The sequence below is a fragment of the Gymnodraco acuticeps genome, unplaced genomic scaffold (genome assembly GCF_902827175.1).
Source record: "Gymnodraco acuticeps unplaced genomic scaffold, fGymAcu1.1, whole genome shotgun sequence".
Classification (NCBI taxonomy): Eukaryota; Metazoa; Chordata; class Actinopteri; order Perciformes; family Bathydraconidae; genus Gymnodraco; species Gymnodraco acuticeps.
Window position 1 is genome coordinate 504,573 of NW_022990999.1, and position 67,872 is coordinate 572,444.

General features: G+C 41.7%; 1 protein-coding gene and 1 long non-coding RNA gene across 2 annotated transcripts; both read left to right on the top strand.

The window, feature by feature from the left end:
- Positions 1 to 20,645: 20,645 nt before the first annotated feature.
- Positions 20,646 to 30,185, top strand: LOC117559271. Its single transcript, XR_004570953.1, has 3 exons — positions 20,646 to 20,774; positions 20,898 to 21,011; positions 29,278 to 30,185. It is a non-coding gene; the product is annotated as an uncharacterized LOC117559271 (long non-coding RNA).
- Positions 30,186 to 45,627: 15,442 nt separating this feature from the next.
- On the top strand, positions 45,628 to 51,437 carry LOC117559250. The gene is made up of 2 exons (XM_034235925.1): positions 45,628 to 46,873; positions 47,083 to 51,437. The coding sequence occupies exons 1-2, from the start codon at positions 46,014 to 46,016 to the stop codon at positions 47,135 to 47,137; spliced, it is 915 nt and encodes a 304-aa protein (XP_034091816.1). The 5' UTR covers positions 45,628 to 46,013; the 3' UTR covers positions 47,138 to 51,437.
- The last annotated feature ends 16,435 nt before the right edge of the window (positions 51,438 to 67,872 follow it).

The window sequence follows — 67,872 nt, forward strand, 5'->3', positions numbered from 1 at the left end:
TACTGAAAAACCAGAAGTTCTTGTGCACAACCAGTTGTTAAGTATTTTATTCTGAAAATCCTTCATCTCCGGTTAGCAGTTAGCATGTGGCTAGTTTACCATTTCTTATAGAGGTTAATTTAGTAGTGAAATGACATGGAGTGATGCACACCGAAACCTACTGATTTTAACACTGCAACTATAGACGTATTATTATTAATGAATATTAAATGAAGGTACAGTTTATTTGAATAAAGTTATTGTTTACAGACGTGGGTAAGATGTGACAACATCCGGAATGACCAGAAACCAAACCAGCCGTGAAGTATTTTCTGTATTTTTTAGTATATTGACTACAACGTTTAGAATGTGTTAAAGGAAAAGTGATGAAAGACAATATGAGGAGAAGAGGCGTGTTTAAGTATATATTGAATGTACAATGCCTGAATCCTCTGTTTAACGTAACAACAGACATTAAGATGTGGAGGGCCGGCCCGCAGGGAGGAGCCAGGAGAAGATATATAACAGCAGCACCTGAGCGGTTCGGCCTCTTTTCCCTCTGCTAGCGAGAGCCAGAGACAGCTGCTTTTCTGTCGGACAATATCCTGTTTGTGACTTTACCGCGCCTTTTTATTAATTAAAGTACCAATTTGAACCTTCAGAGACTCCATTTAGTCTCCTTTTTAAGATTATCTTTCCTGGACGCGAGAATAACCATCACAGTTAACAATAGGCATGTTCATAGCTCTGGCCTCCTCCTGCAACCAGATCTCCCCTTCCTTGGGGCAACACCAGATGCTACAGTATGTGACAATGGTCAAACAGGCTTGCTTGAGGTGAAATGTCCCTTTGCAGCAAGGGACATGACGGTAGCAGAGGCAGCCACAGCCATAAAATATTTCTATGTGCGTAAAGACGGAGAAGACATGCACATCTCAGAGAGGCATAACGGTTAACATTTCAGGGCTTTGTGGACTTAATCCATGACAAACTGGAGTTGAGACCAGGAGGCGGAGTCGCAGTCTTACACGCTTCTCTGCGCTCTCTCCTAGGCAGTCATCCATAGGAATCCCGAACCCAATAAAATACCCAATATTAGCGGTGTGTGTGTCTGCCCAAGGACAAGTTAAGGTAAAACCTAATAGAGGTGTCATACATAATAACCTAATAAAAGTAAATGTAACAACTACTACAGTGCAACAAAACAGGAATATTAAATGTGGTCTCTTAAACATAAGATCTCTAGCATCTAAAGCAATATTGGTAAATGATTTAATATCAGATTATAATATTGATATATGCTGTCTCACTGAAACTTGGTTGAGACATGAAGAATATGTCAGCATAAATGAGGCCACTCCACCCAGCCATATCAATACTCATATTGCCCGAGGCGTGGGCCGAGGAGGTGGAGTTGCAGCAATCTTTGACTCAAGTTTACTTATCAATACTAAACCAAAATTAAATTATACCTCCTTTGAAAGTCTCGTTTTTAGTCTTACGCATCCGACCTGGAAAACTTTGCAGCCAATCTTATTTGTTACAGTGTACCAGGTCCTTATTCAGAATTCTTATCTGAATTCTCTGAGTTTTTATCAACTTTGGTACTTAAAACAGATAAAGTAATTATCGTAGGTGACTTTAATATTCATGTTGACGATGATAAAAATAGCCTTACTGTTGCATTTAACTCTATATTATATTCTGTTGGTTTCTGTCAGAGTGTAAATAAACCAACCCACTGCTATAATCACACTCTCGACCTTGTTCTGACTTATGGTATTGAAATTGAGCAACTATTAGTCGAACCGCATAATCCTGCTTTATCCGACCATTTCTTAGTAACTTTTGAAGTACTGTTACGAGACTACAAAGCATTAGTCAAAAGCTCCTGCAGCAGAAACCTATCTGTTAGTGCTATAGCCAAATTTAAGGAAGAGATTCCACCAATCCTTAACTCGATAGCATGTTTGCATGTAAGGGAGGAAACTTATACAAAATGTACACCACCCCAAATTGATCATGTTGTTGATAGTGCTACAGATGCGCTGCGAATAAAATTAGACTCTGTTGCTCCTTTGAAAAAGAAGAAAATAAAACAACATAGATTAGCTCCATGGCATAATGCCGAAACCCGCAAAATAAAGCAAAAGTCGAGACAACTTGAAAGGATATGGCGTTCCACTAAACTTGAAGAATCTCGTTTAATTTGGCATATTACTCTCAATGAATATAAGAAAGCACTGCGTAAAGCGAGAGCAGCCTACTACTCTTCATTAATAGATGAGAATAAGAATAATGCAAGATTTCTTTTCAGCACTGTAGCCAGGCTGACAGAGAGCCATAGCTCGATTGAGCCTTCTATTCCCATAGCACTCAGTAGTAATGATTTTATGTGCTTTTTTAACGATACAATTGTTACTCTTAGAAACAAAATTAATGACCTCTTGCCTTTGACCAGTATAGTGTTATCAACAGCTCCCGAAAACGTAAGTTCTAATATTACACTAGATAGTAAACTAGAATACTTTTCAGCCATAAACCTTGAACAATTAAATTCAATGATTCTCTCTTCTAAACCATCAACGTGTATGTTAGACCCAATTCCAAACTAAGCTGTTGAAGGAAGTTTTTCCATTAATTAGCACTTATTTATTAAATATTATGAATATGTCTTTATTATCAGGCTATGTTCCACAATCATTCAAAGTAGCAGTGATAAAACCGCTTCTTAAAAAGCACAACCTCGATCCAGAGGTTTTAGCCAATTATAGACCTATTTCCAATCTTCCGTTCCTCTCAAAAATTCTTGAGAAAGCGGTCGCAAAACAGTTGTGTGATTACTTAAAAAACAATGATTTATTTGAAGATTTTCAGTCTGGCTTTAGAACACATAGCACAGAGACAGCTCTGGTTAAAGTCACAAATGACATTCTAATAGCCTCTGACAAGGGACGTGTCTCTATTCTTGTTTTGCTCGATCTCAGTGCTGCATTTGATACTATCGACCATGATATCTTATTGCAAAGACTAGAGCACTTAGTTGGCATACAGGGAACTGCTTTAGACTGGTTAACGTCCTATCTATCTGAACGCTCTCAGTTTGTGTGTGTCAACGATGAATCTTCCGCGCAAACCAAAGTTAGCCATGGAGTGCCACAGGGCTCAGTGCTCGGACCTATTTTGTTCACATTATATATGCTTCCGTTAGGCAATATTATAAGGAATCATTCTGTACATGTTCATTGTTATGCGGATGATACTCAACTATATTTATCAATCAAGCCTGATGAAATTAATCATCTAAATAAAATTCAAGACTGCCTTAAGGACTTAAAAACGTGGATGACCTTAAACTTTTTGATGTTAAACACGACCAAAACTGAAGTTATTGTACTTGGCCCGAAGAATCTACGAAACAAATTATCTAAGGATATACTAACTATGGATGGCATTAATTTGGCCTCCAGTGAGACTGTAAGGAATCTTGGTGTTATATTTGATCAGGATTTATCCTTTAACGCCCACATGAAATCAATTTCAAGGACCGCCTACTTCCATCTACGTAACATTGCAAAAATCAGGCATATCTTGCCTCAAAACGATGCAGAGAAACTAGTCCATGCATTTGTTACTTCAAGGCTGGATTATTGTAACTCTTTATTATCAGGGTGTACCAAGAAGTCAGTCAAGTCGCTTCAGCTGATTCAAAATGCTGCAGCTCGTATACTAACCAGAGTTAGGAAAAGGGACCACATTACTCCTGTTCTGGCTGCCTTACACTGGCTCCCTATAGAACACAGGATAGAATTTAAAATTCTTCTTCTCGCCTACAAAGCCCTTAATGGGCAGGCGCCATCTTACCTTAAATAACTCATTATACCCTACTGTCCTACTAGGGCATTGCGTTCCAAGAATGCAGGGTTGTTGGTTGTTCCTAGAGTCTCTAAAAGTACAATGGGAGCCAGAGCCTTTTCTTATCAAGCTCCACATTTGTGGAATCAGCTTCCAGTTTGTGTTCGGGCGGCAGACACCCTATCCGTTTTTAAGAGTGCGCTTAAGACCTTCCTTTTTGATAAAGCTTATAGTTAGGGCTGATTAGATTCAGCCCCTAGTTTTGCTGATATAGGCTTAGTTTGTCGGGGGACATCTTACTTCTTCCTTCTCTCTGTCTATACCTGTGTACTCTCATGTTCCGATTAACCCAGCTTCCCCAAATGTCTTTCTTTTTGGTGTCTATATACGCCGGGATCCGGAGTCATGGATGATCCTGCGCTCCTCTGTCCTGGATCGCGAGCCCTGGATCTTGAGTCGTGGCTGTGGTCCTGGATCATAGGTCCTGGATGGATATCCTCGTGGATTCATCTTCCTATTATACACACATGCATTTCCAAACATTTGGACTACCTATGTTGCAAATGTATTATCTTCTCAATTTACACACGGCATCTATTGCACGTCTGTCCGTCCTGGGAGAGTGATCCCTCCTCTGTTGCTCTCCCTGAGGTTTCTCCCATTTTTCCCTTTAAACTGTGGGTTTTCTTCGGAAGTTTTTCCTTGTACGATGTGAGGGTCTAAGGACAGAGGGTGTCGTATTGTCATACTGATATTTTGTACAAACTGTAAAGTCCACTGAGACAAATGTAACATTTGTGATATTGGGCTATATAAATAAACATTGATTGATTGATTGATTATTACCAAATTCAAGGGCAACTACTACTTAGCGGACTCGACTTCTGTGACTTTGTACTTTTTACAAGAAGAGATATATATATTGAGAGAGTTCACAGAGATATTCAGTTCATCAATGACATGATGTAAAGCTGCACACATTCCATGATGCTCACTTTAGTCCAAAGACATAAATCAGACCTCTTTCATTGTCACTCATGTCCTGTCTTGGGTTGACCTGTGTCATCTCTGTGAGGGCAGTAACATCTCCAGCACACCTCATTCTGTGAAAAAAACACAAAAAGCTGAGTATTAGCTAAGCATAGACAGATAATAATAATAGTTCATTTATCTTTCATACATAAAATGCAGCTCAAAGTGGATTTTATTGACAACAAACATAACAACATTGACAGATCAACATTTGTATTTGCCCAGGGATAAAACGAAAAGTCCAGGACTTATTTCCATCGTTGTCCCTGTTGTTACTGGTTTCAAGTGGCACTATGGCATCTGAAGTGCATCGAGCATTCTTAGTGCATAATCTAAAGTGCATGTAGTAGTATTCATGTTTCAGTTTTTTTTTATTATAAAAAAAAGCATCATTCATGCTCATTGGTGCATTAAAAACAATTATTTTCATCAACAAAGTGCATAGAGACATTACTCATCGTTCACCAGAGGTTCAACACATAATACCGTCGCACCAACATTACAGTGGCAGGTTGCTAAACAGCTGCTCCCTTATCCTTGATTTGAACACTGCAGCACTCTCGGTTTCCTTAATATTGAGTGGTAGTTTGTTCCACTCCACTGCACCTCTATATCTAAATGACATTTGACCTATCTTCCTGTTGTGTTTAAGGGGACTACATTTCTCAGGCTTCCTCTTGTGTTGTGTGTGTGTGCGTGTGCAATCATTTCAAGGTGGTTGTTAAAATATGTTGGGTCTCTCCTGTTTAAAATCTTGTGGACCATCCCTAGCTGTAGTTGTTTGGCTCTGGCCTCCACTGGTAGCCAGTGGAGTTGTGTAAATTGAGTCCTCCCTATATGGGTTCTGGAATTTAGGCCTAATACTACTCTGATTAGTTTGTTCTGTGCTGTTTGGAGTTTATGTTGCAGGGGTTTGTTAAGGCTCCAGTACCATGAGCTGATGGCATAGTCGAAATGGCACTGGACCAGACATGATGCAAGGGTTTTTAGGCAGTCAAAGTTAAGAAAAATTGACTTCCTAGCTAGGAACCTTGTTCTGGTGCTTATCTTGCCCAGGACATTTAGGGCCATGTGGGCACCTAGATTCTCATCTAGAAGATACAACCTAGATATTTTACTGAGGGCTGTGATGTGATGGTTGTGCCTCCGGTGGTTATAACAAGTTTGTCCTCCCTGCTTAGCCTTATTTTTGAACCCATTAATATGGATTCTGTCTTGCCTAGATGCAGTGACAACCTATTGTCTGTTAGCCAGTTCTTTATACTATCAATGTTGTCAGCTAGGATGTCCTATATATGAGTGCTTTTCCCTAAAATGCATAATAAAATATATAAAAATTGATAAAAGCAATAATAAGTACAGTAAAAGCAAGGAACAACATTAAAATAGAAGCAAGAGCTAATAAAAGCAACAGCAGATGAAAGTTAACAGTTAAAAGCAAGAGTAAAAAGGTAGCCATGTATTTCTTTATATAAAATATCTAATCTTGTTGCCTGTCGTGTGTAGTGGTGACTGTTGTGTAACCATTGAAATGATAATATGATGTTGAATGTTAGCAGTGGTGGTCACTACATTAAATCTATAACTATAACTGTCCTTGTTGGTCATCATTTTCACTGTTATGCACCTGGCTGACTGTAACGTTACCTTTTTTTGGGTGAGGGTCTGTGTCTTTTCGGAGCAGCACACACGAGAGCCCGGATGGGATCTGGATATTCCAGAGTTGGCTTCCCATCTCTGAAGTGCTTTGAGGTGAAAAGACAGTTAGCAAAAGTTAGCTAAAAACACCAGCTAACTAGCGAGGACGAAAAGTCAGACAGCAAACGTTGATGTTGATAACACTGTAGCTAGTTAGCTGGCTAACAAGTTGGCAGCTAACGTTAGCTAGCTGGGCTGGATATACGCTAGCTAGTTGGCAGTCAAAGTCAATCTAGCAAACTAATAGTTTGGTCTACGTTTCTAATACATGCCGTCAAATATTATGTCTTTATGAATTGACCTTACCTTTGAGCAAACATAAGTGTCCTTGGTAATTGTCTTCACATTCAGTTGTGTATGTGGTCGACGACATAGTATAATCCACCGCTTGCATTTGTCGAGTTTTCTTTTGGGCTTCGGAAAAGGTACGAAATGTACTCCTCCATCCAGTCTTTCAGGGTACCTGGTGTCCGAATTACCATCACCTCATGTTGCAGCATGATAATGCACAGCCCCATGTTGCAAGGATCTGTACACAATTCCTGGAGGCTGAAAACATCCCAGTTCTTGCATGGCCAGCATACTCACCGGACATGTCACCCATTGAGCATGTTTGGGATGCTCTGGATCGGCGTATACGACAGCGTGTTCCAGTTCCTGCCAATATCCAGCAACTTGGCACAGCCATTGAAGAGGAGTGGACCAACATTCCACAGGCCACAATCAACAACCTGATCAACTCTATGCGAAGGAGATGTGTTGCACTGCGTGAGGCAAATGGTGGTCATACTGACCCCCCCAGACCCCCCCAATAAAGCAAAACTGCACGTTTCAGAGTGGCCTTTTATTGTGGCCAGCCTAAGGCACACCTGTGCAATAATCATGCTGTCTAATCAGCATCTTGATATGCCACACCTGTGAGGTGGGATGGATTATCTCGGCAAAGGAGAAGTGCTCACTATTGATTGATTGATTGATTGAAAATGTTATTAACAGATTGCAGAATGGGTACAATACAGTACAGCTCAATACACACAATTGTTAAGGGGATGCAGACCAGAAAAAGACTTTCGTCTTGTTTACATCAGGGTCCCCCATTTAAGGCGAGACACGGCAGGCAAAAACATCGTTTTTCAAGTACTGGTCAATTTTGAGATTTTGTGCTATTTTGATTCCATAACATGTTGTCTTTCAGGCTTTTGGAAGGAAAACGTACAAAATACACATTTAAGTGTTTATTTTACTATAGTTTGTCTATTTGCGTCTGTAGATTTCTCCTAAATTCACCAAAAGTTAGCATTCTAACGTAACATAAAGTACCGCGACCGCTGTGTGCACCATGTCAACAGAGGTATCGCTGGAAAGCTGTGTCTCTCATGCACAAACTCATCGGATCCAAATATGGTCATTTCCTTTGTATCAGCAACCAATCGTGAAAGCACAAAGGGGTCTTAAACCAAGAAACAACATCTCATTGGCTGGTGTCAATTTCTGACAACGTGATTCGTTCAGATGCGTCACGTGGTGTGCTAAAACACTTCCTGGTTAGCTTTCAGCTAGAAATTGAAATCTCAAAATGCCAAAAGAACGGCGAAAAAAACGTTCACAGAGAAGACGACAACAATTGTCTCTTGCACGAAGCAAGGTTATAACAAAAAAAAATGACCCTGAACATGAAATACCTTCACGGACTGCGTCGATGCGCAAGCTGTCATCCAAAGAACAGGAGGGTTTAGCTAGCGCCTCACTGCAATCTTTAAAGGTCGTTTTCTCAAAATGAGTTTTTTCTCCTACTCTGAGTTCGAAATTTCAACTTTAGTAGCACGTACATACACCAAACCTTCCAGTTATATTCCTATCAATATTATGAAGGCTTTTACTGAAGGGTTTGTTCATATATAATTCATAGCCTGAATTATACAACATTGTATACCTAAAAACATGGCGAAAATGGATATTTTAGGGCTGTTGACAGTATTTTCTGATTTATGGAGTGATAAAAAGAGATATCCAATATCCCTTCTGTAAAAGCCTTAGATACTAATATGACTACAAAATGAAACAATAATTTTGAACCTGGCTTTATCCAAAGTTCAGATTTCGATTCCTGAAATGTGTTAAAATATGTGCATATTTAATGAGATAATGGATAATTTGCATATTCAAACATGCTATTTCAGAAAACTTGTAATACAAAAGACAATTGCCTTATTGTAAGTAATTAACTGGAGAAATTTCTAGCTGATACCTTTAAGTTAAAAAAATTACCCTATTCACCTGGGGTGTCTCGCCTTAATTCATAACATATATGACAATACATGACATACAGATAGATTTCATTTTAGATTCATTTTCAATTCATCATAACATATATGACATACATTACATACAGATAGACAGTACTGTTACATCTAGACATTTATGACATACCAGATCTACAAACATACAGTACTGTTTGTGAGTATAAAAAGTGTCTAAAAAGAGAGTATTGAGGGGGGGTGGGAAACTGTATATTGTAGGGGGTTGGGTTTGGAGATTTACAGGGGCCAGTTTCGAATTGCAGTCTCCCGTAGGTGCTCTTTTAGAGAGGTTTTGAAGGTGGGTAGTGATTCACATTCCTTTACAGCTGTGAGTAGGGCGTTCCACATTGTTGTGGCATAATTGCGAAATGTGTTTCGTCCCTTGTTTGAGCCAAATCTGGGTTTAACATGATTTGTGGAGCTCCCTCTGGTGTTGTGGTCGTGGTATTCACTGACCTTTGGGAAGTATTTTTGACATGTACATGGGTACCTTCGTGGCGTAGTGTATCTTGTAGACCAGGCCCATTGCAAGTTGCTGTACTCTGTCGTCTACTCTAAGCCATCCTAGGCAAGGGCGCCGGAAGCGGGGGGGCCATTGGCCCCCCCACTTTACGGCCCTGCCCCACATTTTCGCAGCAGCGGATGCCGCGGAACCCTGTACACATCCCGTTTCAATAATTCCCCTCTACTCTAAAGTCGCATCTAAAAAGAACGCCATCTGATCTAGCTGTGTATATTTTGTTATTGTTGATTGTTATATTCAATCTCATTAGCTACAGGCAATTTTGAAGCTTGTAAAGGGAAGAACACAGCTCGCTTCTCACTCGCCACTCTGCTCTTCTACAGCGCCGCTTCCCCTCCCTCCGCTGACATTATGAATGTAAGGCATAGTAATCATAGATAACACCGCAGGGTCCGTTACAGTTTGTTTTCATCTGATTTCAAATAAACAAAGTCTTGGCTTTCAGAATATTAAACTTGTTTCGGCAAATTCAGATGATAAATACAGCTTTGAAGCTTTTAACGGCATAATTACAAGCGGAGAACGGAGTAATTTGACGTCACAGCAAGCATAACAACAGCCGGGGTTTCTCCTGAGAGTTTTCCCCGGGAAACAAACGCAAAAATACACAAACACACACACGTGGTATACACGCACACACTCGCGAGCTCCCCCCAGACCAGTAATCCAAACGAAAATATCTTCCCTCCGTACTACTTTGATCATTTGCTCCGCTAATAATCAATCAGATCGATTCAGAGAAGAGGAAACTTTAAGGCCTTTTTCTCAAAATGATGACTCGGTGACAGTCATTATATAATGTGACATATTTTGCTTAATATAGTACAAAAACAATCCTGATATCATTAGAAAGCTAGGAATCTCCTCTTTCCAACAGTGTATACAACTCAAAATGTGTCTTCGGATCAATGAGACTGATTTCGATGGAGCAGCAGGTCACTTTGCATTAGGTAAAATACAGCAGGCAGACATAACAGGAAGAATATGTACATTTTAATCCAATCAAATAGGACATTGTCACACCATTCAAATGTATCCATGTACATTACAACCAATAACAAAGCTTAGATGTGTTTATTTGTTATGTTGTTTACGTGATGTGTTACGTTGTTCAATGTGTGTCAGCCGTTAACCTAGATAGATAAACTTGCAAACATGTCAGAAGAACCGGCGCATAAGAAAACAAAATACAGTCAAACTAAGCTGAAATTCAACAACTTGAATGTCACATCCCTGACATCCACACTCCGGAGCCTGGTCCTTCAACCATAGAACCAGCGCAGCCAGATGAACCCCAGCAGCAGCTCTGCGGCCGCAGAGGCTGTCAAAACCGCCGCCGCCGGCATCGTTGAACCGAAACAGGCTGGTTCCGACTGCATGGAGGTTTGTTGTCGGGACATTGTGACGGGCCAATAAAAGCTTATCTTCTTTAAAAAAGAAGAGATGGAATGAGCGACTGCGCTGTCATATGTGTGGGCTGGTCTGTATAGTTTAATATACAGGAAAGGAGTGAGCAGAGGGTTGAGTTGTCCATTCTTGTTCTGTTTTCTCTGACTATCTTCCTCCTGAAGACCCTCTCAGACTTTCATTTGCTCGCGCTACTAAAGAGACACGTTACCATGGAAACCAAACAATGGTGTAGCTGTATTGAAGTCCGAGTGGAAACAGTAACATTTGGTGCGTTATGTTAGAATGAAACAAATCAGATTTAGTCAGAAATCGGGAGAAATGCGGGATAAATATGACCCCGGGAGGAAAACGGGAGTCTCCCGCGAAAATCGTGAGGGTTGGCAAGTAGGCTATGTCACATACACACGCACTTTTTGCCCCCCCACTTCTGAAATGAATCCGGCGCCGCTGATCCTAGGTTGTCAAAGTGGGCAGGGGTGAGGTGGGTTCTAGTAGTAAGGTCAAGCAGTAGTCTGACCAGTTTGTTTTGTGATGTTTGTAATTTAGTTTTTAGCGCCTTTGAGGTGCTTTGGTACCATGAGGTGCAAACATAGTCGTAGTACCCTTGAATGAGTGCTCCTGCCAGAGTCTTCAGGGTATTCTTGTTTACCAGAGAGGAGATCCGGTACAAGAATCTAGTTCGTTGGTTGACTTTTTTGATTACATTATCACAGAATTTTTCAGATTTGTGAACAATATTAGAGAGAAATGGTTATTTTGTGTATATAGAAAATGTTTTAGATCTTTGAGTTCATCTCATGAAAAATGGGAGCAAAAACAAAAGTGTTGCATTTATATTTTTGTTCAGTGTATATGATATGTTTTATAATGATTGATCATGAAAGTGTTCTCAAAGCTGGTGAAGGTGCAGCTAGTTTGAATTACTTTGTATACTGCAGGGTAGCTTGTGGATTAACTCCAGGTGGAACTAAAGTTTGATTTAACACTTGATTATATTTCACATCATTCATCCAGATCTGTGAAGTAACTAAAGGGATTAAATACATGTAGTGGAGTAGAAGTACACCATGCACCTCTGAACTGTAGTGGAGTCGAAGTACACCATGTACCTCTGAACTGTAGTGGAGTCGAAGTACACCATGTACCTTCAGGTTCAGGTTCAGGTTATTTATTTGTACCCGTAGGTAGATTCTGTTTGCAGAGAAAAAGACAAGGGTTCCATCCTGACACTAAAAAGTTTGTTGAGTTTATGAACTTAGTTACACCAGTGGCTATACAGATAGAAAGACTAAGCCTTGCACGGAGGCATGAAAATACATTTTCAAAATGCTCAACAGTGCTGCCAGAATTATAAACTGACTGCGACACAATTAAAATAAATGCTTTTATATATTTCTATTAGATGTGACTCTTTGGCGTTTCTGTTATTATTAACTGCTGCTTTAGTTGTTCTGACTGCTAAAATCCTCTGTTCCTCATTTTAAAGCCGATATTCCGTGGGGTGGGGGCTCGGACCCTTGTCACCTTTTTCATACCTGATGAGTTTGCATCCCTGACTACAGTTGCTTTAGCGTGTAAAAGCTAGTAAGCCTACTATTTGATTTGTTTTAGATAGGCACAACATGTTTCATATGCAGACCTTATTTTCCTGTTCCATGTTAAAATAAACCATTTTCAGTGGTAAATTTGTTTTGGTCATGGAAAATTAGGTAAAGGTCATTGAGAAGTCATGGAAAAGTCATTGAAAATCATTGGTGAAAAAGTGTATGAACCCTGGGTAATGTTTTCCTCGTTATTATTGATATTAAAGTAATTTACATATATTGCTTGTATTATTCAACCATAAACAACTAGATCTTAGACTTATCTTAAAAATGCCAAGGGTGTGTGGAGCTGGGTGAACTGATGGGGGAGGGGGCCGCAGAGATGGAAGTCTCTGAAGAATGTGTGTGTGTGAAAGCTGCAGTAATACGAGACAGCGAACACCAGATGTGTTTGTTTTGCTTCAAACTAAGAGACTGTTTCCGGATCATCTCGGCTGATACGCTACGAAAGCCCATTGTTTGTATATGGGCCAATAGATGACCGGTATGGGAGGAGAATCATACACAACTCCTCCCCGTGGTTCTTACAATATCTCCTGTTGAGTCCTTGTGTCCGCTCTCTTTCCTCATGCCGTCAAGATGATGATGTTCTCCCGGCATTAGGACCAGAGCAGGGGTGGGCCTACCCCATTTAAAAGTGTATTGTATTCTGACCTTTTATCATTAAAACAGATTATTTTTTAACCCTGTATCTGGTGCTTTGAATTCCTTCTTTTATGATTTGACCCAGCTCATCAAAAGGACACGCGGAGCCGAGGTAGGTTTTAGACCCCTCCAACTCCTACAGTGTTGAGGGACTGTCATGGTTAACACGTCTCATCAACGTTGTGTGGAAGTCGGAAACAGTACTGAAGGAGTGGCAGACCGGGGTGGTGGTTCCCCTTTTCAAAAAGGGGGATCAGAGGGTGTGTGCCAATTACAGAGGCATCACACTACTCAGCCTTCCCGGGAAAGTTTAATAATAAACGACTTACTCTAATGGTGCTTTTCCACTGCAGGACTTAGTACGGTCAGGCTCACTTTAAGCTGCGTCGCCATTACAGTTAATAACTGGGGTAGTAACTATAGTAACGACGCAGTGTAGGCGGGGCGATCGGCTGTTCGGCGGGCGGAGCGACGCTGCGTAAAACTGCCGTGACGTCATCTTCAATGCGACACAACTCACAAACACCATAACAATGGAGGATATGGAAGCGATCGTGTACTTGGTTCTTGATTTCTATCACAGCAAGGAGGCAAACTTTGTTTCGGAAAAAGCTGCGTATAGCAAGACGAAATACAGAAGAAGCTAACAGGAGAGTTTGGGCTATACTACAACGCAGCAGAAACGACAAGACGACTCTGATCACTTCAAAACGACAACGCTACTTGGTAAGCTAACGTTCGCTAACTAGCAATGTGTGTAGGGTCACTATACGACCAGTGTTTCAAGTATTTAATTAATTTTAGCTACCACTTTTACGTATCAAAATATGTATGCTTTTTTATGTGTATTTCAGAAGATATACCATTTGCAAAGTCGCCGCCGCAGACCATGGCCCTTTCTCATTTCACTAATTTCCCCTCCTCGACTCCTCGGTCCTCCGGTAGTGACCCGGAAATGGATTTCAGCGCGCCATGTTAAAGGACATCTAATTTCTCTAAATGCACTTCGAGGATCGAGCATCGAGGAGACTTTCTGGAAGGGCTATAATCGAGGATACACTGATGGGTCCTCCGCGGATATTTCCGGAAACAGTGATGTTTAAAAGAGTCGTGACGCACGGCCGGACTTATCTCAGCCAATGACAGCTCTGGATGCATCCCCTGGATATTATTTTATTAACTGCTTTAATCGCGATGTGATGTTTACAGTGAGAACAGCTGTGAGGAGAAAGCAGAGCAGTGTGTCTAATATATATCACTCAGTATAACAGGCCTACATTACTCTCTTTATTTGTATGCTTTAGTTTAGTACATGGGTCGGCAACCCCTGGCACCGTAACCAGTGGCCCACTAGGAATAAGTGTGCAAAATATTTAAATTGTATTTTCGGATCATGAACGAGACCTCCGCCAGAGCGCGTCTCCCCGTTACCTGCAGAAGGAAGCCATGCACGCAACGCAGCCCCGCTCTCTTTAACTCCAGGTGACTTTCTGCCGCTTTCCCCCGTGGTGCAGTGCTGATCGTTTCACCACAGAGGAAAGCACTTCACAAATTGCAGTACCCATAAGGAGCTGTACAAATGCCGCAGTTTTTGCGTGGCTGTGTCTTTAGTTGAAAGCCCAGTGGTGATCTGCTCATCTCTCATCTAAATAATATGCTAAAAAGGGGCGGACTGGCCATCTGTGTGTTGAACTTTCCTGTCGGCTCCCAGACCGTAGTCGAGGAGGGCAGAAGCAACAAGCTTCAGGTTCAATAACCCACTTTAGCTTAAATGACTGGAGAGAGGCGAGCTGTTCTTGGGAGGCCGTTGCATTTATTTAGCTGTTATTCTGTTTCACAAAATACATCACAGACCTGTTTTTCTGCTTCCTCGTTTCACTACCAGAAACATACACACGTTCCCTCACTGTCGCTCTACCATCCACACACACACATGCACAAGCGACCTCTCTCTCTCTTAAAGGGACAGCGATCTCATCTCACTCTGCATGACCCTAATATCACAACATGTGTGTTCTGGAGAATCACAGAACGGACGATCGTCCTTATTATTATGCCGTTTAAACCAATTATTTAAATGTTATTGTTAAATTCAGCATCATACGTTGCGCTGACAGGTCCACACACTGCTTCCCCGCAGCGAGGCTCCCCCCGCCCTCCTGCTGATAGTTCACGAGCGTCAAGCTCCTCAACCCCCCCCCGTTGATAATTCTCGATCGTTGGCACGCTGATAACAATTTTTTTTTTTAATGGCACTTCATATCAAAAAGGTTACCGACCCCTAGTTTAGTAGATATCTACAAACAAAGAGTCGATATTTTTATAAAACCATTTAGTGCTTGCTTCACATAATAAAATACACAACGGCTGTATCCTGATATATATGATATGCTTTAGGAGCTGTAGGTGCGTGTTGTACAGTGTGTAGGTGCGTGTGGTACAGAAACTGTTGGGGCGCTGAGTGGTCTGAAACCCACCTCGGCTCCGCGTGTCCTTTGAAGAGCTGGTCAAATTATAAAAGAAGGAATTCAAAGCACCAGAATAAAGGTTAAACAATCATCTGTTTTAATGGTAAAAAACAACAATACAAAATACTCTGGGCTCAATCCTACTACAGTGCGATACTCTTTATCGAGACGGTCAGTCAGAAGGGGCGCCGAGCATCAGAATATCATGATATTTATACACAGGTGGGGAGGAGTTGTGTGGGTTGCTCCTCCCTACGGTCATCTTATTGGGAGATACAAAACGATTTCCTGCCGCAACGAATCAGCGTGAGCCTGCACACACACACATTCTGCATAGACGTCCTTCTCTCCGGCCCCCTCCCCCCTCAGTTTAATACACATACAGTTTCACATACTTTTGGTATCTTAAAGATATGTTTACGACATAGTTGTTTATAGTTGGCCAATACAAGAAATACATGTAAGTTACTTTAGATCACACACATATTTTGGACATGTAGCCTTCCAGATGCTTGTCATGCTGTGTCTAAATAAGGATGTCTCCTCTCCCACATCTCTAGTCTCCTGTCATGCAAAACTGCTCCTACTTCACACAGAGTAATTAAGCACATTTAAGCCAGCTACTTCACAATGTTGTGGCAATTTAGTACTCACAACATGAAAGAATAAAACAGAGAGAAATCAATAAAACACAAACACAGGTATAGTTGAGCAGTAATTATACAGCACATATAGCCACTGCAATGAACACACACACATATTTGATCATGCAGCCTATCACACAAATGTCACATGTTTTTCCTCTGAAAGCTATACTTGTTATAGGTTTAAACGTCATCGTCTCATGACATCCATAGGATTAGCTAACTAACAAAGGTTAACTGTTCTTATACCCTAAGCCTAAGGCCTTCTCTGAACTTCCTTCCACCCCGAAGTCCGCTCACAATAACATGAATACATCTATTGATAATTCAGAACGACCATTGTCTCTTTAACTGTGTGACCCAATCGTCTCATGCTTTTTTAGGAGTCTTGCAGGATATGAACCACTAACTAACGTCTGCACATGAGCGCACATACATGTCCTCCTTTTATTAATTTAAGTTTTGTTAGAAATTAAAATCAATGTTTTGATAGCATAATGCACCTTAAACATACCGTCAGTTTAAATGCTGTTTTATACTGAAAAACCAGAAGTTATTGTGCACAACCAGTTGTTAAGCTTTTATTCTGAAAATCCTTCATCTCCGGTTAGCATGAGGCTAATATACCATTTACTATAGAGGTGAATTTAGCAGCGATATGATATGATGTTGCACACCGAAACCTACTGATTTCAACACTACAACTATAGACGTCGAGATATTATTATTGTTGGATATTAAATGAAGGTACAGTTTATTTGAGTACGTTATTGTTTACAGATGTGGGTAGCATGTGACAACATTCGGAACGACCGGAAACCAAACTGCTGTGAAGTATTTCCTGTATTTTTGGAGTATTGATTACAGCGTTTAGAATGTGTTAAATGAAAAGTCATGAAAGAGTTAAGGAGGACAAAAGGCGTGTTTAGATATATATTGAATGTACAATGTCTGTATCCTCTGATATGCGTAACAACGGACATTAAAACGTTGGAGAGCCGGCCCGCAGGGAGGAGCCAGCAGAGGATATATAAACAGCGAGACCTGAGGGGTTCGGCCTCTTTCTCCGCTAGCCAGAGCCAGAGACACAGCTGTTTTGTCTGTTTGTTAACATATCCGTGCCATTATTTTTTAATTAAAGTACCAATTTGAAACAATCTCAGAGACTCCATTTAGTCTCCTTTTAAGCTTTTCTCTTGGACGCGAGAATAACCAACACAGATAACAGTTTCCAGATCATACAAAAAACTCTTACAGATAAAACTCTTACAGATAACCTACTGAGTTCCGCCCTTGAAAGCCCAAAATGACTTTCTGAAAAATATTTATCAACGGGTAATCATTTTACTCAAGGCAGAAATCACAGGTTATACCTTACCTACTGACAAATAGCCAACAAAACGAATCTACTTCTACTTAAAATGGGACATTATTTTAGGAATATATATAAAAAACCTCTCTATAATTAAGAGGAAAACATTGACTTGTCAGTATTAGTACCAATCCCCTTTCAATCACATTAGTATGCATGAAAAGTGACAGGTGACACGCCCCCAATTATGCAAAGGAGCTAAGTCCAGCCTCCCATTGTTCGAGATCCTTTGATGTGTGTTATCAGATAGGTGTGAAAAGCCCCCCCTGTGTAGTGCCTTTGTTGTTTAGTTTTTTGATGTATTGATTAAGATAGTCTCTTTGAAGTTATGTTGTCTGGCCCCTGCCCCCTCACACCCCTTTGTAGTCTAGTCCTTTGATGTGTGTTATAACAGGTAGGTGTGAAAAGCCCCCCTGTGTAGTGCCTTTGATGTTAATCTAGGTGTTGATTAAGGCAGACTCTTTGAAGTTATGATGTCTGGCCCCTGCCGCTCAGAGTTGAATAATTAGCCTTTGGTGTTTGCCCTTTGATGTGAGGTGTTATAACAGGCAGGTGTGACTTCACACTGGTGTGTTATAAGCCTGTGATGTTAATCTAGGTGTCTCTTTGAAGTTATGCGTGAGACTGTCTACCCGCCCCCTCCCAGCCTCTCCCCCTTTTCTCCACCCCTTCCTGTGGCTATGACGCAGGCAGATAGTGGGGGATGGAATTAGGTGAAGATAGAAATATGCTCAAACTAAATAAAAAGACAGTCATTTCCACTTACCAAGTCACCTTTCAAAAAAGAAAAATGGCCAAGAGACGCCTCGAATGGGGTTTAATCAGCCTGTGACAACATACCGCCATCCGTCCGGAGCGTCAGTCAAGAAATGAATGCAGCATCTGTGGGGGATTCAGACGCCTACAGCCTGTGCACAAACTTATCTCGTGCCCTCTTTTGGTCATGTGCGCGTTCATGTGTGTTGGAGGAGGGGCTCTGTGAGGAAGTGGCAGATTTTCCCCCCGGTTTGACTGCAAAAGACTCTCACTCGAACTGGTTTCTCCAAAAATGACCTACCCCCTACCCTTAAGAACAATTAACACACACACACACACACACACACACACACACACACACACACACACACACACACACACACACACACACACACACACACACACACACACACGTTGGAGTTGGCCTTTGATCTGAGGGTTTGAGATAAGCATGGGATGTTAATCTATATGTTGATTAAGGCAGTCTCTGTGAGGGGAGAAGCAAGGGGATGGAGTTAGTTTTTAAAAAAGAAATACGCTCAAACTAAATAAAACAGCCATTAATTTCCACTCACTAAGACATCTAAAAACGTTATTGTCCTCTCTAGATTTGATTCAGGGTTTGTTTTAAATGATTTGTGCTTGCTAAGGATGTTTCTTTTTAAGTTTTTGTGAAACTGTGAACTACAAGGAAGTATCTGTTTTGCAAAGAGGGTATTCATATTCATTTAAAAAGATCTTATTTAGGTTGTAATAGTGATACCTAAGGATATTCTCTTTAGTTGTATGGATTGTGAACTAATGTGTAATTACTTTTACTAACTATAAGAAAGTCTCTCTGAAGAGGAAGATAATGATAAAACAATTTAAAAAACATGATCTTTTTGTCTTTTTTTTTTAATAATTACTTTACACCACTATAAGGAAACCCAATATAAAGTTGTGTGAGGTTCTTTTGGGGGGTAATATTAGAATTTTGCTGTATTCATAAAAGAGAAGTTTTCTTAAAAATGTGTTTCTACTCCATTTCACTCCATGACGGCTCCATTGTGGCTGATCAGAACAAAAGAAAAGCTGTAAACACTTAAAATACTTAATCAACAGTCTGAGGGTAAATTAAAATAGTCATTTACAAAAACATACAAGGCTTTTTATGTCTACTGGAGATCAATGCAGGCACCGAGTCTCACTCTGTGGGGGGCAAAAGACGCATAGCTAATCACCTGGATAAAGCACTCATCGATTGGTCAGTTTTTTGGAGGCAATGACCTGGGCATTGTTATCTGGGGTTTTATAAGGCGATATGATTTCTACAGCAAGAGAAAACAGATGATGAACTATCCTGCCATTCCTGCTCTGCGCTTTTTTGATTTAGATCTCATCACAAACCAATGTGGTAAGTACTTATTTTATAATATCATGTAATTATTAAATGTTCTTTATATATATATATATATATATATATATATATATATATATTTATTTATTATGTGGATAGTATATTATTAGATACTTAAAAAATGTTATGTTTTTTCTGTTTGCAGTAGAGATCCTGTGTGCTGAAAACCCTAATGTGTGGGGTCATAGGATTATTGAAATACTAGGTGAGTTTCTGTTTTTCTTTTATTCTACTTCTTTAACATGTTTTACTAAAAAAAGTATAAAATAAAATGTGGTGTAGATTCTAATCAAATCTTTTTTTGTGTCAGATAGGACCTCTAGTGTTACAAAGGATCCGTTATGTATTAGGAGCCTGCCTCGAGTCATCCCCTGTGGAGAGTGAGTATATTTAACCTAGTTGTATTTTATTTTTTAAATCAAATGTGTTTTTTATGTGAAAAGTATCCAAAATAACGTTTTTGTTTTTTTGTTTTTTACTAAAAAGGTGAAGAAGTCTACAGCACAGACCCTTCATCAGTGTACCAAAACTTTCCAAGTGTGGAGTCCACACTCAGCCTACTTTTTGAGACAACTACAGATCACCTTGGGACAGCCGTCACCCTCCCCCGGGACTCAGATAACCAGGCAGACACCTCCCTTTTCAACGCTACCCAGCAGCAGCAGCAGCAGCAGCAGCAGCAGCAGCAGCAGCAGCAGCAGCAGCAGCAGCAGCAGCAGCAGCAGCAGCAGCAGCAGCAGCAGCAGCAGCAGCAGCAGCAGCAGCAGCAGCAGCAGCAGCAGCAGCAGCAGCAGCAGCAGCAGCAGCAGCAGCAGCAGCAGCAGCAGCAGCAGCAGCAGCAGCAGCAGCAGCAGCCTATATCTGAAACCTTCCTGCAAATTCCACCAGAACTGCAGGCCGATTTTGACGCCTACAGTGCCTATCTGGACGACTTTGAGTTGCACCCCGTTCAAGACACACTCCTATCGAGTCAGACAGACTCAGCCCCTAGTCAGCAGGTCGGGGGTGAACTATCAGCACAGACTCTACGTGAGATTCAGATCGATATTGCACTCCTCACAGACCCCCTTCTGACAAGATATCACCCCGGTAAATGAGTTTTATGGTTATTTTATAAGATGTTTGATAAATGAATAGTTGTTAAATGTATAATCCTGTGTTTTTCAAATACTTATCCTTCTTTTTCTCTGTCTTTTTTTTTTTTCTGTATAGATCAGTCAAGCTATTATCAAGGGGACCAACACTGCTGCTACTGCCAACTTTTTGGATACACCCACTGAATAAGCTGGAGGGTCTCATGTAAATTGATGCCGATGTAACCGAACGGTATGTTTCTTCAGCTGTGACAAATGTATTTCTGATTTGGTTTCATAAACGGTCAAAAATAGCATAGCTTCAACCAATGAGGAATCATCAGTTTCCGCCGTCCAGAATGGTGGATATGTTATTGACAGCTCGAGTGACTCAGAATCACCAGTTTTCTCCATGCAAAGTGGTGGACATGTTGATCAGAATGACACCCCGAATGCTTCAGAATCACCAGGCCCCTCGTTACAACATGGAGGGGGGGCTAACCGAAATGCCACACCAAGTGTTTTGTCTCGACCTGTATTCAATAACACAGAACTGCGTCAGTCTCTAGTCCTAACCCCTCCTAATAATGAAGCAGACTTTACATCCTATTATGGAGTTCTGATGAACTGATATGTACATGATATGCTAAATGATGCTTTTTCACGGGCAGAGAGGGAAGATATTGTTCAGGTTGAGCTACGGGGCGAGCAGCTACAGGCTAATGTGTCAGCCATTTTAGATGCCAATGGCGACAATCTGGCTGATTTTGAGGAGGCCCTGTTCAATGCTGTACAGTCAAATTTAGAGGTAATGGCAGACAGCAACCTCGAGTTAGTGGTGCAAATTGTACAATCCCCCCATGGTGGTGCTAAAAGATTGGCTTGTAAAATGTTGGACAATGAGATTGTTAAAAAGAAGAGGCGTTTTCTTTACGTTGTACAGAACCCGTCCAACCAGCTGTGTTTTGCTATTAATTTAGCACTGTTGTTGCATGACAACCTCACTGATAAAGAAGGTTTTGAACGTGGTAAAGATATTCAAAGGAGGGTGGGTTTGACAGATCAGACAGCTGTGACATTCAACGACATTGTTAAATTCGAAGAGAGTTTAAAATGCAAGATTGTGGTGTTTTACAGAGGCGATGAAGATCGTACTCACTGTAAATTCCAGACAGACGGTCCCAAACGAGACAAAACTGTGTTTTTGTTTCTCTTCAAAAACCACTACTATGGGATTAAAAACTTGAAGGGGTTTTTAGGCTCTTCATTTGTCTGCGAACATTGTTACACAGGCTACAGCTCTCAATGGATTCATTCCTGTACTGGTCATTGTTTTGTCTGCCTTGACCCCTCATGTACTCTGGAAGAGTTTAAACCCATCTTTTGTAAAGACTGTAACAAAACGTGTCGTACGGTCGGCTGTCACTCTCGACATAAAAAACAGACACAGAGATCATCAGACATTGCCAGTAACTCCGATTTACACAAAAAGTGTGTAGATTGCCAACTTTCTTACTATATCCCCAAAAGTAGTGCAGATAAAACACACAAGTGTGCTGTGAAAAAATGTAAGACATGCAAGGAAAAATTACCCTCTGCTTCTACAGCCAATGGTGAAAAACATCTGTGTTACATCGGAGTGTTGCCCAAAGAGACAGAACCAGTGCTGGAATTGGGCCGGTACTCACCGGTACGCAGTACCGGCACTTCTGGTTCTGACCCATGGAGTACCGGCACTTCTTGCTCAGTACCGGCATGCTGGCGGTACTCCGGTACTCATGCACCGTGCCAGTACTCAACACTCTCCCGCCGTTCTTATTATACATCCATATATATATATATACAGCCGCCCGGTACTCAGTAGATGCGTCATGAGGTGCCGAACGGACATTCTCATCGCTCTAACCGCTGGAGTTTCACAGCGGCTGTCAGCTGTTTACTCCTGTCATTCAAACAGAACGTGCTGGAGAGGGGGCGGGGCTTATCTTCTCCATGTAAATACTGTGGTGGAAACGACTATGTCAAAATTAACCTATTTGACCGTGATTTAATAGTAATACACGTTTCAAAATAATAATAATAATAATAATAATAATAATAATGCCGAAGTAACAACATACTGAAAACTGTTAGTAAAACCATGTTTTAATGCTTTACAATTTACATACCTAGATGCACGTGTGTTGTGTTTATGCAGTGCAACTCCCACCCAGTGGGTGGCTATGTAGAGTGATAGAACAGAGCAGGCACGCCCCCGAGAGAAGGAAAGCAAGTCACGTCACAAATGAGCATTTCTAAAATGTTAGCGTGGATTAATAAAAGTGCAAAAAGACAGCGGTTGTCGCCGGAAGAAACTTCAAATACAGAGAATGCTGTGCCTGTGTTGGAAATTGTGTCTGATGGGGAGCTTTCTTTGGTTGATCCTCCTGCTCCAAGTTCTAGTGCATTAGCACTAGCACTAGCTCCGCCGCCTCCTCCAGAGCCTCTAACGTTAGCTGCTGCTAGCTCAACTGCCACAACCAACACCGGGCAAAGCGATGCACCTGACTGCTGGACAACGGACCAGGTGCAATATTTTTTGCAAGACCAATGCATGGCTCCTTCTTAAAGATAAGAAGCTAGGATGTCGGATATGCAGAGATGTCAAATCTTTGGGAATACACACTGGACAAGGACTGAAACTGTCAACTGAATGGGGTGAGTGTGCAGTGTCTCATTTCGGTGTTGACAAGGGCAAACAACAAGCTAGCCTGAGAAAAAAAATCAAAGAACATAAAGAATCACAAGCCCATGTAAAAGCTGCTGACATCCTTACATCTGCTTCACGTGAAACTATACAACATCAAGTGCAGTCTATGCATAAATCTGAATTAGACACCACTATCAGAGTTTTTCGAACGGCATATAAAATTGGCAAACATAGCCGGCCATTCACAGACATGCCAATTGATTTGAATGTACAGAAACTGAATGGGCTGAACGTGGGCAGGGTTTTGCACTCCAATAAAACCTGTGGCGAAATCATCGACCACATAGCTCATGAGCTGAAGAAAAAAATGGCAAAAGACATTACAGAAAACCAAAGAAAACTCTGTGTTTTGGTCGATGAATCTACCACTATTAGTGGTAAAACGGTGCTTGTTGTGTGTCTACGCTCAGCATTAGCTGATGCTGAGCCCGAAACGTTTTTTTGGGAGCTGATCGAGTTGGATGGAACAACGGCTGATGACATCACAAAGGCGTTAATGGAGTGTCTTGGAAGAGATTTTAACGAGGACTTTTTAGGTCAGTGTTTTGTTTCTTTTGCATGTGATGGGGCTTCAGTCATGCTAGGGAAGAGAACAGGCGTTGCTACCCAGTTGTGTAGTAAATTCCCAAGCCTGTTTGTGTGGCACTGCTCCAATCATCGTCTAGAGCTGGCAGTTGGGGATGTGGTCAAGGAGGTCTCAGGGCTCAGTCATTTCCAGATCTTTTTTGACAAACTCTATTCCTTGTTCCATGCCTCCCCCAAAAATCAGAGGCAGTTAGCGCAGTGTGCGCAAGCAGTCGGACAGCGTCTCCTGGTGATAGGGCGTGTTTTGTCCATCCGCTGGGTGGCTTCAAGTGAAAGGAGCGTCAGAGCAGTCTGGGAAAACTACCGAGTGCTTCATGATCACTTCACAAATGCTGCAAACGACACGAGCAGGGATTCCAGAGACAGAGCAAAGTACAAGGGCCTGGATGATGTGCTCACATCTGCAACGTTTGTCAGCAATCTGGGACTGATGTACGATGCGCTCACAGAGCTCAGCGACCTCTCTCGGCAACTCCAAAAAAGAGAGATGACACTGCCTACAGCAGATAGGCTCTTAACTCGAGAAATACGAGTTTTTGAATCCATGGTCACCATGCCTGGCCCACACATGACTACAGTTCATACAGCTCTAGCTGAGAAGTCCTTCAAGGGTGTTACCCTGCGTGAGAATGGCAGGCTTGTACAGATTCATGCAGGTCAGTTTTTCCGCAGTATGGTAGAGAATCTGAGACACAGAATGACTTCCACAACCTCCTCTCATGTCAGCACAAGAGAAATCCCATTACATGGCCGGGAGGCCCGGGACAATCAGCTAATCCAGGACATGAAAGTTATCCATCCTGGAAGTTGGCCTGAAGAGGAGTTAGACGTACAGTATGGGGACGTAGAGGTGCTACGTTTGTGCGAAGTGCTGAAAGTGGACAGAAGAGAGACTGTTCAGGGCTTTCGCGAATACAAGGAAACCAGGGCATCCCGTACACCTGCTGCCATGGAGCCTCTACTGAAAGCAGTCCGAACCATCGCTGTCTCCACTAGTGAGTGTGAGCGGGCATTCAGCTGCATGAACGATATCCTTACTGCAAAAAGGAATGCTCTCTCTGTCAGCCGACTGTCCAGCCTGGTTTTCATTAAATGTAATGGACCATCACTAGGACAGTTCAATCCGGAACAGTATGTGAGGTCCTGGCTGGCAAAGGGAAGGAGAAGTGCTGATGAAAGAGCCTGTCCAGCTCCAGCCCCTGATACTGATGTCCCCAAGGCCTTCTGGAGCCTTTTCTAACAATGTGAAGTATATTGCAAAGCAGCTCACCCAGTGAGAAGACTTTTGGCATAATGTGCCGATTTGTACAGATCCTGGAGATAGAAGGACTTCAGACCAACCAGGGAGTTATCTGATCAGCTTGGTGTTCAATGTAACTCTTTACCATGGCTCAGACTTTGTTACTTGCAGTTACAGTTTCTCATTTTAGATTGTGCAAATTTTGCATTTGTTTTTACATGTTCTTTGTTCATGCTCTTTATCATTTTTCTGAGTTGGAAAGTTAGATTGCATCATAGTTTACTTTATACATATTTGTATTCTTCAGTGGTGAAGTATATTGCAAAGCAGCTCAGCCATGTGAGAAGACTTTTGGCACTTTTTCGTTTTTCGTTTTCTGAGTTGGAAAGTTAGATTGCATTCAAAATGTACAGAAATACTTAATTTTGTTAAAGCTTTTTATAAAAAATGCTTCTGACCAGAGCTTTGTTTCCTTGTCATTAATGTTGAACACCACCAGAGGGGCTCTCACCTGAAAGGTCTCTGCTTCATGTGTCTTCAGCAGAAGATCTAGACTTTGATTGCTATATTTTCAGTTAATATTGACCTTACTGAGCTTTAGCCATATCCGCTGCCTATCATAAAAAATGTTAAGTACAGTGAACCTTTCTAAAATATACAGTAGTAAAGAGACAAACCCACCAGCATTATAGTAGCCAAATTCTTGTTTGTGGGCTGTATATATAAAATTGACTTGAAAAAGTTGCTGATTTTAGAGTACTGGCACCTTTTTCATTCCAATTCAAGCACTGGACAGAACACAATGACAACATTGTGTTTTATGATTTTGAAACAATGGCGGGGACAGATGGTGTACATGTCCCCTTCCTGGTGTGCACAAAAACCCTTGCGGGTGAAATTTGGGTCGCGGAGGGCACCGACTGTGCACTGCAGTTTCTGGCACACTTTAGGCGCCCAAAGTTCAAAAATGCAACCTTCATCGCTCACAATGCTAAGGGTTTTGACAGCTATCTCATTATCAACGCAATGATCGAGCAAGGATTAAAACCCTCTTTGATAATGCAGGGAAGTAAAGTGAGCTCTTTTACTGACCAGGATTTCGGACAAAAGTACATAGACTCACTGTCTTATCTCTCTATGCGTTTAGCAGCAATGCCAAAAGCTTTGGGATTTGAAGATAAAATCAAGGGATACTTCCCACACAGTTTCAGCTCTAAGGCTACTCTGAGTTATATCGGACCTTACCCCCCAGCACACTGTTATGGGATTGAACGAATGACAACTGATGAAAAAAGTGACTTTTTCACCTGGTATGAGACGGTACGCACGGGTACTTTTCATTTTCGAAAGCAGGCATTGCTTTACTGTAAAAACGATGTGGACATTCTTGCCCAGGGGGCCACTTTATTTCGAAAAGGGTTTCTCGCAGAGACAGGAGTTGATCCTTTTAGTCGTGCGACCATAGCTTCTGCGTGTATGAAAGTTTTTACCACCAACTTTCTACCGCCCAAAACCCTGGCAATACCCCCACCCGACGACTACCGCCGTGAAAACAAGACGTACTCAGACGCAGGTGTTCAATGGCTAGAGTGGATAGCCCAAACAGAAGGTGTATTTATTCAACATGCGTTGAACGAAGGAGAAAAATGAGTGGCACGTTTTGTCGTGGATGGTTTTGCCGAAGTAGCCGGGGGCAAGATTGTTTGGGAATTTCTTGGTTGCTTCTATCACGGGTGTCCATCTTGCTACAAGGGCCATGAGAAAAACCCCTGGACAGGTGGCACATTTGAGCAGCTCCATGCTGCTAGTGAAGAAAAGCTGCATGAGCTACAGTCTGTTCACGGGGCCAAAGTGATCGTTATGCGTGAGCATACATGGGTTGAGATGAAAAAATCCAATCAAGATTTACAGGCTTTCCTCAGGGAATACAAAGCGCCAGAACCATTGACCCCCCGCGATGCTCTTTACGGGGGGAGGACATGTGCTGTAAAGCTGAGGCACACGACAGCGGCAGATGAATTGGTTCATTATTGTGATTTCACTTCACTCTACCCTTTTGTAAACTGTACAGGCCTACAGTAGGCCAATCTCTAAGTTGTCAGTTCTGGCTAAGGTTCTTGAATGCTTAGTGAGTGAACAGGTAAAGGTGTTTTTATGTACAAATGACATCCTGTCTAAACATCAGTCAGGCTTCAGAAAACAACATAGCACCATCACTGCCACAATGAAAGTGGTGAATGATGTGGCGAGTATTTTAGATAATAAGCAGAGTTGTGCAGCTCTATTTATTGACCTTTCAAAAGTGTTTGACACCGTCGATCATCGCATTTTAAAGCAGAGGCTAGCCAGTATAGGCATGTCCAGCCATGCAGTGGGGTGGTTTGTGAACTACCTCTCTGAAAGGTCCCAATGTGTTCACTTTGATGGGCTGTCTTCTGAGTGGTTAAACATTGCTAATGGTGTTCCCCAAGGTTCTGTTTTAGGTCCACTTTTATTCTCCATCTACATCAACAGTTTAGGTGAAAATGTGGAAGAAGCTACTTTACATTTTTATGCGGATGATACCGTGATGTACTGTGCAGGTCCCTCCATTCAGGAGGCTGTTGTTAAATTACAGGCTGTTTTTAACATTATTCAGACTCAGCTCTCTGAACTAAAGCTTCTTTTAAATGTTGAGAAAACCAAGGTAATGTTCTTTTCTAAAGCTAAAAAGACACCAGAGCCTGTTTTAGATATTGTAACTATGCAAGGAATAAAACTTGAAGTGGTTACCTGTTACAAATACCTTGGTATCTGGCTTGATGATTGTCTCACTGTTAAACGTCATGTAAATAACCTGCTTAAAAAGCTGAGGGTTAGGCTAGGTTTCTTCTACAGGAACAAGTCCGGTTTCTCGCTTGAGGCCAGAAAAAGGCTAGTCACTGTGACCTTTTGACCTGTGCTGGACTATGGTGATCTGATCTATATGAATGCACCTGCCAATTGCCTGGTCAAGTTAGATGCTGCGTATCACAGTGCACTGAAATTTGTGACAAACTGTAAAGCATTAACCCATCACTGTACCCTGTATGCAAGGGCTGGTTTGCTTTCACTAACTGTACGGAGGCTCAGTCACTGGTACATTTTTATATACAAAGCCATGTTAGGGAAACTTCCATCTTATATCTGCTCCCTGATCTCACAGAAAATTGTAAGTGGCTACTGCCTGAGATCGAATGCTGTGGTTTTATTAAATGTGCCAACTGCTAGGACTGTCTTAGGGAAGACAGCTTTTAGATGCGCAGCTCCTCTGTCTTGGAATAGTCTGCAAATTAAATAGAAACTGAACAATCTGGTGCCACTAAATGTTTTTAAAGCTCGGTTGGATGCTACTCAATCGGAAGCTATAGGTACCTGTTTATGTGGATAATTATGTAAATGATGCTGTATGATGTCTTTTTGTTGTTCTATTTATGTTTTTATGTTTCATGTGGAACTACTTGAGCAGGTCTCCCTTGAAAAAGAGATCAATGATCTCAATGGGATTTATCTGTATAAATAAAGGTTTGAAATGAAATGAAATGAATATAATGAAGAAAGGTTGGAGACCCCTGCTTTAGAAACACTATAGGCTCAATGATGTGCGGTTGTAAACATTTATTAAAACATTAAACACTACATAAAGAACATTCTTATATTCAATTTAAATAAATACACGTTAGCAACTAACAATATTTAATAAATATGAGTAAATAAATAGCTTTCAAATAAAATCATATTTTAGTAGAGACATTGCAGTTCCAGGATTGTGCTGGTAAGACTTTCTCTTTACTTTGGATCTGCAAGAGAAACAGATAATAACAGCTCTGTTAGGACTATTATATTTTAATATTGGTACACATGTTTTTAATATGATTACAAACATGTGGTCACTGTAACTTACTGTATTTGCCGACTGTGTTGCAGCCCAGAGAGCTCATGGAGCCGATCCGGTCCATCCGCCGGCCGAAGCAGCTGGACGACTTCCTGGTCGAGTCGTTGCGGATGCTCTTCAGGTTCTTTGCTGAGAGAAACTCCCTGATTGCTGCCTCATCCAGAGTTGGGGGGGGCTGCTGTTCGTCTGCCGCCTCCTCTGTGCTCAGGCTCTCCAGGTTCCTCTCTGCAGTGACACTCTGCTCCACTTCGGAAACGGACTCCTCTAGTCTGCTAAGGAGCTCCTATAACATCCACATATACACAGGTTATGCCATGTCTTGCATACTAGACAGAAACATTTCAAATTCAATTAAGGACATACAAGGAAGGGCCTTCAAACAAAGATGTCAGCACCTTTAGACATAGTAATCGGAAGCAGATGTTAAGACCATTAGAAGCATTTGTGATATTCTTCTACAGGGTAATCGCCAAATATTCACATTTTCAGCCCTTAATTCTATGTGGTTGACTCAACAACCGTAGCATTATTTGTCACGTTATCATGACACTTTCAGTTATTTGCTTAGAGCACATATTTAACTTCAGTAACTCATATCTGATCACATCAAAGTCCAATTATATCATATATGGTCCCAAGGGTCCAAATAATGTAGGATATGATGTTTATACAATACGATCTATAACTAAACATAAATCGGTTAAATAAAATGCAGTCTCTGCAAGTGTTGAAAGTGTTGTCCATGTTCCCTTGAGCTCATACAAACTACCACCCCAGGTTTCAGGATCAATCAGAGCCTCACCTTAAAGAAGTCTATGTCAGCGTCAGAGAGGCCGGGGCTGATGGGAGATGTGCAGAACAGCTGTAGGTTTAAGATGAGGAGGAAGCCACAGAGGGGAATGGAAGACAGACACATGTTTCCTGTGAGTTCCTGTTGATGGTATCAATGGATGAAAGCTCTTGTTTTCCTGGAAGCTGTTTGGATGCTGGGCCAGCAGCAGTAGCTCTCACTTTTATACAGGAGCTTGGCACACAGAGGTATGCCAAGAATTGGACTGGCATTCCTGACACCTGCCTCTGATAACAGGAGCTGTCGGAAACTGCTCCTTTTAAAGCATTGTCCCTTAGATATGATGCATTCTTATGACATAGCTGCTTCCATTTGCTACTTTGTTTCAGAAACCCACTCCCCCCCTGCACACGGGACACTTTTGTCACTGAGTTACGGGAAGTAGTAAACCCACAGACAGTGTGACAGAGTTTCTAAATGGAGGGGTGTATGTGATTGTGGCCTGCTGGTTTGAGAGATTGGCCTTCACTGGGAGGAACAACGCAGAGCCTCTCTAAAGGCTCCTCAGGGGCAGATGAAGGGGGACACGAGAAAAAAAAGGTTGGGAACCACTGGTCTATGACGTACTGTAAACTCTATCCTCCCTGTAGCAGGAAGCAAGGACAATGTGAAACCTCACATAACATAGATATTGCAGTTTGTCTTTGCTGTGATAAGAAATACTACCCTGTGGTACGCCTCTACACACTCCTTTTTGTATTTTAAAGAAATGATATAACAAAGGCATACATGACAAAACAAAACACTTAGATACATCAAATAACTACAAAACAATTCACAAATCAGGAAAAGAGGAGAAAGAAAAATGAATAATTGATTGAAGCTTACACATAATGGATACAACATTAAATAATAGCAATTCCATGTATTTTGTTTAATAATTGCTATTCTTATTACGAGAAATAACTAGGAATATTTTTGTATTTCTCTCTGGTGTTAGTGGGTACGAATACAGGAATTGTACTGCGCTGTATTAATAGTTTTAATATTTGTAGTCAATAGCTTGACCTCAGAAAAAAAGTTTGAGTACTCCATGTACCAACAAGCTTTGTGCATGAGGGGAAGGACTTTAAAAATGATGTGTTGAGGGACAGAGAGCCAGTAGAGGTTCTGCAGGACAGGGTGGGTGAGGTGTTCACGGAGAAGGTCTTTGGGCGGCAGAGGAGCAGAATAGCTCTGGATGATCTGCATTTATTTACGACTTTGGAAGATGAGCCATAAGGATACTGTTGCAGGAGTCAATTCTGGATGTGATGAATGCATGGATCAGAGAATCATTGTCATGGGAGAGTTAAACATTTGAAACAATTATTATTTATTTCATATAGGAAAGTTTCATTTTAGGAAAGCCCCGCCCCCTCGTTCAGACAGATAAAAGACAACGGAGGCGATCAAACTCTCTCCTATCCCTCTTGTCTCTGGTCCCTGTCCTCCTCTCCCTTTTATCCTCAAGGACCCCCACAGAGGTTCCTTGTAGAGATGGCAAATCCGGATCCTTTTACGGAGTCTTCTGAGTCAGTCATTGAAGAGATCCGGATCATACGAGTCCTTTGAGTCATATGAGTCAGCATCACCAAGAGCGTAGAAATCCTACCGGTGAAACCAAAAAGTTGTTGCATTTCACGAGCATATTCAACTAACGTTACATTAACCTCCGCTACAGTGTCTTTTGCTTTAACCTGTTAGGCCCCAAGCCTGTTTTTCAGGTTTCAGGCTCGAAAATGACATTCCCAGAACAAATGACCATATCTTCCCTTCTAAAAGGGTTAAATTAATAATATTTGTTCTCAAAGTAATGATAAACCTGTGAGTTGGATATAGAAAAGTCAGAATCAATATAGATGTTTTTTATTTTAAAGAAAATTCAGATTGAACATATAGTAAAAAACTGTAAATGATAGTGTCCGTCCAAAAAATATGTTGTACTTATAGTGAAAACTAACCTTGGATGATGGGTTAGTAGACTAAAAGCTTTAGGAATCCAAAGTACAACATATAATAAGTACCCTGTATCAAGATTGATGCAAAACAAGTGATATTTGACATTTTTAGACAGATTTAGCAAAAACCTCTTCTGGGGTCATTTGGGTGGATTTTCCATATCTCTGGCCCCCCTTGTTCAATTTTGACATGTGACATCTCTTTCTGACCGTTAGAGCCAATGGAATCCAAGGGAAATCGTCCCGCACACACTCACGCTGCTCTCATATCAAGCAATGGAAAAGCTGTTGTATTGCTTATGGATTATCAGAAAATTTCAAAGGGGACACAGTCACATTGGATTAACCTATGGATTAACTACAGCATTGTTTTTATCGTTTTAATGCCATTGAAGACCAGTTTAGACCAGACAAAGACAAAGGTAAGCCATGTTAGCGTTGTGGGCTACCTAGCGCCACTTGTTTTGATGTACGTTTTTGTTGATAACGTCGCAAGTTTGTATCTTTCAGTGTTAAGGTGGGCACAGTTAGATTCTGTGTCTCCTTGCGATCATAAACGATGTGTTGGATGTGCACCTAGGATAAGTAATAAGGGAGCTAGTGTAACAGAGTTATAAAGGTTGGTGTAAAATCCGGGTTAAATTGGAGAATTACGCCATCTGGTGTTACAAACGCGTGCCCAGTGTTGCCAACTCCATAGTAATGAAAGTAGCTATTGGCTGTCCGAAAAGTCGCCAGAAGTCGCTAAATGACGTCATCGCCTAATTTGCATATCATGTAATGGCGGCTGTAGGCAAACAACGTTCCCAACCCTTCAAGGATCAAAACTTGAAACCACCGGAGTTAAATCCAGACGACAGTAGATCAGAAATGTCTTTGCCTTTTGAGTATGTTTTGGGGTTTTAACATGACAGTTTGGCATATAAATCCCCCTTACAATAAAGGCAGTATGCCCGTGTGTCATCTCCAATAAATGGCTTCAACCATCCTTTATACTCAGGGTTTGATTCCCACTCCTTTCTGTATTTTTGAGAATACAATTTAGACTGTGCCATGATGTTTAGCTTGTCACAGAGAGGCACACACACAGTGGACGAGGTGATTGAGTGACTGAGGCTGTGTGAGTCAAAGCAAAGCAAAGGCAGTTATTTATTATAGTGTGAAAGTGAGTGAAGAAACATTTACATTCAACATTTAAATCCCGCTCAAAACCAGGACGGCTTGGCAGTTGGCGCATGCGCAATTCATTTGCAGTCTCGACGCGGGGGAGTGTGGTTGTCTCCTCTCTGCTCTGACTGCAGCAGCAGCTCTGCTGCGGCCAGGCAACTGTCAGTCTGAGCGCCTGTGAGTACTATGGGAGGGAGGCGGGGCTCACGGGCAGCACCCGCGGCTCGTTAACTGCAGAACAATGTGAGTCTCCAAACACCAGAAAAGTCGCTAATAACACCATTATAAATCGCTAGATTAGTCGTTAGTCGCTTTTGACACAAATAAGTCGCCGGAGGGTTTGGAAATCCGCCAAATTTAACGAGAAAATCGCCAAGTTGGCAACACTGCGCGTGCCTGCATTGCTGTAGCTTTGTTACCGCAATGGATTGTGGGAGGTTCTCATACCACGTGAGGATCTGTTGAGAGTAAGGTGCTATTGTATTATGTCTGTGGACAAAATGTATGTTATTATTTTATTAGGACAATAACGTTCTGTTGTGTTTGTTTAGTTTAATGTTAGTCGTTTAATGCTCACAGCAACATGTTTTTTGTGTGATTCGCTATTTGTGTTATATGATTTATTAATGTGTTCGTCAATAGCTAATTTGAGCTAATAGGCTAACGTGAGCGCGGTGCTATCTCTCCAACAGAACGCAGCTCACGTGTCCATTGTGTGTTGCCCATTGCAATGCAGGTATGTGAGTTTTGTACACCAGTTTGTTTATGTTTAATGTTTCACATTGTTTATACTACCACTATACGATCATTGTTGTGTTGTTGATTATTGGACACTTATTTTGTAAAGGAGATTGAGATACCGCGTGAGGATCTGTTGAGAAATGCAGCTCACGTGTCCATTGTGTGTTGCCCATTGCAATGCAGGTATGGAAATAAACTGAAGTAATCACCAGCTCTGAGTGGTCTGTTGCTGAGGGGACACTACATCGGGGTTACATTGGTGCCGTGACCCGTTCTTGACTAGGCCGGACCAGGGTGGATGTCTTCTCGCCGCTGCAACGTTTTGGAGCTTCAATTCCTTCAGTGTGTTGGACTCTCAGGTTTATTTTGTTGATATAAGCCTTATTCTTTTGAACTTGTCATTTTATTTTGGTTTACTATCGATAAAACATGAGTTCCAGTAGATTTAATACCTTTTAAATGACTCCTTTCAATGTTGGTAGGGGTAGAGGGCTATGTAGCACACCTGTCCCATTTTCACTAGGTGACTTTAAGGTGGGGGATAGGAAAACTTTTGATGGGGATTCAGTGCACAGTCCTATCAGAAGTGGAGATGTGATGACACCTTCCATCCAACCTACAGTAGAGTTATCTACACCACAGTGCTTTAGCTCATCAGTCCCCAACCCTCCTGATGATGTGAGACTAGCTGACCAAATGAGCACTATTGTGCAGCAGATAGGGCAGCAGCTAGCTGATAGTATTATGTCACGCATTAACACTACAGCTGCTGCGCACACGAGTCATGAAGAAACATGCATTAACACAGACACACTCCCCAGCCAAACACTGGATCTCTCCCAAGTCCAGCTAGTCACTCAGAGAGGAGTTAAAGACCCACCTGTGTTCAGAGGAGAGAGTTCAGACACACTGCCTGTTGATGAATGGGAGGATTTGATGAGAAATTACATCAGGAAAAGCAGTATCCAGCCAGAGCATCAAGCTGAAGAAATTCTGATTCACCTGAGGGGCAGAGCAAAGGATGTTGTGAAGTTTGGGATAAGAAATAGTGGAATTGATGTCCAAGAGAACCCGCAGGCCATCTATGGACTCCTCCGCAAACATTTCAGCTCCAGCCATTGCTCTTCTGTGCCCTTAGCTGACTTGTATTCCACCCTACCAAAAGAACAAGAGGACCAATATGAGTACTGGCTCAGGCTAAACAGAGCTGTCGATGTGGCTGACAGTTGTCTTAGGGAACAGGGTAAGGTGTCCAGTATTGAAGTCACACGTATGTTCATCAGACACTGCCCCAGCAGAGATTTAGCTCTTACATTTAGGTCCAAGACAATTGATAAATGGTCAGCACGAGAAGTTCAGGAAGTGTTAGATGAATACCATTTAGAGAAGGGACTGAGGTCTTCCACAGAGAGAGGCAGGATACACATGAATGTAGCTGAGGTGAACACTAATGCTGCTTTAGTGTCAGACATTCCCAAACAGGCACAAGCTGTGAGCCAGGACACCCCCGCTTTCGAGAGGTTGATTGGCATGCTGGAGAAGGTGTTGCTTCAGGCCCCTGGGTATGCTCAAGCTAATAGGAGGCAACATACTAGCAACAAGCCACCAAAGATTGAGGGCTTTATGGACATGCCTTGTTCTATATGTAATGACAGCTCTCACTCTGCTTTCATACACTGTCGAGAGAATAGACTTTGCTTCCTGTGTCACTTACCTGGCCACCCAAGACGTGAGTGCCCATAGGGGAGACGTCCTCCTCACTACAACCAGCAGGGAAACTGAATGATCTCCACAAGAGGGAGGATAGTGCAGATTATGTGAGTGAGCCTCCCACCTTGGATATGAAAGACATTGATGATTGTGAAACATTGTATGACACCTACAGCAGCATGGTGCCATCAAATAAGACACTGATTGTACAAAGGCTGCAAAGACTCCCAGAGACTGATAGTCTATTCCACACAGCTGTGACCACCAATAATGGACATGCTCTCAAAGCATTAGTGGACAGTGGATCTATGGCATGCACAATTAGTGAGGCAGCTGACATAAGACTTTCACAATCTGCCCCTAACATGGAAAGGAAATCAGCTGAAGACTTTGTCATAGTTGGTTGTGGTGGTCATCTCGTTACTCCATCTGCCATGTATGATCTTACTGCATCAGTTTATGGCTATAAGGTAATAATTCCTGTTCTAGTTGTGCCAGGCCAGACTGATGAAATGATTCTCGGCAACAATGCCATCAAGTGGCTCATTTTGCAGATGAAAAAAACTGTAAGTTGCCAAAATATCACATCTCCTGTGACAAGTTTTCAGAGTGATAGTTTGCCCAAGTTGATGTCTCTGCTGTCCTCCTCAGATGAATGCAAAGCTTCTCCCTGTGGGAGGCGATGAAGATCTTGAGTCAAGCTGCTCTTCTGTCGCTGGAAGTGGACAAAGTGACCCAGTGGTTTCTCTTGCTGTACAGGACAGTGAGACGAAGACAGTTAACTGGCTCCTGCAGATGGATGATGCAAATGATGGGGATGAGATAGCCAGCCAGCCTGATTGTTCTTCAGTTGTGGCTGTGAGCACAGCCCCTTCAGAAGCAGAAGAGTCTTGGATCTCACATGTTGTGTGTGAGGTTTTGAATCCCTCAGACTCTTCCATACGTGTTGCACAGTTGCCCTCCACTGTTGAATGTGAGGTGTCCCAAGATGCATCTTTACAGCCCTCAGCAGAAAGAGCTCATTGTGTGCCCTCCCCTAGCATGGCAACAGATACACAACTAGGTGCACTCACACAGGGCCATGTAGTTAGTGAACAGCCTCTTCCACTTTGCACTAGGGCAGGTAGACCTATACAGCTTCCAGCTAGACTCATTTGTGAAATGAACGAGCAGATTGTTGATGACTCGGTGTCAACAAGTGGTTCTGTGTTTTCTATTATGAGAGACAAATTCTTTGGTTAGACTCCTGATAGTGATTATATATATATATATATATATATATATATGTTTTAGTTTTTTTTCTTTCTCAACCAGTATTTACACTGTCTTACAGCGTCCCTCAGTAATTTCAAGATGTAGAAGAGTAATGTTTATTTTATAAGAGGTGTACACCGCATCTTTTGTGTCTATGTTATTAAGGGGTTTGGTCAATCTCTTGCTGACTTGTTCCAAGTGGACAGTTTCAAACTGACTTCAACGAGGTTATGCTCAAATTTCTACACAGCTTGTATTTTGTATCTCCTGTGTGTTTTGTTGTTTTCTGTGTTTTGCCCCAATTTAGCAGAATTTTAGGGGGGTGTATGTAACAGAGTTATAAAGGTTGGTGTAAAATCCGGGTTAAATTGGAGAATTACGCCATCTGGTGTTACAAACGCGTGCCTGCATTGCTGTAGCTTTGTTACCGCAATGGATTGTGGGAGGTTCTCATACCACGTGAGGATCTGTTGAGAGTAAGGTGCTATTGTATTATGTCTGTGGACAAAATGTATTTTATTAGGACAATAACGTATGTTGTGTTTGTTTAGTTTAATGTTAGTCGTTTAATGCTCACAGCAACATGTTTTTTGTGTGATTCGCTATTTGTGTTATATGATTTATTAATGTGTTCGTCAATAGCTAATTTGAGCTAATAGGCTAACGTGAGCGTGGTGCTACCTCTCCAACAGAACGCAGCTCACGTGTCCATTGTGTGTTGCCCATTGCAATGCAGGTATGTGAGTTTTGTACACCAGTTTCCATCCATCCATCCATCTTCTCCCGCTTATCCGTGGTCGGGTCGCGGGGGTAGCAGTTCCAGCAGAGAGCCCCAAACTTTCTTTTCCCTGGCGACTCCAACCAGCTCTGACTGGGGGATCCCAAGGCGCTCCCAGGCCAGCGAAGAGATATAATCCCTCCACCTGGTCCTAGGTCTACCCCTTGGTCTCTTCCCAGCTGGACGTGCCTGGAACACCTCCCTAGGGAGGCGCCCAGGTGGCATCCTAACTAGGTGCCCGAACCACCTCAACTGGCTCCTTTCGACGCGAAGGAGGAGCGGCTCAACTCCGAGTCCCTCCCTGATGACCGAACTTCTCACCTTATCCCTAAGGGAGACACCAGCCACCCTGCGGAGAAAACCCATCTCGGCCGCTTGTATCCGCGATCTCGTTCTTTCGGTCATGACCCATCCTTCATGACCATAGGTGAGGGTAGGAACGAAAATGGCCCGGAAGACAGAGAGCTTTGCCTTCTGGCTCAGCTCCCTTTTCGTCACAACGGTGCGGTAAAGCGACTGCAGTACCGCTCCCGCTGCTCCGATTCTCCGGCCCATCTCACGCTCCATTGTTCCCTCACTCGAAAACAAGACCCCGAGATACTTGAACTCCTTCACTTGGGGTAAGGACTCATTCCCTACTTGGAGTGGACTGTCCATCGGTTTCCTGCTGAGAACCATGGCCTCAGATTTGGAGGTGCTGATCCTCATCCCAGCCGCTTCACACTCGGTTGCGAACCGATCCAGTGAGTGCTGAAGGTCGCAGACCGATGAAGCCATTAGAACCACATCATCTGCAAAAAGCAGTGGTGCAATCCTTAGTCCACCGAACTGCAGACCCCCTCCCCCATGACTACGCCTCGAAATCCGATCCATGTATATTACAAACAGGATTGGTGACAAAGCGCAGCCCTGGCGGAGGCCAACCCTCACCGGAAATGGGTCCGACTTACTGCCGAGGACCCGGACACAGCTCTCGCTTTGGGAGTACAGAGATTGGATGGCCCTGAGTAGAGACCCCCTCACCCCATACTCCCGCAGCACCTCCCACAGTAACTCCCTGGGAACTCGGTCATACGCCTTCTCCAAGTCTCCAAAACACATGTAGACCGGATAAGCGTACTCCCAGGCCCCCTCCAGGATCCTTGCGAGAGTAAAAAGCTGATCCGTCGTTCCACGACCAGGACGGAATCCGCATTGTTCCTCCTCAATCTGAGGTTCGACAATCGGCCTGACCCTCCTTTCGAGTACCTTAGAGTAAACTTTCCCGGGGAGGCTGAGTAGTGTGATGCCTCTGTAATTGGCACACACCCTCTGATCCCCCTTTTTAAAAAGGGGAACCACCACCCCGGTCTGCCACTCCTTCGGTACTGTTTCCGACTTCCACGCAACGTTGATGAGACGTGTCAACCATGACAGTCCCTCAACACCCAGAGCCTTCAGCATTTCCGGGCGGATCTCATCCACCCCCGGGGCTTTGCCACTGTGGAGTTGTTTGACGACCTCAGTGACCTCCCCCCGGGAGATTGGTGTTGATCCCCCGTCATACTCCAGCTCTGCCTCTAACATAGAGGGCGGAGTTGTCGGGTTCAGGAGTTCCTCACAGTGTTCCTTCCAACGCCCTAACACTCCATCAGTTGAGGTCAACAACATCCCATCCTTACTGTACACAGCTTGGATGGTTCCCTGCTTCCCCCTCCTGAGGTGTCGGACAGTTTTCCAGAACAACTTTGGTGCCGCCCGAAAGTCCTTCTCCATGTCTTCTCCGAACTTCTCCCACACCCGCTGCTTTGCCTCGGCCACGGATGAGGCTGCTGCCCTTCGGGCCTGTCGGTACCTTGCAACTGCCTCGGGAGTCCCCCGGGATAACAAATCCCTGAAGGCCTCCTTCTTCAGTCGGACGGCTTCCCTGACCACCGGTGTCCACCAGGAGGTTCGAGGGTTACCGCCCCTTGAGGCACCTAGGACCTTGAGACCACAGCTCCCCGCCGCGGCTTCGGCAATAGAGGCTTTGAACACCGACCACTCTGGTTCAATGTCCCCAACCTCCACAGGAATGCCCAAAAAGCTCCGCCGGAGGTGTGAGTTGAAGGCCTCCTGAACTTGGGCCTCCTCCAGACGTTCCCAGTTCACCCGAACTACACGTTTGGGCTTACCAGGTCTATCCAGAGGCTTCCCCCGCCACTCGACCCAACTCACCACCAGATGGTGATCAGTTGACAACTCCGCCCCTCTCTTTACCCGAGTGTCCAAAACATACGGCCTCAGGTCCGATGATACGATAACGAAATCGATCATGGACCTTCTGCCTAGGGTGCTCTGGTACCACGTACACTTATGAGCATCCTTATGTTCGAACATGGTGTTTGTTATGGCCAATCCATGACTAGCACAGAAGTCCAGTAACAAACCACCACTCCGGTTCAGATCAGGGGGGCCGTTCCTCCCAATCACGCCCCTCCAAGTGTCTCCATCATTGCCCACATGTGCGTTGAAGTCTCCCAGCAAGATTAAAGAGTCCCCTTCAGGAGCCCCATACAGGACTCTTTCCAGGGTCTCCAAGAAGGCCGTATACTCTGAACTGCTGTTGGGTGCATAAGCACACACAACAGTCAGAGTTTTCCCCCCCATAACCCGCAGGCGTAGGGAGGCGACCCTCTCGTCCACTGGGGTAAACTCCAACAACGAAGCACCTAACCGGGGACTTGTGAGTATCCCCACACCCGCCCGGCGCCTCACACCTTGAGCAACTCCGGAGAAGAATAGAGTCCAACCCCTATCCAGAAGTAAGGTTCCAGAGCCGACGCTGTGCGTAGAGGTGAGCCCAACCAGATCCAACTGGTAACGCTCCACCTCCCGCACAAGCTCCGGCTCCTTCCCCCCCAGAGAGGTGACGTTCCACGTCCCCAAAGCCAGCTTCTGTCGCCCGGGTCTGGTCCGTCGAGACCCTCCGCTTTCACTGCCACCCTTCTGGCAGCGCACCCGACCCCATCGATGTTTCCCGTAGATGGTGGGCCCGCGGGACGGAGAAGCGGAGGTGTTGCCCACGTTGCCTTTTCGGGCTGGGCCCGGCCGGGCTCCGTGGCAAGCCCGGCCACCAGACGCTCGCCGACGAGTCCTCCTTCTGGTTCTGGCTCCAGAAGGGGACCCCGGGCTTCCTCCGGGCCGGGTATCCTCACTTCTTGTGTCATCTTTCATGAGGTCTTTTGAACCAATCTTAGTCTTAGTAATGGTACACCAGTTTGTTTATGTTTAATGTTTCACATTGTTTATACTACCACTATACGATCATTGTTGTGTTGTTGATTATTGGACACTTATTTTGTAAAGGAGATTGAGATACCGCGTGAGGATCTGTTGAGAAACGCAGCTCACGTGTCCATTGTGTGTTGCCCATTGCAATGCAGGTATGGAAATAAACTGAAGTAATCACCAGCTCTGAGTGGTCTGTTGCTGAGGGGACATTACACCGGGGTTACACTAGGAGTGATTATCGGTGCAGTAACAGGTTAGCATTTTTCGCTCAGGGGTCATTTAGATGCTTCTTATGAGACTTGTGTTTTGTTTTGGTAAAATTTGTTTGTATCGTCAGTTAGCTGAGATTATTCCCGTTAATCTGGTATAACACATTAATAGGTTCCTAAATATTAAGATCCCCTGAGACAGTGTTGTGAAAAAAAAAACTAAAGTACCCGCCGGCGGGGACCTTCGGGCTTAACAGGTTAATAAAAATGTTTGGCAAATTTGGCAAATCTGAGTCTGCTGTTGACTCGTGCATGACGACGAGTCTGCTGGATCTCTGGATCTGCTGCTATACGGTTACAGCTCTGAGTCCGCACGAGTCTGCTATGTTTTGCACAGTGAGTCAGGATTTGCGAATCTCTGAGTCTGCTGTTGACTCGTGCACAATAGCCACGGGAAGTAGGGGTGCTGGAGGCGGGGCTGTGAATGGTGTACATTTGAAAAACTTCATGTTACTGTTTTTGAAATCTCTCCCCACTTTTGTCCGCACCCCCTAAGTAAAATGACTTCCCAGTTCCCGCGGCGATGCTCGTGCATGACGAGTCTGGATCTGCTATACGGTTACGGCTCTGAGTCCGCACAAGTCTGCAGGAAGTTTCACTGATCCGTGTCCCCTGAGCCAAACGATAACTTCTGGCAGCTATCCTACTTGCTAAAGGCTAGGCAGATGGACTGGGGTACGTTGTAATGTGATTTTACATGTTATAAGGAGAGTAGCGAGTGACGCAATTTATTGTTTTAATTTGTACGTCACCAGGTGTAGGACTCAAAGGACTCGGGTTAATGGAGAGGGGAGACTCGTCACTCCCAGGTCATTACTAGGATCCGGGTTAATGATTCGGATGAATCAGGACTCACCCATCTCCAGTCTGAAGCAGCCGATTCACATGTGCTCTCCTCACCAGTTTACTGTTTGATGCATTATTTGAGTAGGTCGTTAATATGTTTTAAAGTTATTGATATTTGTTTTATGTTAATTATGTTAAAGCAACATTTGATTTGATTGTACGCTAGTGTTTTGCTCTTTCTGATTGCTATTTTTGTGTTTATATTCTAGCCTCTAAATCATCTTTAACTGTGACAGTCAACAAATGTTGTGAAGGAAATAAATGGTTAAACTGCTCTCATCTCGGGTCCTCATACTTTGACTGGTATGCCAAGGCAGAAAGACTTTAGGCAAACCTCAAACCCAGCTTAATACAATCTAGTTTTTACAGGCATTATTTTCCTGCGTGGGAGGTGGAATTGATATCATTAATGGTTCCCGAAACAAGGTAAAAAGTGCAACCATATCTGATTGTTTTCTCCCTTTTCAGAAATGTTCATTTATGCTTATTATGACACAGACCTACGTGCACACTGCCAGGTCTGCCATAGTTGTGAGGAACAACACACTGTGTCGTCAACCTGAGCGTGAAGACCTCAAAGGACAACTTGGAGAATTTTCTCCTATGCATGTTCACACAAAAACACTTGCAAGAGCAGATGAAGACAAACTTTTGGCAGGGAACCACACATATCAAATCTGTCAGAGTTCTGCAGAAAACTTATCAACTGAAAAAAATCTTGAGAATCGCTTGGATAGGGATGTGTTTGTGGAGTGCTTGGAAATTCAAAAAAAGCAGGATGTGTAAAATCCCAGCTCAAAAATCAAGCACAGTACAATGCAGTACGTTGCAATGTCTCCTTTTGTTGTTCACTCCTATTCTGAGACCCAGCTTCATATTTTGCAAGACCTACAAAAGAATAAGCGTTGTTTCTTGTATTTGGATGCCACTGGAAGTGTAGTTGCAAAATCTCAGCCAATCAGTACTTTACTATGCACTTTGTATGTCATGCCAGTCAACAACAACAACTGTGGTTCCTGTGGCAGAAATGCTAACATCTGATCAGAGTACTGCAACAATCCTGCATTGTTTGACTTGCCTGGGTCGCGACTACTTCAAGCCCCAAAAAGTCGAAACTGATTTCTGTTGGGCCATGATCCATGCAGTAGTTCAGGCATTTAACATCACCAGTGTTCAGGAATATCTCAAGCTTTGCTTTCAGGTGTGCCAAGGGCAAGGTCAGTGCAGCTGACAGTAATACACCTCTGTGCTGCTCACATGCTGGAGTTGATCAGTATGAAGTTGTCCAAGGTTAACTGCAGAAAGGAGACGAAACAATTTTTTTGTACTGTTTTGCCCTCCTTCAAAATGCTGCTGTATTTGGCCTGGTATTGTCAATTTCAAGGTGTATGGTACATGTTTTTTCATCAAAGACTGACACTAATGGGTGTAAGAAAAATCTCTCAGCACTGCAGGATGCCATACGGACACAGAAGTCAGAAAATATAAATTTCAAAAATGAAGATGAAGACCACACATTTTGAAGACATGCACAGATCTCTCGCAAAATAATCCCCTTTCTTTGCTCCTATCAAAGAGGTGGTCACACAAGCACAGGAGGAAGCAGGGAAGGAGGATGACGCAAACGGAGCATGCCAGCCAAATCCTCATTATTGTGAGACACTTGTGGAAATAATTCTCCATTACGCTGGTACTGTGACTCTTTGGACAGGTCTGATGCTTAAAGATCTTGGCAAAACCTGTGACAGTAATGCTGTTGTAGAGAACTGGTTCCGCACAACAACAAAAAGTGATCCTTTCATCAAAATTGCACAGAAGAGCAGGAGACTTTCTCCAGCTACAGCAAGAGTTTGTAGTTGGAAGACTCAAGGGCGTTGCAATAATGAAAACACAGGTGCCTCCTTCCAAAACATACGCTGAAGACAAAAGACAATCTGAGAGACCAGAGACACTTCCTCTGTCACAAGAGGAGACATGGAGGAAGCAAATTAAAACCCAGAAAAGAAAGTCGAAGTACTTCAGCCCCCCTACTCCAACTGCTCAGAGAAAAAAGTCTAAACTGTCTGAAACATTGTCAGATGCAAGAGAAAAGCAAAAAGCAAAAAGGATGCTGTCCACATTGGAGAGGGGACAATTGGACAGCAAACTGTCAATGACAAACACTTGTACAGTGGACAACCTCCTGTACAATAAAAAGGAGACCAGGCATTAAAAAAGATTTGTCAAAAAATGCTAATCTTGACTCATGGATGTCCTCCATAAATCCATAGGCTTTTTGAACAAAGGGAGTGGTCACAGGGAAAGCTGCTGTGGCTGAACACAATAGCCATATTCAAAGTACAATCATGGCAGGGTTTCCCACAAATAGACTTTACTTGGGCGGGCCGTCCATGTATATTAACGGCCGCCCAAGTATATTTCGCGACCCATTTAGGTTTTTATTATTTTATTTTATTTTTCGTCCGCGATCACGACGCCATCTGCGATCGATTAACTTGTGGACAATGATCCCTCGCTCTACGCCTCCTGTACCCAGTCCCGGAATGGCCATCGGGAGGACCGGGGGTTTCCCGATGGCCTGGCCTGTTAAGTGGCCTGCCTCACACAGGGTGACTGGCTGTCTACATGATGTGGCCTGCCTCACACAAGGTGACTGGCTGTCTACATGATGTGGTCTGCCTCACACAGGGTGACTGGCTGTCTACATGATGTGGTCTGCCTCACACAGGGTGACTGGCTGTCTACATGATGTGGTCTGCCTCACACAGGGTGACTGGCTGTCTACATGATGTGGTCTGCCTCACACAGGGTGACTGGCTGTCTACATGATGTGGTCTGCCTCACACAGGGTGACTGGCTGTCTACATGATGTGGTCTGCCTCACACAGGGTGACTGGCTGTCTACATGATGTGGCCTGCCTCACACAGGGTGACTGGCTGTCTACATGATGTGGTCTGCCTCACAATGGGTGACTGGCTGTCTACATGATGTGGTCTGCCTCACAGAGGGTGACTGGCTGTCTACATGATGTGGCCTGCCGACATGATGACTCTCATACAGATCATAAATCAAAGCCATTGATTGGTCTCTGTGTGTCATTTCATTTCAAACCTTTATTTAACCAGATTGGTCCATTGAGAGATCATAGATCTATTTTTCAAGGGAGACCTGCAGCATATAGGTTCCACATGAAACAATAAAGGACATTATACATTATATTTACAGGATACATTTACATAGTTATAGACATTTACAAGTGCCCATAGTATCAACAAGCATTTCATTTAGCCTAGCTTTAAAAACATGCAGAGGAATGAGATGGTAGTTTATCCAACATGGCTTTGTAAATGAAAAAGTACCAGTGACTGAGCCTCCGTACAGTAAGTGATGGCAAAACCGCCTGGGTATACAGGGTACAGTGATGCGTAAGTGCTTTACAATTTGTCAAAAATCTCAGTGCACTGTGATACGCAGCATCTAACTTGCTCAGTGTTAGAAATTAAAATCAATGTTTTGATAGCATAATGTACCTTAAACATACCGTCAGTTTAAATGCTGTTTTATATTGAAAAACCAGAAGTTCTTGTGCACAACCAGTTGTTAAGCTTTTATTCTGAAAATCCTTCATGACGACATCCGGGACTACCGCCCATTAGTATCATTAAAGTGGCTATTGACGCCGTTAACATGTATTACATATAAAGTTATGAAAGAGATAAGGAGGAGAAAAGGCATGTGGAAGTAAGCAATGAATATAAAATGTTGAAATCCTCTGTTTAACGCGATGTCGGACACAGACGAACGAGGGGGCAAGTCCCCTACGTCACTACAGCTCACAGAGAGGAAGAGCGAACAGCGAGCAAGCGGGACTCCTGTTGTAATCGGACATATTCAGACATGAAAACCAGAACACAGAACTGAATCGGCTGGGAGACTGAGATAGTCGTGCGACGGAGTGGAATGGCGTCTTTGAGTCCTGGAGAAGAGGATATGGAAAGTGCATCTGAAGGAGAAGGAGGATGGAGTGAAGTAAGGAAAAAGACTTCAAGAAAGAAGATAGACATGTCAAGTGACAGTCTTAGTGAATCTGATTCACGGAATGAGTTGAAGAGAGTAAAGAAAAAGAATGAGAATGAAGATTGGAAAGTGATTGTGGAGTTTGGTGAGCAAACCGCAGCTAAGCTACATCCAGTGGCCCTGACTAAAGCAATTCACAAAGAAATTGGATCGATAAAGCAAGCAAGATTCCTGAGCAAAGGACGGATGTTGATTGAATTGATGAATGCAAAACAACAGGAAAAGTTACTGAAAATGAAGACCCTGAATGAAGTTCGAATTAAATGCCATGTTCCTGGAGCAAATCGGAAAATACTTGGAGTTATCAGTGGAGTTCCCATAGAAATCGGCATAGAAGAGCTCAAGAAAGAAATTAAAGGGGGGAAAGTGTCTGTAGTTAAGCGTCTTCCTACTAGGTATCAGGGTAAGATAGTGGATAGTTTGTCTGTTCTTCTTCAGTTTGAAGAAACAATTCAACAGAAGATAATGATCGGTTGCATGAGCTTTCCAGTAAGAGAATTCATCCCTAAACCTCTGCGGTGCTTTAAATGCCAAAGGTTTTGGCATGTGGCAGACAAGTGCAAAGCAACTAAGCCCAGGTGTCCAACATGTGCGGGGGAACATGAATATGGTAGTTGTGCTGCAGGTGCTAAGGTGAAATGTTGTAACTGTGGTGGGGAACATAGTGCTGCGTATCAGGGCTGCGAAGTGCAGAAAAAGGCCAAGGAGGTGCAGAGATTCAAAGTGCAAAATAAAGTCTCATATGCTGAAGCAACAGAAAAGGTTTCCCTAAACATAGCTAGGAAATCCCAAGTAGCAACAAGTATATTCTCTTCAAAAGATTTTCCCAAACTCACACAGGCAAAGGAAAGCTTCACAAAGTGTTCACATAAATGTGTGATAGGAGAGGATGCATTGATTGTTAATAAGTACACATTTTTGGCCTTTATTGGGAAAGTGGTGAATGTTGCTTTGCAACAAACAAAAAAGAGGTCAAGACTGAAAACAATAGTGGAAGCAGCAGGTGAATTTTTGGGGATAAAGGATATAACCGTTGAAATTATGCATGATATGCTAGCCCCCAATAATGATGATTCACAGATTAGTGAGTAGATGAATGGTTTTTCTCATTCTGCAGTGGAATGCTAGAAGCCTTATTGCAAATGGACAAGAATTCAAGACTTATATATATCAGTTAAAAGAAAAACCAGATGTTATTTGTATTCAAGAAACATGGCTGAAGACTCATTTGGACTTCATAATTGGGGGATATACTGCTATAAGACAAGATAGAAATGATGGCCAGGGAGGGGGATGTGCAATCTTTATCAGAGAAGTAATGTCTTATAGTAGGCTAACATTTAAGAACAGTCATGATTTAGAAATAGTGGGTGTAGAAGTTTGGATTAATAAAAGGAAAATTAGTGTCCTGAATTTTTATAATCCATGTAATAAACTCAAGATAGAGGAATTAGACAGTCTTTGCCAAGGAAATGAAATAATATGGTGTGGTGATTTTAATGCACATAATACAATGTGGGGAGGGAGATCAACAGATTACAACGGACAGGTGGTGGAAGACTTAATGGAGGCAAAGGAATTTGTTTGTTTAAATAATGGGCAAGGTACAAGACTCAATTTTAGAGATGGAACAGAGTCTGCGATCGACCTAACTCTTGTAACAAGTGAATTAGCTTCGGGTAGCAGTTGGGAAGTATTGGCAAATAACAGTATTGGGAGTGATCATCTTCCGATTATAATCAAGTTTGATATTAGTAATGTGGTTGAGCTAGATGGTATCATGAGATGGACCTTTTCTAAAGCAAATTGGGAGATGTTTGCTAAATTGTGTGATAAAGAATTTGATCAGATTGATATGGCAGGAAGTATTGATGAAATAAATGAACAATTTACTTCAAATATAATTAAAAGCGCTAATCAAACTATTGGGAATAAAACTGGTAAACTTAGTAAATGTGTTAAGATGGTACCGTGGTGGAACAAAGAATGTAATGATGCAATTCGAAACAAAATCAGGCTGTTTGGAAAGCTAAGAAAGACACATTCATTACACAATTTATTAGAATATAAAAAGGCACAGGCTCAGGTAAGGAACATTGTTAAAAGAGCAAAAAGGGAGTGTTGGAGAGGATTCTGTTCAAGTATTGGGAGAACTACACCATTAGATAAAGTATGGGGAATGGTTAAGAAGATGAGGGGAATAAGACAGCAGAGTAACCTGCCAGTGTTAGAGAATGGAGGGGAAATTGCCACCGGTGCTATGGAGAAGGCAGAAATTCTAGCTAAGAATTTTGTCAAAGTTCATTCTTCGGAAAATTTGACAGAAGAAGGTAAGATCAGGAGGCAGGAAGTGTTAGATGAACATCCTAATGTATATGAAGATAGACATTCGTCGCAGAGTGTTGTAAATATACCTTTTTCTATTCAAGAGGTGAGAAGAGCATTAAGTAAGTGTAAAATGACTGCTCCTGGGAAAGATAATGTATGCTATATAATGTTGACCAAATTAAGTGATTTTGCATTAGAAAAGCTGCTGGAGATGTACAATAAGATTTGGGAGAAAGGGAAGCTGCCACTAATATGGAAAGAGTCTGTCATTATTCCTATTAGAAAACCTGGGAAAGATCCAACCAGTCCAGGCAGTTATAGACCTATAGCTCTGACATCGCACTTGTGTAAAGTTATGGAAAGAATGATAACAGAAAGGCTGACATACTACATTGAGAAAAATGAACTAATGACTCCTTATCAGAGTGGGTTTAGAAGAGGGCGGAGTACTTTAGATCCATTGCTGTGCCTGGAGTCTGAAGTCAGGAAAGCACAAGCGAATAAGGAGTGTGTTGTAGCTGTATTCTTTGATGTGGAAAAAGCTTACGATATGATGTGGAAGGAAGGATTATTAATAAAACTGGACATTATGGGTCTGGGAGGTAATGTATATAATTGGATTATGGATTTTTTGTTTGGCCGTGCCATCAGAGTCCGAGTTGGCAATTCATATTCTCGAAGGCATGACGTTGAAAATGGAACCCCGCAGGGGAGTGTAATTAGTCCTCTTTTGTTTTCTATCATGATAAATGATATATACACACAAGTAGGATCTGATATTGGTAAGTCACTTTTTGCAGATGATGGAGCTATTTGGAAAAGGGGCAGAAATGTAAAATATATTGTAGCTAAGATTCAGGAAGCCATTACGGAAATTGAAAGCTGGTCTCTGACATGGGGGTTTAGATTGTCGGTGGAAAAAACTGAAACTTTATTTTTTACGAGGAAAAGGATAAGTGAGGAGGTTAGGTTAAAACGTTATGGACAAGATATAAAGAAAGTGAAGACATTTAAATTTCTGGGAATATGGTTGGACGAGAGAGTCACATGGAGTACGCACATTGATAAAGTAGTGGATAAATGTAAAAGGGTTTTAAATGTTATGAGGTGCTTGGCAGGCACTAAGTGGGGGGCTGATAAAGCTGCTTTGAGGAACGTATACACAGCCTTAATAAGATCAGCCATAGAATACGGACTAATAGTGTATGGTTCAGCTGCATATTCTTCTCTTCAAAAATTAGATAGAGTCCAGGCACAAGCACTAAGGATATGCTGTGGGGCAGTCAGATCTACACCAGTGTCTGCACTTCAGGTAGAGGTCGGAGAAATACCAATTTCTTTGAGGAGAAAACAGTTAATTGTTCATTACTGGGCAAATCTTCAGGGCCATAAAGATACTCACCCTACCAAACAAACTGTACAAACAAGTTGGGAAAGTAACAAAATAAAAAAAGAAAGTTTTTGTGTTTGTGTTTCGGAAATATGTAAGGAATTCAAAGTTAAAGAATGGAGTATTAGTCCGACGGTGGTGTTATCAGCTGTTCCACCATGGTTGCTACCTCAACCTATAGTAGATTTATCACTATTGAAACGGTTACATTCAATGAAAAACAAAATCAATGTACAGGCTTATGTGAACACTGTTCTACATGAACAATATGGGCAGTTTATACAAATATTTACTGATGGATCCAAAGATCCAGAAAATGGTCTAACTAGTTGTGCATTTTATGTTCCTGAATTAAAAGTAAAAGTGGGAAAGCGTACGAGTGATCACATGGCAGTATATACAGTAGAGATGATGGCTATCTCACTAGCACTTCAGTGGGTAGAGGAAATACAGCCAATGCGAGTGGTCATTTGCTCTGACTCCAGTGCAGCTCTGGAGAGCATAAACAACTTCTCTTCAGAATGTCGTCAGGATATTTTACATGAAATTTTACACATCATGTTTAGGTTAGTTCATCTGGGAATTGTTGTTCAATTTGTGTGGGTTCCAGCGCATGTGGGTATTAGAGGGAATGAAGTAGTGGATCAACTGGCAAAATGTGGTTTGAAAGCAAACCAGATTGATATAATTGTACCCATCAGTCGATCAGAAGTCAAATCTGTTACAAAAGTGGTTATCAAGCAACAATGGCAAAAACTATGGGACAGTAACATCAAAGGAAGACATTTATACCAGATACAAAGGGAAGTAGGAACAAGAAGCACTTGGGGGAGTAGTAGAAGAGAACAGAGCATTAACAGCAGGATAAAATTGGGACACTCTGGATTAAACTCATCACTGCATCTGATTGGGAAACATCCAAATGGCAATTGTGATGGTTGCCAACAACCAGAGACAATACAGCATGTATTTTTTAGCTGCCCGGAATATACAAGGCAAAGACTCATTCTGAAAACTGCACTGGAACAACTCAACATCAAGGACATGGATTTCAAATCAATATATGAAAGTAAATCAAGAAATGAAGCAAACAAGCTGATCTTCAAATTCCTCAAAAGCACTGGTTTGAGGACAAGGATTTAATATGAACATTTAATAACTCAACAGTAGGTGGCGATATATGCTCCAAGTGGAAGCGATTCACCATTAAAGAGAAGAAGAAGAAGAAGAAGAAGAAGCGAGCAAGCGGGAAGGACGAATGCTTGTAAGCTCTCTTCTGCACGGCCAGCACCTGGGAGAGGAAGCTGCAGACTTTCTCTCCTGTCGAACAATATCCTGTTTGTGACTTTACCGCGCCTTTTTATTAATTAAAGTACCAAATTTGAACCTCCAGAGACTCCATTTAGTCTCCTTTTTAAGCTTCTCTTTCCTGGACGCTGAGAATAAGAACACAGTTAACAATTGGTTTGACACCTGACGTGATTCTTGTTGAACCGGATAGACTACATAGCCGGCTGTTGCCCGGAGCCGCTGGCAACCCGTTCGACACACAGAGAGCTCAAACCACGGTAAAGAAGAAGCCTGTTACGTCAAAATTCTTCAATAGTTTATGCAGAACAATCTTAGGACTGTGTGTTGGACGGCTGCTTCCGGTTCCTGAAAATAGCTGGGAAATTAATGTTAAAACAACCACATTTATAACAATAACAATCATAACACGTGGCGTTGCATTTTCACAGGCACGGTGAGTTCAAATTTCTTCTTTTTCTTACATTTAACCCTGCATGCTATTAATTTGTGTGTGTGTTGTATTTTAAAATATAAATGTGTGTGGCCATTGTACTTCGGGTAGGTGTCTTGTGTTAGAAATTAAAATCAATGTTGGTATGGCGTAATTTGAATTGAATACACTATTTAATTTAAATCAGTTTTATTCTGAAAAACCGGAAGTTCACTAACTATTAACTTAATACTTTTATTCTGACAATTATTCATTTCCGGTTAGCATTAGCATGTGGCGAAATGCTGCATTTTCAAACCGTGAATCAAAGGTGAAGTGACATGTGATGTTGTACACTGAGCACACTGGGTTTAGCACTCATTTATTACCGCTGAATAACGTTTATTAGGGAATGTTTAAATAACCACAGACACCAGAATGATATAATTTAACAACAGAAAAAGGCAGAAATTGCATTGGACCCGCCCCCGACGACGCCGGCCAGTAGGAGAAGACCTCCGATGACAACAGGAAGAGCAAGCCAAGGATTGACCTCTTTCTACCTGCTGACCTGGACTGACTGGGTGGATGAGGAGAGCGCCTCCACTCGCACGTTTCATTTTGTACACCACCGCATCTTTTGTGTAATTAAATGCTGTTAACTTTTATAAGCTTCCCTTGACTCTTTTCAGTCTCTCCTGCCTTCGGGGTTCTAGAATACACTAACATGGCGTCCCTGGGTGGACTCTGAAGCGGGATAGAGCTGGAAAAGAGGGGAATGCTGCAAGCTAACTGGCATCACACTAGGCTGCAGACAATGAGTTTTTGGCTGGGCCTAAACGAAAGGTGAGACAGTTACCTGTTTAATTCCGTGGTGATTGTGAGTGGTGTGGATATTGTATATAGTGTTTCTATTCGTCTCTGTTGTATCTTCGGCGCCGCCCGATTAATGTGAATATTACATAGTATTAAGACATTCTGAGGAGGCACTAGATTTTATGTGGTTTACACTGGACCGGGTCCACCTTGTGTTAAATACCTCTGGGTAGGTACCAGACCTGATCTGTTTTACACTGGACTGGGTCCATTCATGTTAGTCTATATGTTTGATGTGTTAAACCTGCGTAGTCTGGTTTAATAACGTATATTGTGTGGAGTTTTTAAGCCAAAAAGTATATTTTTGTGTGATGTTCTAAGCCGAAACGATTGTGTACAAGATTGGTATGAGATCAGCTTTTAAGGTCAGCATCTATATAATTTAGAGCTAAGATAAATGAAGATTGTTTTGTTTTGTATTGTCAAGCAGTGTGGTTATTTATATGCAGATGTTGAGTGTTTCCATTGTTCCCCTTCCCCCAGTCACATGCGGTTAATGCTATACTGCTAAGCTAGCCAGTTAGCATTACTAGATGGTGAAATACTTTGAGTAAAGATACAACCGGTAACTACTGATTAAATACACAGGGATGGTGTAGATCAGGGGTACTCAAATACAAATCTTAAAGGTCCAAAATAAATGTTTCAATAAGACAAAGGTCCGTTTATTACGGTCATTCAAACTTTTAAACAATTGCAACAAGATTCTTAACACGAGGTTGCAAAAACAAAAATAATCTGTATGTAGCAGTTTTCATTGTTATTGTGTCTGTGCTTGACCCCTCAGAGTCCCAGTGTAAGAGCTGCACAGTTATGAATAAAGGCAGCTGCACCCTTACCTCTTTCATTCAGCATTCCCATTATTGCTTTATAAATGTATTCCCCCCTTGTGTGTCCACTGAGGTTCGTCAGGCCCAACACATCTTCAACAAACTCCCCCTTTGCCTCATCATAAAAACTCACAAACACCAGCAACTGAGCATTGTCAGTGGTGTCAGTGGACTCACCCACAGCTAAGGAAATGCACTGACTTAAAACAGTTTTTTGGGGGCAGACCCCCTCAAAGAAAAAAATATATTTACACACGTAAGGTCATCATCTTAATAGTTGTGTATGCTCATCCGTGAGCAGAGCATCAAGTTGACATGTCTATTACAGCTGAATGCGGTGATTACCATTTTGTTCAACAAAACGCCTCACAAACATATTAAGATCAACAGCTTTAGTGCGTTTTGATTCAATGCTGAGTACAGCCAAACTGACAGTCTCTTCTCTGTCAGTGTAGACCGCAAATACCTCATTCCTTCAGTGCTTGGGTCCGAATGCTTCTCGTTTTGCGCCGTCCAGTTCAAAATGAAATCGCCGCCAATCGTATATCCACGCTCGCGCCAGGACCGGGGGAGGGGTTACATGACGTGCATCTTGTGCTGCATTCACTTGCACTCGGACATTAGAGACTTTCTCTCATAAATGTCCGATGAGCCACAACATTTCTTTCAAAACAAAGCTGCCAACTGGGGTGGCAGCTGCCACCCCGGTAGGTGAAACTAGGCTACTAGCTACAGTACAGATGGAACTAGATGAGCTGTTAACTCTCGCTCTGAATTTTTTTAATTCTCGCTCTGACTTAGACAGGTTGAAAGAGACACACACATTTTTCCCACCCGCATTCCGCGAAGACCCGCCCTACTGTGCCTCTGATTCGCAGATTGTTTGGGGGGAAAAAACGCTGACTGGATGCTGAATGTGATTGGACCAAAGCGTTGACACACACAGGTGGAACACAGTGGAACAGTCAGACATGCAGAGCGCTGTTTGCAGTGGACATAGCGGATAATTTTGACTCGTTGCGAATGCGTTGTGGCGATGTCTCACATATAATACAGAGAGATAATACATATGAAAAGTATAATTTGCTCGGAGTCCGGAGACAGTGGTGGTTCGGTCCGGATCCGGACCGGAGTCCGTAGTTTGAGGATGCCTGGTGTAGATGAACGTTGAGAGTAGATTGAGTTGTTTGTTTTTCATGCTTTTCAAAGAAAGTAATTTGAATTTTATATTTTGAGGAAATAAACAGGAAGTAGGTTTATGAACCGGAAGTACTAGTTGATACATTTGAGAGGAGTTACAAATAAAACAGCTCCCCTAGCGGACATAATAACTATTACAGTTAATACATTATTTACCACACAGATAAAGATTACATGTGGTTTCTTTGAATTGAAGTATTGTAGTTAACACATTTTATGACATTTGCATAATTTCATGAACTCAACTTGAGTATATACTGTACACGATTTATTTGGATTTGCACCATATTCCTATTTTCATATTACAAAGTCAAAACCATACACTGTGCATTTTTATTTATTTGTTCAGATTCTAAAAATTTGCATAATTTCAAAAATTGTATTTAATTTGTCTAATTTAGATTTTCAAATCTCAGTTTTACAACATTCAAATTTATTTTTCAAAAAAAAAAAAAAAAAAAATTGAAAAAATTGACCAGATTTTAAAGTTAAGTTCAGATGACATAGGATATCTTTATAAAGAATACAAGGGTACTATTCAGAGGATTAGTAATTCCTTTTTGATAACTTAAGGCGAGACACGGCGGGCAAAAACATCGTTTTTCAAGTACTGGTCAATTTTGAGATTTTGTGCTATTTTGATTCCATAACATGTTTTCTTTCAGGCTTTTCGAAGGAAAACGTACAAAATACACATTTAAGTGTTTATTTTACTATAGTTTGTCTATTTGCGTCTGTAGATTTCTCCTAAATTCACCAAAAGTTAGCATTCTAATGTAACATAAAGTACCGCGACCGCTGTGTGCACCATGTCAACAGAGGTATCGCTGGAAAGCTCCGTCTCTCCTGCACAATCTCATCGGCAGTGGCGACTGGTCATTAGTGTCAGCAGAAAGTATTAAAAGTAATGATTACAAAAAAATGCAAAAAATATATTTTAAGATCATGTTTAATCATCTGATTCGTCTGTACATTGCTGTTTTAGTCTGTGTTCTTCTAATTAGTGTCTACAGTGTGTGCCTATTGAGCTGTTTAGAGCCATGTGGGACAAAACCCGATCCTGCCCCTCCCTCTCCCTGTTTAAGTCAATGGTGACTGTAAAAACTACACTGCGCATGCTCAGAGTATTGTCCTATTTAATGTGTGTGGCAAAAAAATAATGACCATAGGGGCATAGTGCTGCCATCCCCACCATACGTCATCTCACATAATTCAGAGCTGATTGGCTGTAAGTACGTGTGCCGCGAAAAGTGTGGTGTGTGAAGAGGAGGAGAGAGAGCTGCAGTGAGGCGTCCTAAAACCCGGAAATAAACTGCGCATGGCTTCCCTCCACAAAAAAGCAATGATATTTCTCCATAGGATTTTAGAAAATAGCTCCAAATAAGATCTGTGGGAAACAAACCTGTTGGATAAATGCACGTTTTGTTCAGCCGGATAATATCCACATGTCTACCCTACTTTTATAATTTTCGAATCATAAATCTATTGATTAGATCAGATTTATGATAGACTTTTGAAACTACAAGAACATAAGGAGGACTTTTACAAAAAAGTAAGAGATTTTTGTCCAGAAGGATAGGCAAATGGACTTCATCTTCATGTCAAGGTAAGACTGCAATTTTATTGAAAATGGGATCTTACTAAGAGAGAACAATTCAATATTTAAATGATAAAATTACATTTTTTGGGTATCCTTTTGTTGAACTGTGTTTAAAATTAATTGAAGCATCAGACAAAAAAAGCTTTTGAAAATAATATTATATTTTGATTTAGGTCAAAATATAATATTTGTAAACCTGAAGAGTCAGAGCCTCACCAGCCATGAACCTCAGAAGCTTATATATAGACATCTAAGTTTTTTGTGCCCCACCACTTTTGTACATATAAAAACGCAGTGAGCAGTGGCTCATCGGATCCAAATATGGTCATTTCTTTTGTATCAGCAACCAATCGTGAAAGCACAAAGGGGTCTTAAACCAAGAAACGAAATCTCATTGGCTGGTGTCAATTTATGACAACGTGATTCGTTCAGATGCGTCACGTGGTGTGCTAAAACACTTCCTGGTTAGCTTTCAGCTAGAAATTGAAATCTCAAAAGAACGGCGAAAAAAACGTTCACAGAGAAGACGACAACAATTGTCACTTGCACGAAGCAAGGTTATAAAAAAAAAAAAAAATGACCCTGAACATGAAATACCTTCACGGACTGCGTCGATGCGCAAGCTGTCATCCAAAGAACAGGAGGGTTTAGCTAGCGCCTCACTGCAATCTTTAAAGGTCGTTTTCTCAAAATGAGTTTTTTCTCCTACTCTGAGTTCGAAATTTCAACTTCAGTAGCACGTACATACACCAAACCTTCCAGTTATATTCCTATCAATATTATGAAGGCTTTTACAGAAGGGTTTGTTCATATATAATTCATAGCCTGAATTATACAACATTGTATAACTAAAAACATGGCGAAAATTGATATTTTAGGGCTGTTGACAGTATTTTCTGATTTATGGAGTGATAAAAAGAGATATCCAATATCCCTTCTGTAAAAGCCTTAGATACTAATATGACTACAAAATGAAACAAGAATTTTGAATCTGGCTATATCCAAAGTTCAGATTTCGATTCCTGAAATGTGTTAAAATATGTGCATATTTAATGAGATAATGGGTAATTTGCATATTTAAACATGCTATTTCAGAAAACTTGTAATACAATTGCCTTATTGTAAGTAATTAACTGGATACATTTCTAGCTGATACCTTTAAGTTAAAAAATGTACCCTATTCACCTGGGGTGTCTCGCCTTAATAATATTATCCGTGTACTTAAGAAACATGTCGCCAGAGTTAAGAGCACTCACAGTGCCAGGCACAACTGCAGATATTAAGGCGAGAGTAAACACCTGGTCAGATGCTGGGACAGTTCCCAGTAAAAGACAGAAGACATGGAACCAAATAGAGGAACTGTTCAAGCAGTGGCAAACGAGAGGATTGATTCCAGCAGATGATCAACCTGGACCAACGGAAGCCCATAGAAAAGCTGTAGTTGAACAGGAGAATGCTGAATACCTACAACAGGAAAAAGCATGGATCAAAGCCGGACAACCCTCTCGGTATGGACCTGCTAAAAACGCTATGAAAAAAGCTGAAAAAATAAAAGTTATGGTTGCAAATCTGATTCTCCATCTAAAATATACCAGCCAGGGATTGACAAACAGCTTACATGTGGTAGCAGAAGAACTGCCAGTAATGGAAGAACTCAGCAGAAGAATGGAAGCAGAACTCGGCAGAAGACATGAAGAACTCAACAGAAGAATGGAGGAACTCGACAGAAGAATGGAAGAACTCGACAGAAGAATGGAAGAGGAGCTCAACAGAAGAATTGAAGCAGAACTCATCAGAGGAATGGAAGAGAGACGAAAGGCAGATGAAGCCCATAATGACATTATTGAAGAAAGACGGAAGGCAGTTGAAGCCCATAATGACATTATTGCAGAAAGACAAAGGGAGGAAGATAAATACCAACAACTTCTGGCGGAGAGACGACAAGAAGATGTAAGATTCCAGGACATGATGGCAGATAGACAAAGGAGAGAACAAGAAGAACGAAGAACTCAAAGAAAACGCCGAACAAACTACTCTCCTGACTATTCCAATGGACGGAGAGATGAAGATGACGACAGCGGTACACAGTCTGAAACCAGTAGACACTCCCCATACCATGAACAGTCACAGCAACAACGCAGTTTTGCATCTCCTCCTGAGAATAATAGTAGCGACGAAAACGAGCAACATTACCCTGGGACATGCCCCAAAACCAGAAGAACCAAGACCGGTGCACATACCTCCATGCCATTGATAGCGGCTGGAAGAAGAGGATTTCAATACCAACCATGGACTCACAGGGACATGGAAGCATTAGTGTCAAAGCTACCTCCACTCACCAAAGGAGGTCAAAAGTGGGTGAATGATCTGGAGAGATACACAGCCCAAGACCACCTGTACTTGGGAGACATGAGGGCCCTGCTCGGACGGATTGAAGGACGACTTGAAGCGAGAGCAATAGATTCCGAGGCCAATTGCACAAATGCCCCAGATGAAACTTCATTCAACAATATCAGGTCGAATTATTGGGCTGCTATTCGTCACATCTACCCGACAACACGCAGTTTACATGCTCTCAGCAGCTTGAAGAAGAAGCCGGGGGAAGACATGCATGCATTCTTGAAGAAATGTGAAGAAGTGTGGGAGGCTTGCACGGGTGAAAGACATGATCTTTCTCCAGCTATTGAAATGGTGTAGAAGAACTCGGTCATTAAAGCCCTTCCCCTAGCAGTGCAGGCACATCTGGAAGAAGTGGTGGGATTGGACAATAAACCCGCTGAACAATGGAGACAACATCTCATTCACCACGATATCAGACACCAGGCAGCAAAAACGAGACTTGATGAGGACGATAAAATCCAAGCAAGGAGACTCGTGAAGCTACAAATAGCTGAGAGAGATACCGAAGCTAATAAAAACAAGAAATCGACAAAACAGATAGCCATACTAGCAGAGAACGCAGGGCGGACACCTCCAACAGTTCAACAAAGCGGAGGAGGAAGTGTATGTCCACAAAACCAGGTTCAGCAGACACCTGTGTATCTTCCTACGCAAGTACAGCCTTCAAGCACCACAGTATCTTCAACAGCAAACACCTGTGTATCTTCCTACGCAAGTACAGCCACAACCACCACAGTATCTTCAACAGCAAACACCTGTGTATCTTCCTACGCAAGTACAGCCACAAGCACCACAGTATCTTCAACAGCAAATACCTGTGTATCTTCCTACCCAAGTACAGCCGCAAGCACAGGTATACACTCCCATACAGCATCAACAAAAGGGACAATGGAGAGGAAAGCAACGATCAAGAGGAAGAAGAGATGATGGCTGCTTCATATGTGGAGATTGTAGACATCTGGCCAGAGATTGCCCCACTCAGCAATATCCACCACAAGGTAGCACCTCACAATACAGAGGAGAACTAGTGTTGGATATTAGAAATATTGAGGAGAAAGCATATGCCAGGGTCATGATGAATATTTCTGTTGGATCAAGTGATTGGGTAAATGTAAAAATCCACAAGATGAACTTGTTGCAACCTGTATGGAGTGGACCATGGGAAGTTGTAGAACGCACTGCAGATGCGCTCCGGATCAAAGTTAAAAAAGGAACATGTTGGCACCTTCTTACACATTGTGTAGCCGTACCGCCACCTTTCCAGAAACGGCACGGCAGTTAGAACTGATTTTGGAAAACTGGTACAAAAAACAATAAGGAATTGAACATTTTTTACAACGACAGCACCAGGAGATGAGTAAACTCAATAATCTGTAGTGTAAATACATTGAGAAAAACACATTTTACACTCGAACTGTTTGCACATCATAGACAAGGAATTTAGACAATATAAATAAATGTTCAGCAAAAGTAATGAGTATGGTGGAAAGTAGACAGGCCTACACTTGATTCAAATGTCATTACTGTGATCCGATTGGTGTGCTCTGCAGGTTTACTATTGTTCTAAGTAACAGTGGGATTTAAAATATGGAGATGTTCTTTCGTAGTGTGTGGAATATGTGATGCTGGAAACATGTAAGTATTTCAGAGTTGTGTTGGGTAAATATGTAACAATGGATGAAACTATTTTTAGAGTGAGTTTTTGTAATATCATTAGTATACATTAATTATGTTGTTTAGATGGCATTTAACAACTAAGCCAGATAGTATGATTAGAAAGAGACAGAGTTGAAAGGGTTGGATTTATTTAACCTCAGTGTGCTAGACTTCTTATAGGTAATGCGTCCCGAGACCTGGACTCCCCCTCTGAGTTAGAAAGGCTACGATCCCGACCCTCCAAGCAGACAAAAGACCTAACCCAACAGGAGACTCCTCCTTCTCCATCGAACAGACAGAGAACCAGAGCTGAAACAACAACAACAACAACAACAACAACAACAACAAGACTGCAGCCAGAACTATCTCCACCTGTGGCATCCAGAACCAAACAGCATGCTGACATACAGAGAGATACTCTCATCAGCCCCTCAGACAGGGCATGAAGTTCCAAGCTGAGCCACGAGATTTGGCACAAGAGCCGAGTGTGGGACATGAGAGCAGAATCCGCCCTCCTTAAAAACAGCAGAGAGACTGTAAAGGAGTGCAACAACAGTGGCATGATGGGGGCTGCAGATGTGACTGGGCCAAGGGCTGCCTCAAAGGGTTACAGCGGATGGATTCAACAGCTAATGGACTGAAGAGAAGACAGAATCAGAGGAGTTGGCATGGTCGATTAGAAGTGAGGAGGGCGGGGTCACGGCTTGAGAAACCCAGGGGAGGAGAAAAGGAGAACGGGAATGAGTGAGTTTACACATAAACACACTTATTCACAAAACGCACATTTAAATAACTTGAATTAACTTCATAAATACGTAAAGACAGAAAGATTTATTAACCATGAATTAATCAATTGGTAAATTAAAAATAGCAGTAAAGAGGAAAATATTAAAGTAAAATGAGAATCATCCTAAAACACACTGAGGGATAAAGGGGGAGACAAGACAGAGTATAACCATATTCTTCAATATTTTCATCATGTTAACAAATCATTCTTTAAGAGATTTGTATTCACGTGTGAATAAAGTAGTGATCTCATTTGTTACAATATTGATCACCATTAAAAGGATAGTTTTAGGAATCACTCTATAGGACAAATCTTTATTTGTATGGATAATGTTAAAGGGAGAGCTGGTGCCAAGCCACCATATAAAATTCCAATCTAAAGTATTGATTTCACCATTGTAGCATAGTTATTACCATAGGAGGGCTTTATGATGGAAATATAAAACGACTTCTGTTTTAAATCCTTGATAAAGGAGGGAGTAATTGTTGCATGTTCGGACACCCAAGGTTCCACACACTGCTAAAGAGTTTAACATTGTTTTTTTAAGTAGACCAGAATTAAAGATAAATAAGTATAATGAGCTATGAAATGCAGAGCTACACAGATCCTAGTAATGTTTTGACTCAAGATAATTATGTACACAAGTTTCTGAAATAGATCATTAGACATTTTAATACTAATTAGGTGTAAATGAATTGCAGTAGTAGTAGTACTTGAAGAAAGTGAGTTTTGTACCAAGTTTCAGGAAAAGTGGGAGGCAGAAGTCCCAATGAAAAGTTAGAACCATCTTGAAAATCATAGTTGAAATCGTGAATGAATAAGGAATGGCGCTCCGCATATGATATATTTTTGTAGATAAAGGGTACCCACCTATGCTGAAATACCTCTGAAAAGACTCTGCAGAGCAAGACCGAGACCAAATGACCTTTGACCCTGACTGACAGTGTGACAAAAGCACTGTCCATGACTGACTCTGGGGTGTACCTGACCAAACCTGACATGACAACCAGACAGTGTGAGTGTGAATGAATGCCGGCATGTGATCAGTGTAACTGCATGATTCTAAAACAATAACTAACCAAGCATGTTTTTGGACTAACATATTATTTTGGAGCTCCAAGGGAAACGAGAGGTTTCCTAAAAATTCCACAAAAAGGGGAAGCCGCACATGTGACCCGTTTCTAATCTACTTGATGATATTTTACTCCCACATGAGTTGGCGGTTTGCAAATGTAAAACTAAAATCTGAAGATTCTGTTTCTTTTAGGCCTGAAGGACGGAGAGGAACACTTCTTTTCACTGAAGTGTTTACTGTGGAAATAATGATAATGGATGTCAAATTGTGAATAATGTTCGTTATGTCCCTAACCAATTACCTGACAGTTTTTTGTTCCACATGATTTCATGTGTAAAAAGGGGGGAGTGTGTATAATGTATAATGTCAACATGGCTGTAAAATTCACAATTTAAATTTTTCTTTTAAGGATTGACAGAAACCTTCCGCCCCAACCCAGATGTTCAAACTGACCATTGAATGATAGTTTTATAATTAACCTGCTCCATATCTGGGGATAAGATACTGTTTGATGAATGTTGAGATGTTTCTAAATATTGATTGAGTTATAACAGGTAACACAGATGCAGAAGCAGTGGCCAAGGGGCTACTGTGAGAGATGTAATTCCAGAATAGAATACCGAAGAAGTTGACCTGTGATAATTAAACAATTTTGTAATATTTTAACAGACATTAGAGTAACTGAGGTTTGAAATGTAGAAAGAACATATTACAGTTAAGTTAAGCTAAAACATAGTAATGTAATGAGACCGAATTTAATTTAGACAACATATTGTAACTAGCCTGGTAAAGAATTAGAAGTAAAAGCCATAGACTTTATTGTTTAGTTCATTATGGGGATATACATTTAATTTAAATTCATAATAGAAAGACATTTGATGACAGTATGTTGGAATTCTGTATTCATTTTTCAGCTTAATAATAGACAGGTAGAAGCCGTATTGCCAGGTGCAATCGATGGGATTTCTGCACACGATCCAAGCAGAGAATGACGTACCTTACAGGACAGATACACTCAGGAAATCATTCACTCTGACAGCATCATGACTTTAGTTGTTTTTGAATCCATAATGAAATTGTATTACACAACGTTAGTGTGTGTCTTTACCACAAACAGGAATAGTTTCATTGTTATATTTAGATTTGAGAAAGATTACAAGGTTTTTATTTAGTTCACCATGAAGATGTTTTTGTTTGTAACATATGCCCAGTAGTAAGATTCAAATATCAGCAGGTTCTGAATTATTATTCCTCTGTCCCACAACCAACAAGAATGTGGATGGGGAGAACTATATCTACTAGAACCAGCAGAGATTCATAAATTACACCAGAGACACAGTAAAAGTAATACAGAGTAATATTATATATAGCTATTTTCAGATAGTTTAAGCCTTCTTATACTTTGTAAAAGAACAAGTGCCTTTACACCAGATACAGTAAGAAGATTATTTATGATGTGAAAGGAGGGAGTTAGACGTTTTCCATACCAAGCTAATTGCTGCTATTTTACAAAGTGACATTAAGGTTTAAGCTAGAAGTTAGGCACAAATGAAAAACTTCATATTTATGATGAATATGTATTCTTATTTGGTATTTTTTTTACTTTGAGTTATGTACCATGCAATGTTCGGATGAAGAACTAATTGATTTCAATATTATGTACATACCTTAAAGGGTATGTAAGGAGGGATTGTTAGAAATTAAAATCAATGTTGGTATGGCGTAATTTGAATTAAATACACTATTTAATTTAAATCAGTTTTATTCTGAAAAACCGGAAGTTCACTAACTATTAACTTAATACTTTTATTCTGACAATTATTCATTTCCGGTTAGCATTAGCATGTGGCGAAATGCTTGCATTTTCAAACCGTGAATCAAAGGTGAAATGACATGTGATGTTGTACACTGAGCACACTGGGTTTAGCACTCATTTATTACCGCTGAATAACGTTTATTAGGGAATGTTTAAATAACCACAGACACCAGAATGATATAATTTAACAACAGAAAAAGGCAGAAATTGCATTGGACCCGCCCCCGACGCCCGCCGGCCAATAGGAGAAGACCTCAGATGACAACAGGAAGATGCAAGCCAAGGATTGACCTCTTCCTACCTGCTGACCTGGACTGACCGGGCGGATGAGGAGAGCGCCTCCACTCGCCACGTTTCATTTTGTACACCACCGCATCTTTTGTGTAATTAAATGCTATTAACTTTTATAAGCTTCCCTTGACTCTTTTCAGTCTCTCCTGCCTTCGGGGTTCTAGAATACACTAACACTTGTGTTTTCATGTAGGTGTCTCTTGTTACGTAGTTAGCCTATGACGTAAGGATATATAAGTCCATTTAACTATTATTGTTAAGATCTATGGGACATAGCGAATTGATTAAGGATCAAGTAATTGAAAACCAACAAGGCATAGCGAATCAAATTAGGGTTGAGTAACTGAAGACAGTGCTAGTCGAAAACTGTTTTAAAAAAGTCCTTTTTGAGGAAAGGCTTGATTAAGGTGTAAGCTTTTATCAGTGGTCATAACTGTTCTATTTTCAACCAAGATATTGCGGGTGGAATACGGTATTTGGAGTTACAACAGCATTACGTTAAATTGACGACGGTCATTTAATAGTCGCTGATAGGTTTCCATATTTACTTCCCACCTAGCGTGGCGAAATGGCAGCAGTTGACCAATAGTGGACTATAAAGTCAATAATACGTAGATAGCTTATGCGTAAGGGTTCCTAACTTTAAGTGATGATATCAATAAGATAAAGCCCATTTTTCATAGTAAACTAGATAGAAATGTTATTTTAAAACTGCAGTGTTGTTTTTGTGTTCAATTTTCTTGACAAGATTGCACCCCGCCATTATTTAAACTCCCCTGTGAGAGGACACGAGGTGTGTTTTCAAAGCCCTTTGTTCTTCAGAGTCAAAGGTTGGAAAATCAGTTGCCATTTGTCTTGTCCTCATGCTGAAGCCACACGGCAGTCGCCATTTCGTGAATGCTAATTGAAAGTACTCTGTTTGTTTTTACACACACAGTCCCCACTCACATGAGGCTAGGCACTCCATATTGAGAAGGACAAAATCATATTTCTTGGCAGAGTTGGACTATAAAATAGACAGGTTATCTACCGTGGGAAGTTTGGTATTTGGTAGGAGTCTGGTTTTGAAAATATTCTTGTTTGCAAGTGTGTATTGGCGGTTTATTTGAGATATTCTTGTTTGCAAGTGCGTATTGGCGGTTGATTTGAAATATTCTTGTTTGCAAGTGCGTATTGGCGGTTTTTTGAATATTCTTGTTTGCAAATGTGTTTTGGGAGTTATGTGGCTGTGTTGTTTAAACCATATTCTAATTTTCTTCCCATTTTTAGGAAATAAGCTTCTTCTTGTTAAAAATAGGTCAGTTTTGCAACAGCTATCCATAGTGGATTGAGCTGGAAATTACAACCGCGCACTCTGCTGGTAATACAGAATTATTACAAGATACTATAACATTTTGAAGCTTGATTTTGAGTGTTATGAATGAACACATGCGCCAATCGCCAGGACAGAATTACAAAGTGGTTTCTAATTAAAAGATGAGAAACTTTCAAACTAGACTGTAGAATATTCAAACACCAATTGATTAAAGCTAACACAAATTATGACATTTACATAGTTCCATACATTTCGGTATGCACTGTACACAGTAGATTTACACAAGATTTCGATGTTCATATCTCAAAGTCAAAACGATACACTGTACAATTTTTATTTAACATTTCAGATTTTAAAATTGCATCATTTTTTATCTTTTAATTTAATTTATTAATATTTTACAAAAAACTTAAATCATAAAAAAACTTTAAAATAAAAAAAAAACCCTACCCAGATTTAAATTTAAGTTCGGATGACATAGGATATTATTTATCAGGAACGAAGGTGCTAGTCGGAGGATTAGTGTTTCAATCTTTGATAACTTAATAATATTCATTTCGCATAGGAAGAGAGCATGTCACCAAATAAACTAAGTTGAGACCAGACGCAGAGCCAGGCTCAACTGCAGATATCAAGGAAAGGGTAAAAATCGGATCAGATGCTTTAACCTTTCCATTAAAAGAACTATATGGAGGGAAGATGAAGAAAGAATTTATAAGAGTTACAAGTCTGATACTCCATCTGGAATATGCCAGCCTATTGACCACACAGCATAAATGTGGTCCGAGTAGCAGACCTGCCAGTGAGGGAAGACATAGCAGAAAAAACAAAAGACACGGTATCTTGTAGGAACAAGACGAGGAGAAGGGAGGGGAAAACTTCCAGAGAAGGCAGGGGCAGACACCTCCAACAATTCAAGCTCAGAAAGAACCAGAGAATGCAGGGCAGACACCTCAACTGTTAAATCTCAGATAGTGCCAGAAAATCAGAAGCAGAACCAACAACCAGGAGGTTTCCATGATGACAACGGAGGCAGGGGGTCCCAGAGATGTCAAAGACGAACAGGGGTGCCAAACATGACCCAAATGTAACTGACACACTGGTATCAATCACAGCAATGAGGAAGCTCAGAGGGCCAGACCAACAGGTGATGCATCCTCAGCCCAAGGGTATTTTGAAAGCCAGCTACATTGAGCCATATCTGTCAACACAGGAGGGAGAAGTTGAATGTTATTTAAAGAGATAGTGAGTAGCATATTGCATTTACACATTAAAGCATCCACAGATTAGTAGAAGATTAAAACATAGTAGAACATTTAGCAGACTATTTTTGTAATTATGAGAAGGATAGAGATTACGAGTGATGTTGTTCCCCCACACAGAAAACTATTGTGTCCACACAGCTAGTGAGGTCAAGACGATGGGGGTTTCCACCCAAAATATGAAGACGGAAACCTAGTACTCGCCCAAGACGGAGGATCCATACCGAATCCTCCCTGTTTACACTGACTGCAGTTCAAGGGGCGGCGATACACCTGACGTGGAGCTGTTGAGACCTAAAAACAGAAACTCGATTCTGCTGTGGTGAAGTCTGGCTACAAAGGGGAGGTGTCCGATAGGGTCGCTTGTCTCAAACCAGTGAAGAAGTCAACACTAGAACTCAGCAGAACTAGAGAGTGACTGTTAGCGGGGAGAGAACAGTGACAGAGCGACAGAGACTGGCACAACATTTTTCAGCCTAGTACATAGATAGACCCCGTCAGAAGACCGGGGCTGTGTTTAAAGGGGAACTTCATTTATTGTTAGTGGAAGTGTAGTTTTTTAGTCAAACAATTATGTGATTTATGGAGTCGGATTACATTTTTCTCATAGACACAATTTTATAATAGGTCTGAAGTATCTGTTTTAAGGCAATGAGCTGCAGATTAAATAACATAACACTGATTGAGAGCTTGGATGAAGAAGTTGTAGGGTTTTTACAACAGTTTCAAGAATCCGTTTTTTATTATTTATTCTTGAGTAATTTACTGATTTATAATGTAGTGCGTAAGGCACTATCTCATTTGAGTGAGGGCCACCAGCCCTTCATGCATGTCACCCTCTGTGAGAATAGTTCGTATTTTCCCTCTAGTTTAGAGAATATTATTTTATCATATCTTTGTTCAGCAGTATCAACAATCCTCTAATCCTAGAATTATTGAGACGCATTAGCGACACCAGGGGTATTGTTTTTCGCAGCAACAATGATGCATAATACCAGGACAAAAGCCATTATTGCAACAAGTAAAACCATTTTTTTGTGCTAATGGCAGATTTTAGTGAATATGTTTTTATACCATCAGAAAGCCATACATCATACGATATTTGTACGCCTTATGGGTACACGGAGAAGTCTATTTATTTAATGGCAACGTTATGGGGTTTTACATGTCCTGTTCAGAATAGGGTAATCATTGCA

What these genes read in the sequence shown, in the direction of transcription:
- LOC117559250 (XM_034235925.1), top strand. Translation starts at nt 46,014, where the DNA reads ATGGCGTCTTTGAGTCCTGGAGAAGAGGATATGGAAAGTGCATCTGAA. An exon ending in GTGCAAAATAAAGTCTCATA is followed by an intron (nt 46,874 to 47,082) that starts TGCTGAAGCAAC and finishes TGAATGTTGCTT; the next exon opens with TGCAACAAACAAAAAAGAGG.